Below are 72,089 nucleotides of genomic sequence, written 5' to 3'. Positions count from 1 at the left end.
TTCCGTAGCTAAGTCATCTATTTATATGAGATGGAAGTCCACCTATTGTCACAACATATTTAACTACATGACAAATCTAACTGACTACATACTATTCTTATGGTGACTTTGCAAACTCTGGAAACCACTGTATTTAACCCCTCCCTTCCAGTCCCCTTTTTCAGGTCCTGCCTCCCTCCCTCCACCCTCATTTCGCCCCTTATCCCCATATAATATTTGAAAAATTCTGTTTCTGTTCTTTCTTTTACTCCGACTCAGCACACAAATGTACTATACTGCTTTCATGAATATGTATACAGTGACCTGTACGTAGCTCGTACTGAGGCGCTCAGACTGTCTTTTTTCCCTCTCACGATCTGCGAGTGGAACACCAGGGGGGAAATATGACTTTGGCGCGAAAAGTGCCCTCCGCCACACACCGCTTGATGGCTAGTCGAGTATATATGTAGATGCAGATGTAGAACCCATTGAGATACGTCATATAGTGCATAGCTATTTAATGAGTTCATGATATAATGCATGGTGCATAGGTATTTACAACATTGCATGATGGCATCTACGATCAATGGTAGTTAATGGTGACTATTCGCAATAAGAGTGAACTGCATATTTTTTACACTAATGTCAACAGATTTGCCTTCACAATATGACAGTTTATCCACATAAATGTGAAAGATTTTGCAATTATGTCTATTGGTAAATGATTAATATAAGGTGATTTCACTCTTTTTATTACTATATAATTTTATGTATTTGCATCATGTTACATGCACTTATAAATAGTTTGGACCGAGGGATCAGTTATATACTGCGAATTTTCCATTTGATTTTTGTCTCAATGAACAATGTCATCTATTTTTATGGGATGGAAATCCACCTATGCTCACAATGCAATTAATTATATGACAAACGTAACTGATAAAACACTAGTCACATGGCTACTTCGTTATCTTTTGAAATGCCTTCCCAAATCCCCTCTCTTAGGCCTCCCCAACACTACGTATTACAGCAATTTGTTCTTATCTCCCATCCCTTCATTTCATGCAAATGAAAAATAGTATATACGAAAATGTACTCAGTGATTAATGCAGACTCAGTGCAATACATCCAACTTGTACTCTTAATTGATTAATGGTTTATATTTAAGATAGGTTCATAATGTTGTCCATGGCCAACTACATACAGCGGTAAACACTTAAAATGACGCTATGACCACATATATTTCACAAGTAAAGTCACCAAATATGTATCTGCACTACAATGTTACACAGATGTGATTCATATGAAGAACTGTGCTATTACATCTATCTGTTAAAGAACAATGTAAAGTAATTTACTCATTACATCACTGTATTTTTTATATTTACAGCATACCACATGCTTTTGTAAAAAAATTTAACTGAGAGTAGTATATACTATGCACATATATGCCGAATCATGTCACCAAAAGCAGTGGCATCCATCGGTTTACAATTTAACTCAACTTATTAATATTTTGTATAAGCAAAGCGCTCTGTCGGTTTGTGTTGTAACTACGCTTAATTCTTTTACAGTGCAATTATTTGCAAGTCAAATGTAATAGACAGTTTATTAGTCTCATGTTAACTTCACACTGTACACATGTCTGTAGATAATTGGCATACATTTCACTACACTAGCACCTTCTTAAGAACTGACTAGAATCAAGATCACATAGCACTATGATAATTTTGCACTTGGCTATGCTACACAGCAGACAATGAGGCACAATGTACCCATATGTCAGTGTTTTCAACATTATTTTGGCACAAAGATTTTTACATTTTTTAAAATTTGGTAACATATTTCCAAAATGTTTAGCAGACTCATTATAGCATTATCGTGACCACTACCTATTTATGATATGTTGCATATACTTCTTCGTAGTCTTCGAAAATGATGTGTAAGGCAGTTTTCATACAACAGAAAGTGTGGCTGGGACAAGTGAAGTTTCAAATGAGAGTAAATTTATATGAGTAAAAATCATTTTATTCCTTAAGAAGAGACTACCAAAGCTCATACCTCCTTGTAAATTTTATGGTTACATGTTTCCTTTTCTTATCTGTAATTTAATGAAACCTTCCTTTGATATCATTTTTCTTTCATAAACAAATTTAAAGTAACAAATCCTATACAATGGAAGAAAGAGGATACATTACACTGCCAACTGTTTAACATAACTGATTTTATAACAATTATGTGTCATTATATTATTACTTATTTGTACTCTATTTAGTGTACAGAATGGAAACAGTAAAATACTGATGAAAATGGACTCATGTCGAAGAAAAATATGCCTTTTTAATAGAAAATAACGTTAGGTAATAAATTTCACACAATTTAAGAATGAAAAATAAACAGGAATTGAGACAGATTTTTTGAAATTATTTATAATCTTTGCGACACAACATATGAGGTAAGGACAACATTACTTATTTCCCTTTCCTATGTTTCTCATATTTGTCGCAGGTCGAATTAATTGTTCATGGTCCATTTTATATTCAAAGTATGAATATTTTTATTTGTTGGCATTGAAATCTTCACGGAATTAAGCTGCAAAAGGTGGCTGGCTTTGTGATGCGAGTGTGCAGCTTCACATAATGTCATGACAGTATTTCAGCAGATTGATATCTACTCACTGAAAAGTCCACATTCTGAATTATTATTATCTGTGTGCTAAAATACGTAAATTATTCACATAATGTCAGCCATCTTCATGTTATGCTAAAGATAGGAAATTCTACAAAAATGGAATTTGAAGAACATAATGATGTGCAATCATATGCCAAAGCTACCAGATTCACTGACATGGCTATAGAAAATATTGACGCTCCACCACGTGAAACGGAGTTGCAGACTGAGTGTAAAGAAATCATCCCACAAACGAGTTCTACTTAAGATCCATTTACGGCTTAATGTCGAAGTTTAGAAGCAATGATGCAAGTGGATTTTGAACACTTAACGTCATTGGCTTCTAAACTGACTAAATCGTTAACAGAAATAGCAAACTTGTCATCGGAACAGGATTCCCTAACAACCAAAATTTCGGAGTTGAAAACCACATACCAAAGCATGCCTGAGGAAATATAAAAATTAACAGACAAACAAATTAATGTAGAAGAATCTGTTTGGAACCTATGTGAAGAAGTAAATAATTTTATTGCCAAACAAGAGGTCAAAGTAACAGTTGGACATGTAGAGGGAAAATTTTTCATCGGGTTCTTCAAAGTGAATTTCTGTTAAGGGAACGAAAAATTATATTCAGAATTAAAACTTGTTGAACAACAGTCTGTTACTAAAGCGTTATCTGAGAGAGGTACTACCCAGGTTAAATCAAATCAATACTACTATAAGTAAATACTACTTTAAGTAAAGATTTGCCTGAATGGGGTGACAGATGTCACTTTTCAGATTGGTAACATGCCACAGGATCTTTGTTGATCCATTACGGACTGTGGGACGGTCCACTGCCACAAAAATGGTACGAGGCATGTCGCCCTCCATTACTATGGCAAGTGGTGACCATAGTACGGCCGCACCAAGTGACAGAATCCGTACAGACGAAAAGGATCATGCTAGTCGGTCACCCAACTAGATGTTGTGTGGGATGGGGACAGCCTCTTCTTTATCAACTAATTTGCTAGAAGGACTTTTATTGAAATCTTTTAAGAGAGTATTACCTACATCTTGGTCAGAAAAATAGAAAATAAATTTCACAGCTGGGTTCCTCCAAGGGGCAGCCATGATTTGAACAAATGCAATGGTCCGAAGCTGACAAACATACGAGCAGTTTGATAAAGCTCTCTTGTCAAGAAATTGGTCAAATTACACCGGATAGAACTCTGCAAGGAAATATTTAACCTTGAACTACAAGGTTGCCTCTGTACATAAGAGAAAAGTTAGTCCACATTCCAGAGACAAACTCAGAACACTTCATGCACCTACTGGTTTCTCTTAATTTAATACGAGGGTAAGTCAATTATTATCAGCAAAGTAGTTATAAAATTTTATTGTAATCAAATAGGAAACTTACAAGAACATCATTTTTCGACATAGTCTCCTTGCGTTTCAACGCACTTTGTCCAGATTTGTACAAGCTTCCTGATGCCCTTATAAAAGAAGGTTCTCGGCTGAGCTGCGATCCAGGAATGCAACGCTTCTTTCACTGCTTCGTCCGAGGCAAATCGACGGCCCCTTAATGCCTGTTACGGAGGACCAAACAAGCGATAGAAGGGTCAAGATCGGGACTATACGGAGGTTGATCCAGTACTTCAAATTTGAGTTGCTGGAGCGTTTCAGCAGTGTGGGCAGCAGTATGCGGACGGGCATTGTCGTGCAACAACACAACACGTTTTGGTAGCAATCCTCAGCGTTTCCTTTGAATTGTAGGATTTAGCCTGGCAGTAAGCATCTCACTGCAACGTACACTGTTTATTGTTGTGCCCCTTTCCCCATAATGTTCCAGTACTGGATCTTATGAGTCCCAGAAAACCGTAAGCATCAGTTTTCCTGCGGACGGTTGGGTCTTGAACTTTTTCTTGCACGGCTAATTTGGATGTTTCCATTTCATACTCTGCCGTTTACTCTCCGGCTCGTAATGATGGATCCATGTTTCGTTACCAGTAATGCTCCTGTCTAAGAAGTTGTCCCCTTCGTTACCATAGTGATCCAAATGTTGTGGCAGAAGTCCAAGCGCTTTTGATTACGCAAATGTGCGAGTTGTTTTGAGACCAAAATGGCTCTGAGACTATGGAGGTCATCAGTCCCCTAGAACTTAAAACTACTTAAACCTTACTAACCTAAGGACATCACACACATCCATGCCCGAGGCAGGACTAGCACCTGCGACCGTAGCGGTCGCGCGGTTTCAGACTGAAGCGCCTAGAACCGCTCGGCCACAGCGGCCGGCGTTTTGGGACCTATCTTGCACAAACTTTATGAAACCTAGGTCTGTTGTGGATGATTTCGTAGGCAGAACCGTGACTAATTTGCAGACGATGTGCCACTTCGTCAATAGTTAATCGTCTGCCTAAGAGAATCGTTTCACGTGAACGCTCAATGGTTTCTTCATTTGTGGCGGTAAACGGTCGTCCGGCTCCTTCATCGTGAGTAACACTTGTGCGGCCATTTCGAAATTTGTCAAGCCATTTGTAGACACTCCGTTGCGGCAAAACACTGCTCCCGTACTATATCGAAGGTCTTCGATGAGTTTCGGCTTCTGATACGCCTTCCGATCACAAAAAACGGATCACTGAACGTTGCTCTTCTTTGGTGCAAATAGACAGCGGAGCAGCCTTGATTAACAGCACGGCAGCGATAACGAAACTAACCAAGCAGCTTGAAAATCGCAAAGGTATAATAACAAATAAACAAAGCATGCGTCATCAATGTAAAACCACGGTAATACCAAAATAAACAAAAATGTAACCAAATAGCAGGTAATAATTGACTTACCCTAATAAATGAGAATCTGAAGGTGAATAATGACAATGACGTTGGTGGCACAAGTGAGTCCTTTCTGCCACACACACATTTCTACAATCACGGCAGATTGAACTACTGTCACGTTAACTTTGTGATGCAGCAGGTGGCGTCTCAGGGCCTCTGCTGCATAAAACACGGCACGCTAACCAAGGTCCGCCAAATTCTAAAAAAAAGAAGAGCAAAAAATAGTTACCACCCCAGATACTATAGTAATGGAACAGATCAATGGAATCAAAACCAATAACCAGTCGGATTACAACACGGGAAAACTTAAGTAAATTTAAATGGTACTCACCAGAAAAGTGGTCCAGAACAAAATCGTGTTGTTGAGATGGGCTGGCGAGTGCAGAATCCAGCAGTCAAAGTTACTGAAGTGATGGAAGAGTCTTGTCTGACTAAGAATCTTTCAGCAAACCAGAACTGACTGCATTACACCCTCCAGTGATGGTCACAGTATGGATTGGGGGCGGAAACCACAATTCAGTGAAGCCGTTAAGATATAATGAAGACATAAACATTAGAGATGAGTTACATATTGACCAACATAAATGCCTTGATCAGTATAAAAATATAGTTCAGGCTACTGTTAACACTATTGTTGGAAAAAATCCCACTACAGTTATGCTGACATAGGATCTCCTGTAAATGTGGTGTCAGAGGGTCTGTTTAATACGATTAGTGAAGTTATGACGGTAACTACTTACCCAATACAAAACGGCAAAATTATTGGAGCATTCAGTACCAGATCGTGACATGTAAAGGTGGAGATGTAGTCTGAAGTAATTACTGGAAATGAAGCCATTGTTTGCCCATTCCTAGCTGCAAATGGATTAATGGTCGAATAAATCTTTTGCTTGGAATTTTTGAGAACAGGGAAGCAAAAATAGACTTTTTCTTGGGTAAGTGCTATCTGTGTACCGACGGTGAATGCACTGTAGATTTGATAAATGTCGAGTATGGTAAATGCTGCCAAGGAATAAGAGTCAAGTTTCCAAAGATGAAACTTCCACACATTAGCAGCCAACCCCCTCATTGTAGCACTGTGGAGAATTTCGAAAATCACATAAATGACAAAATGTGTTAACTCATAACAGCAGGTCAAACCGAAAGAATTGTTATTGAAGTACATAAACGTTTTATTAAGAACCAAAATATCATACATACTTATCAATATCGCGTGCAAGAAATTCCGCATGAAAATTACTACTCAACCTCCTACACCATCTCATGAACAAAGCGAGAGGTGGTTAGAAAGAGATATGGTAAATGTTGAAATGGAAACTTACAGTGTCACCTTATTGCATCCTTTTATTAATCGTGGATACGCCTGGTAGTATTTGCATTGCTTACTAGACTCATAGGCTATTAGTCACAGCATTGTTCCAGTTCATACTAAACTGGAAAATTTCAATGAACAACTACAAAAATTTCATAGTGTTGAGTTCCTTATAAGTACTGAACCGAGAACCTCATACTGATAGATGCTTCTCTCAGAAGAATATAGAAAATATATAGCATTTGAAACGTCCCCTTTGAACAATTATACAAGACTGTGCTTAAACTGACACACAATATTTTTAGTGCAACGCAATCTGACTTTCAAAAATCCCTACAAAAGAATGGCCCTGACTAACATTAACCTATACCTTTCACAAACCACTTACCTCACTAAAATCTTCGTTACTCAAGCTACAGCAATACAGCGAGCGCCACTACTGCCAGCTAAATAAAAGATTCAAACTACCGAAGGCACTAACCACTGATATGCATAGTTAGCAAATGAAAGATTTTGATAGAGAACAAACAATGTATTTACCTTACTAGTGTTCAAAAGTCATAATATATATAGCAGTTCATGACAAGCAGTCTTACAAATTTCAAAACTCCGCCATCTTTCTCCCCACATCCACCACTGCTGGCGGCTCACCTCCAACTGCACAGCGCTACGCGCTGTTAACATCCAACTGCCCAGCACTACAATGGCAGACAACAATGCAAACTGGCCACAGACTGCACACAGCACAGCCAGTGATTTTCATACAGAGCGCTACGTAACGTTGCCAATAAGAAAACATAAACAGCCTACTTACATAGCCCCCATGCTCCCCACAAAAAATTTTACATATTTTTTTGGGCACTGGCCAATACATATTTGTTAAAATTTTGTTCACAATTACAATTACAAAGAAATCAAATGCACACACGTATTGATACAATGTTGGTCAAAAGCTAAAATTTTCTCACAGTCCTGATCATTCATCACAGTATAATTGCAGTGTTTTTTTTCCTCAAAGTCTGAGCAGTAAAAGAAAAAGCACATGGAATTAGTGGATTTCCATGCAGTCTTGAAGAAGTAGTGTTGTCCTTCCAACGGAAAGACAGTGCTGACTCTCGACATGCAGACAAGTAAGACAAGTAATGGGTCACAACAGAGCAAACCCACAGCAGAGTCATTCGAAGTTTTGAAGAATATTGGTAGGCAGGTCATCACAGAGTAGACCCACTGTAGTCCTGGTAGAGATTACGGTATTGGTGGGCCACCAGAGGTGCAGACCCACTGCAGTCCTTGTAGAAATAATGGTATTGGTGGGTCATCAAAGATGCAGACCCACTGTAGTCCTTGTAGAGATGGCCAGCAGCCATCTGTTGTGACTGTGCAGGTGTACAATCACCATTGAAGAGTCTTGCGGATAATATAGCAAGTCCATGAACCACCACTTGTGCACTCACAAAATTTTTTTTTGGAATTGTCCTTAGAACCAGCAATGCTGTTATCCAGTCACTTGCTGAATTATTAACGCACGTGCAAACACTAATAGTCCCTTCTTCTCACATATTGTCCATATACTATGACCAACAGAAACGTGTGCAGTGAAATGTAACTTACAAGTTACTTAATTTGATGAACTGGTGTCAATTACAATTTTATAACATAAGAATACAATAACAAAGGTACAAAATACATCATTAAATAACATAATAGTACAGATAACATTTGTAGTAAAACAGGCTTTACAAAAGAATAGAAATAAACATGCACATCAGTGTTACAAGAATTATGACATAAGTACATACATAAAGATCAGAATAACTTTTGAAACATCAACTTCACATATGAGCAACAAAACAGAACAGATAAATAATGTCTAAACATCTTTACAAAGTAAATAACATAGTATTAGAAAAATTCTACAATGTAAATCATATCAGCTAAACACACAAAGACAGGAAAAACACAAATATACAAGAGTACACAAACACATTGCAGAATAACACAAGAGGAACGGGCAGGGTTTGTTTTCAGTGTAACATTTGGTATTGCAGTCCAACCCAAAACTTCATTCGATAGATCTTTCGTCTTATGTCAACATTTCTTTCCATCAAAAAAATCCTATCCAAGCATGCTTTCTGTATTTGTATGTTCACATCCTCTTTTAAAAATAGTTTTTCTCCACTGTACACTACTTTTTGGCCAAACCATTTTCTTATAGCTTCTCAATGCATTTCTTCCAATTCATCACAACTCATTCTCTTATATAGTCTACCCCCTCTTAAGCTAACTTAAATCTACTGAGCTCAGATGCTAAACTAAGGGACGAGGCAATGCAGCAGTGCAAAACAATTAACACAAACATCAATGACAAAAAATTCAAATTGGCCAAGCAATTGCAATATTACAACTAATATAAGGCACTGTGCAGCAAACAAGAAAAATAAATCCGTGGTAAAACTGGCTTAACAGCGTAATACAAAGTCAAATTCAGTAACATTATGCCTGGCAAACAGCAGCAGCAAATGCAATAACTTATATTTAAACATGACAAAGCTCAAGCAGAAAAAATATTACAGTAAAAATGGCCATGTTTAATACCTATGTCACATCTTAACACCAGGGTGATGCATCACCTTAACTTACACTACTAAATAAGTTACCCAGTCATTGACAAAAATTATGTATGCAATTCCTGTGAAGAGAAATGTCTTTTTGTGCTCCCTCGTTCTTTTGAAGTAGATTATAAAATGGTTATTTACTGGATCTGTAGGCATAAAATAACTATATTAGTACATATATCAAATTTTATTTTAACCAATGCTGCAGTGCAGCTAGAAACTAGATATTAAACAAAATGAGTAAATAAATACATAAAGCAAGCCATATGGCATTTCTCTCAACTAGCCAGACAATAGCCGTGAAATGTTTCTCATTGTTTCATTAGGCATTTTAGTAAATATCATAAATTAAGAGCTCCACAGTATAATCATACGTTTTCAAGTTTGAGCGTCTCGTATTTGCGATGCTTTCTACAAAGGAATGTCAATAGCAAGGATAATGGCCTCCTTTTTTTATTTTTTCACCTGTGCCTCTGAAAGGCACACACAAATGGCCTTTTTCCAGGCAATTGTCGCACAGCTGGGTGCCCACGACGCATTACGTGAAGGTGGCCAAGCAATTGCAATATTACAACTAATATAAGGCACTGTGCAGCAAACAAGAAAAATAAATCCGTGGTAAAACTGGCTTAACAGCGTAATACAAAGTCAAATTCAGTAACATTATGCCTGGCAAACAGCAGCAGCAAATGCAATAACTTATATTTAAACATGACAAAGCTCAAGCAGAAAAAATATTACAGTAAAAATGGCCATGTTTAATACCTATGTCACATCTTAACACCAGGGTGATGCATCACCTTAACTTACACTACTAAATAAGTTACCCAGTCATTGACAAAAATTATGTATGCAATTCCTGTGAAGAGAAATGTCTTTTTGTGCTCCCTCGTTTTTTTGAAGTAGATTATAAAATGGTTATTTACTGGATCTGTAGGCATAAAATAACTATATTAGTACATCTATCAAATTTTATTTTAACCAATGCTGCAGTGCAGCTAGAAACTAGATATTAAACAAAATGAGTAAATAAATACATAAAGCAAGCCATATGGCATTTCTCTCAACTAGCCAGACAATAGCCGTGAAATGTTTCTCATTGTTTCATTAGGCATTTTAGTAAATATCATAAATTAAGAGCTCCACAGTATAATCATACGTTTTCAAGTTTGAGCGTCTCGTATTTGCGATGCTTTCTACAAAGGAATGTCAATAGCAAGGATAATGGCCTCCTTTTTTTATTTTTTCACCTGTGCCTCTGAAAGGCACACACAAATGGCCTTTTTCCAGGCAATTGTCGCACAGCTGGGTGCCCACGACGCATTACGTGAAGGTGGTCACTTAACTTTCTTACCGAAATATTTACGACAGCAGTGACAGTCTCATATAAAAATTTCACAGGTCGAGAATTTGCATTGAACATCTGTAGAAACAAAATCCTGTAAATATAACAGTGTCCAAAAAATTTTCGCCAGCATAGTGATACATTCACGCATATACACACATTTCATAACTCTTAAAGAACGATTCTCGGTTTCCAACATCCTTTTTCACAAACCAGAGTCCCTAACCACTACTCATCATTTCTTGCTTTATTACACATATACATATTCGTCGACACTTCTTCAATATTTCATCATAATAAATACATAGCATAATCAAATTCCTCATATATTATCAGCTTATTGATCATAAACATACCTCAACAGCATAATGCACATCGTCATTGTAATAATAACATCATAACACCTCAGTCAAATCTCAAAAACGTCGTAGCTTTCTGCAATAATTTCAAAACCTAAAAAAAATTCTCTGTTCATTTAAATAGTGTCATCTACCTCAAATGTACTTCAAAAATCATGATCTCATCAAATACATCGTTCAAAGCCCTCATGGTATCACAATGGTTCTGAAAAAATGTGAAGAGTTCGCAAAGTACAGACAAAATACAGTTTCATAAGTGTGAAGTTATCCAACTGTGTAATTAGGTAAACATGTCACTGATGTAGTAATAAAAAAAGTTTGGTTTCTCTGTCAAATAATCAGGTAGCTGTGTATTTAGTGTTGGAGAAATATGGTACCGATGTGTAAAGTTGTATAAGCAAATACCATATTAGCTAGGGCTCCTTGTGCTTGCCAAACACATGGTACACAAAGTAAGCGTGTACGCCCCTGAGGATTAATGTATTATACCCTAAGGTGTTACAGATTACAGCAATGGATGAAATGTATCACGGAAAACTTTCTTTGTAATTCAAAAATCTTGAAAAATAAATGATTTAAGTACAAAATTAATCACTCAGATGCGTGTCCTATAGCGCTAAATGTGTGTCTTGCTGTAAGATAATTCTGTGGAAGTGTCGTAGTTATCGTCCTCTGGAAGCAAAGTTCCGCAAAAGTCAATGTACTTACATCATCATAAACGAAAGTGAAATTCTTTGCGTATAGATATCGTAGTTATTACGTACCTTACCATGATCAAGAAAGTACTATAATGTAACCTATTGTTGTGCTACGGAAAAGGCTGTCTCATTGTAGCTATACCACAAAATTTACTACTAAAACATGTTTTACTTTCCAGAATAATACAGAAAAACTGTGCAGAAATAAAACAGAAACACTGAAAAAGCAACATTGTAAATTGTCACTCATTATTAGCGTCGTGATAAAATCGTGTAGCTGTCACATAAACTAACCACAGTGTCATCTGGTATCTCACAGAAAGTACTTTAAATCCAGAATTTATTTTCAAGTAAACCAAAATGTTGCATGAAAATCTCATTAGCAGTGCCGGTATATGTTCTAAGTATGTGAGCCTTATAGTCGTTACGTGATTGTGCAACTAACAAGCAAGAATGTACAAATAACAAAACTGTGTCGTCTGTTCACTATAACAATGCATTCATAATTTCTGTTTAAATAAGTTCTCTTGGTTCTTGACTGGATATTTAACTTCAAACATTGTTGCATGTTAACAGATTCTAAGTCTGATAAAGCATACTGGTAATGTAAAGTGAAAAGTTATATGGCAAAGACAAAGTTAAAAAGCAGATTATCTTTCAATAAACGGTTTTACATGTGAAATGTGGTGCAATCCTTTACTCTTCCTAGTATGCAGAGTTTCAACTTCAATGCAATAATCATGCGGTATATGTCGGTAAAGAACACTGGAATTTTTCTCAATGTTAGCGTCTATGTTATTTTTCACCGAGCCAGCCGGCGCATGTGGCTACTTGCGGTGCGGGTCATTGTTTGTCTCTTTGTTGGCACGCATCGTTAGGATTAGGAGACCTAACTTCTACAAATTCACCTTGTCGAGAGTGCCCTGCTCTGTTTGAACCCCGCCAGTTCTGATGCAATTCATGTCTGTCGTTACGATTATATCGTCTGTCGGCATGTAGGTAGATTCCATAATTTCTTTCTTGTCGATCACGTGGTGGAGAATTTCTCCCTGAATCGTAACTGCGCGATGAACTGTTGCGTCTGAAGTTATTCTGTCTCCCTTGATAATAATTGTTTTGGTTCCCATATTGTCTGTTTCTATGTCTACCTCTGTAATATTCGTTACTACGGAAATGCGATCTTTCTCTGTAACTACTATTCTGCCAACGTTTGGCATACGGGTGGTGTCTGTTTTGGTCACGATTTACGTTGTAAGAATAGCCTTGTCGTGTCCAGTTACTATTTCTTGCATCGCGGAATTGTGACGGATGTGACCTGTAATTGTTGTGTTCGTGTTTTCGCGTTCCGCGATTGTCAGTGTCAATTTCTAGTTCTTGTAAAAGTCCCTGAAAAGCTTCAATGTCGTCTTTGCAACGTCCTGCCAAAATAATATGTCGTAAATGTTCAGGTAATTTGATTAAGCAAATGCGGATGAGTTCTGAGGGGCTGTATGGGTTTGACAGATACTGATTCTTGTGCAACATGTCTTCAAAATATTTCATAAGACTGGAAAATTCAGATTGTTGGAAATGTTTCATCATTATGATGCTATGTTTTACTCGGTCTTGTGTAGCTTGAGACCAATATGCTGAGAGGAAGGCATGGTAAAATTCCCCTTCACTGCGACAATCGTGAGTGACCGATCACATTCTTACAGCTGGTTCATTCTCTAAGTAGCCACACATAAATTCTAATCTGTGCTCTAATGACCAGCTGGGAGGAAAACAATGAGAGAATTGATGGAGCCATGCTTGTGGATGAATGTCGTTGCCAGAATTCTTAAATGTTTTGAATTTACGTGTAGTAATGAACAGCTTATAGTCAAAATCATCATGTCGGCGAGTCGCATGTCGATCATTGTTACGTAGTTTCGGCGTTTCCATCTCAAAATTCGGTGTACCTTGCCAATTTTTTACATAATTTCGAAGTGCCCTGAGTTATTATTTTGTGGCTGTTCCGTATTTCTAAGTTCCTCTTCCCTTGTTGGAGCGCGAGTGTCCTCTGAAATATGTAATTTTTGTATTACTTGTGTCAGCTGATCTTGTACTTCCCGGATTTCTCTTTGGTGCTGCGTATTAATTTGATTCTGATTTTGTTTGAATTTCCCAATTTGTTCGCACTCTTCCGTGTCATTAAAGACTACCGGTTTTGTGTCATTCAGATTATCATCTACCTTCGTAGATAAATTATTTAGCTGATCCGAAAGTTCAGCTACATTCTGTGATAATGAACTAATTTACTCCATGTGTCTTTCTACTGTGTCCTATAAGTTTTCCTGAGTTTTTGCAAGTTGCGTAACCGAATTTTATCTTGCAAGGTCTCATAATTTTCATGAACAATAATTTGCAGTTCTTTCATGGCTGCTTAGTGATTCTGTAATGCATTTTCATGCCGCAAAAAAATAGGTTGAAAATGCTCACAAATTTGTGTTTTTACGTCGTTACAGACTTTCTGACATTTCGCTTCGATTTTATGTAACTCAGTAGTTAAATCTTCACGTGTTTGTTCAAGCGTGGTGTGAAGATTTTGTTCCATTGCGTCTAACTGTTGCTGTGTTCGTCTCTGATTTTGTTCCGTTGTGTCTAACTTTTGAAGCTTTTGTCCCATTTGTTGCATTAATTGTAATAACAATGCACTGGTGTCTGAAACATGTTCCTCAGTGCTTTTCGGCAGTGAATTTGCACCGGCATCATTCACATTTTGACAAGCGGAAAATGTGTCTTGACTCACTTGAGAAAACGGTGAGAACCCAAAACCTGAGTCTACAGTATTTGCAATATTGTGTTCTACGCACAGTTACCAAATTACTACTTTGAATGTCTGTTAATTCATTACACAGCGGTTCTGGTAAGCTATGTTCGTCGTCACTATTATTTCTCTGTTTACTTTGGAGCCTAGTGTTACGTTTTTCACACGCCATTATTGTCACAATATTTCACACGATAACACAGAAAATAAGAGAACACATAAACATAATATCTAGTTAATTGCAAGCTGTGAAATACTTGATGCAAATTTACATGCGTGCCACACTTGTTTTACTGTACAACAATGATAGACTGCAACTACAAAGCAGATTCTCTCTACAATTATGTGCTAGCGATAAACAAAATCTACACTAATTACACAAACTACAAGAAAAAATCAGAAGATTCCAGTGAGGTATCCTGGCAGGGTCGCCATATGAAACGTCCCCTTTGAACAATTATACAAGACTGTGCTTTAACTGACACACAATATTTTTAGCGCAACGCAATCTGACTTTCAAAAATCCCTACAAAAGAATGGCCCTGACTAACATTAACCTATACCTTTCACAAATCACTTACCTCACAAAAATCTTCGTTACTCAAGCTACAGCAATACAGCGAGCGCCACTACTGCCAGCTAAATAAAAGATTCAAACTACCGAAGGCACTAACTACTGATATGCATAATTAGCAAATGAAAGATTTTGATAGAGAACAAACAATGTATTTACCCTACTAGTGTTCAAAAGTCATAATATATATAGCAGTTCATGACAAGCAGTCTTACAAATTTCAAAACTCCGCCATCTCTCTCCCCACATTCACCTCTGCTGGCGGCTCACCTCCAACTGCACAGTGCTACGCGCTGTTAACATCCAACTGCCCAACACTTCAATGGCAGACAACAATGCAAACTGGCCACAGACTGCACACAGCACAGCCAGTGATTTTCATACAGAGCGCTACATAATTTTGCCAATAAGAAAACATAAACAGCCTACTTACACATTCATATTTGTGGGGTAAAAGCTGTCAATTTTGTGTGGTATTGTTTGGATTAAATGCAAGTGAAGGCATTTTATTAATGCATTAAACACTTTTTTAGGGTCTGGCCTATTGGACAAATTAATCTTATGTGTAGATGACTAGTTAATAGTTACTCTTGATTGGAGGGTGCATATTGATTTACTACAGAGGACATTACAGAATTTTTCAAATGCGGGAGTCACTGAAAATCTCCGAAAATCAGAGTTTGGGATAGATAAAATTAAATTTCTGGTCCATGTGATTTGTGCTACAGGTATAACACCGGATCTGAATAAGATTATTGCAATAAAGACATTTTTGATTCTAAGAAATAGTAAAGAGCTTGAAGCATCTCTAGTATTTCGTTCACTTTCTGGATGTTTTGCGCCTGATTAACTTCGAAACACTAATCAGCATTAAGTTTATGAAAGAAAAATATATTATGGAGTTAGCCAAAGAACTGTCAGGAGAACGTTGATGCAGCCAAACATGCTCTAGTCATTTATGAAATTTCACATCACCCTCACACATGAAAAGATTCTGTATTGTCACTGATGCCTCTTTCTCATGATTGGAGTCATATCTCTTTCAGTTTCATGAGAAAAATGGTAAATGTGATGTCCACGTAATACATTTTTCTAGTTGTACACTTTGCGAATGTGAACACTCCTATTCTCCCACAGAACTGGAAGCCAGGATAGTATGAGAATTTAAAACAATTTAATTATTATATAGTAAACATATTAAAGTTCTCTGTGATTCCCAAACTCTAAGTCTTCTTACAATGTGTAATCTGCTTCATGCAAACCTGACATGTTAGTTCTTATTACTACAGGAATATGATTTTGTAATAGTACATGTTTGTGGAAAGGATAATGTAGTAGTAGATGCTTTGTCTTACCTCAATATTTGCTGGAATTTTCAGGACTTGTAGAACAAAGCTCAGATTACAGATTGTTATCGATAAAAGATCGCAATTACAGAAAATATTTCTTGTGCAAGTGTAAGAATATGGCAGCTTTATAGGATGCAAGCCATCGATGGAAGAAAGTTAAGTTACTTTTTTCACAAAATCCCACTGGAAAACTGACCTACAAACACAAAATTCACAAGAATGTATTGCTTTATAGGTGGAATGTGCAGTCCGAGACTTGGTGTGTATGTATTCCCACGTCACCCATGGCGACTTTACAGTGCGACAACATGTAAAGAGGATTATGCGCTGGTACTTCCACAATATGCGAAGGTGTGTGCAACAGTTATTAAAGAACTGCATGATAGGTCAGAAAACAAAGCCATCAAATAGATGTTTTACAAAACTGCACCCAGCACTACTAAGCGAAACATTGCTAATCGCATTCGTCAAGCTAGTCTGTCCACTGCTTTCAGCTATGGGTGGAGTCAAATATCTAGAACCACGGCATAACACGTTTTCCAAACTACGTCACATCGTATGCCACAAGATCTACCACCACAATTTCGATTATCGAAAGAACTTTAAGTGACTATACACCTACTGTTGGCAAAGCTGCTGCATTACTTTCTGACATTGCTTCAGACTGTACCAGGATAAAATGAAAGTAATTTTTCCACAAACACCAAACTAAGTGAACTTAAATATCGAAATTTCATCTGCAAAGTAACCCTTTAGAATTTTTTGTAAGTTTAACAGATTCATCCGAAATTATGCAGCTAACCAACAAACATGTCGAGTAGAATATCTTGGACTATAGCAAACAGTAAACAATCTGTCACTCTGTTCCACACAATATACACTGGCTGAACTTACACAACAAGAAAAAGAACACAACGAGTGGACAGATTCTGTTACATGACTTCCAAGAAAAGAATGCTCTTGGGAACAAACTTCATTAAGGAATAAATATACTAAGAAGCAGTGATTAGAATACAAAGTTCTTTGAACAGATTTCTACATGATGATCTTGAGTTTACACCACAAATGATTTTTATCACACGCTTTTTCACCCTAAAAACTTTTGCTCGGTTTCATGAGTTGCCCCAGAATACGATCCCATATGGCATAATGGAATGAAAGTAAGCAAAGTAAGCAAGTTTTTTTAATATTTATATCTCCTCTATCTGACGTCATTCTCACTGCAGATACAGACTTGTTTAGGCGCTTAAGTAATTTTGTGTTATGCCCTTCCCAACTGAATTTATTATCAAGTTGTAATCCCAGAAATTTAACACTGTCAACCTCTTCTATCTGCATGTCTACATATGTTATACACATGCTGGAAGGAAATCTCATATAAGTTCTGAACTGCATATAGTGTGTCTTCTCAAAGTTTAATGACAGTGAATTAGCTTTAAACCACTTATTAATGTCAGTGAAAATTTGATTAGCAGTTATTTCTATATCTGAACTTGACTTGCTACCTATTGCAATGTTTTTATCATCTGCAAACAAAACAACCTTAGCATCTGGCAATGTAACAGATGAGAGGTCATTAATGTGTACAAGAAAAAGCAATGAACCCATGATCGAACGTTGAGGAACACCACATGTAATTAATTGGCATACAGATGAAGACCGACTGGTTACTGCACAGGTATTTCCTGTTAGATAGATAAGACTCAAACAATTTCATAGCATTGCCGCTGACACTATGATATTCTAATTTACTTAAGAGAATGCTGTGGTTCACACAATCACAGTCTTTTGACAGATCACAGAAAATGCCGGTAGCCTCTAATTTACTATCTAATGAGTTAAGTACATTCTCATTGTAAGTGTAAATAGCTTTCTCTACATCAGAACCCTTAAGAAATCCAGTCAGGTGCTTAAGGAGACGCTTGAACACAACCTTTTCAAATATTTTTGAGAAAGTCGCAAAAGTGAAGTTGGTCGATAGTTTGATGGTATCTCTTTATCCACTCTTCTTGTAAAGAGGCTTAACTTCAGCATATTTTAGCCAGTCTGGAAATGTTCCACTGATAAGAGATAGATTACACAAATAACTCAAGATGGAACTCGCATGAGCACTCTTTGATGCGGAAACGGAGCGATTTATCTGAAGTCCGAAAGAGCGTTGGCTTTCGGGCCAAAGGTGGAAGCAAATTCGAAACGATTAAGTTTTGTAAACTGTTCGCGTACCGCCGTGGTTAAAATATACTGTGCACAGCACAACAGCGCTAGTCAAAAACGACGGCTTAGGGAGGTGTGAACGACGGCTGTGAAGATGTTTATGGCCGAGGAGACCAGCAGCCGTTGAGCAACTGACCACCCAGATTAACTAAGAGCAACCAACAGTGTTTTTTCAACGACCGTTCAGCGAACGTTGCTTTGTATGAACCTCCACATGGCTCCTGATTAATGTACCTATTCTAACTGCTATTCGTCGGCGAGGAAAGCTACGAATTGTATAACAGTACACTAACTGGAAGTCCACAGAATGGTGATAGGTGGCTACTCATCGGACAGATGGCTTTTGCCGTGTATGACTTGAAACGCCTGAAAGCAAATACCGTGCATCAGTTGTCGGAAGTATCCAGGCCGAAGGAGAGAGCGTTATACCTGGGAAATGTTTTCGTGGGATCTCCTGGGTGTTTTCATCATTCTGGAAGGTACAGTGGATCAACAAAAGTATGTATCTATCCTTGGGGACCATGTCCATCCCTATATAGAATCTATTTTTACTCGGCACGATGGCATCTGCCAAAAGCACAGTGCAACGTTTCACTGCACGTGCGTGGTTTGAAGAGCACCAGGGTAAGTTTACCGGGCACCCCTGTCCATCAAACTTCCCGGATTAAAACCCAGTCGAGAATCTGTGCGACCACCTCGATCGCGTTCTTCGCGTCATGGATACTCAACTGAGAGACCCAGCGCATCTGGCCGCGGCACTGCAGTCGGCATGGCTCCACATGCCTGTCGGTACCTCCCAGAAGCTCATTTCTTGCACCTCCCTTCATGCAGATCTCACTGCCTTCCGCGTTACTAAATGTGGTTATTTAGGATTTTGGAGAGTGGTCACATTAATGTGACAGTGACGCGATGACAGCACGCCGTAAGCGAGCTGTCATTTTCCCATTTGACCGTTTGTTATTCAAACCTGCAGCCTATGTTATAAACGAAGTACGATTATTATTATTATGCAAAACTAACTATTTGCAACAACGCTTAACGATAACACTGTTTCTCGTCACCAAACTGGCTACTTTCCAAATAAAACTTCTTGGTCTGAAGCTAATTCTTGTATGAGAGTGAAAGTTCATACGAGTAAAAATCATTGTATGCCGTAAGAAAAGACTAACAAAGCTAATACCTTCTTTTGAATTTTATGATAACATGTTTTATTTTCTTATCTTCAATGTAATGAACCACCCTTCCTTCGATAGTATTTCACTTTCATAAACAAATTTAAAATAATAAATCCCATACAGAGGAAGAAATATGGTACATTCCATAACCAATGCATGAACTAGAACAGAGCGATATCGAAATTGTCTGAAAAATATTCAGTGAGATGGAACTATTAGTGTAATCATCGCATGGAAAAGAAATCAGTAGGACTTCACAGTGACTTTATACGACCAATTGATGCAGGTTTATACTTAAGACAGGTAAGGCAACAACTGGATGGACAAAAATAAAAGATATAATAAAAAAAGCAAAAGCCTAAATTTGGCTTGGTATGCTTTTTGGTAAACTTAATAGGGTTTTCATGGCTGGACTTCCGATGCATCTGGTTCCTTCAGTATTAAGTATTCCCAGCGTATAAAAGCTCGGAGCCGAAAAAGGTGTATATTTTCCTCTTTAAATGACTGTGACGGAAAAATGGAAAACAAGCTGCCACAGTCCTCATTCCCCCTTCATTACCAAAAATGCATACACATCAACATTCTCTGAACACTACACATTCCAAATCCTATTACTGAGTTTCACTTTATACACACATCAAAAAAAGTTTTCCATCACCCATCACCCCGGTTCCCAGAACACCTGAAGATAGACGTTGACTGTGGATATTGTATCACAGACACAGTCACTTTGACTCTTCTGGGATGTCACTAAACCCGCCCAAAGATGTAAACAACTACTCATGAGCAGCGCCTATTAGACGGAGGGGCTCCGACAGCCATCAGTTCCAGTCATTCCACCAGGAAGGAGGTACACGGCTCGTGTTGTCTGTAGTTAAACCACTCCTAGACGGTCAAAACCGCGGTTCGATCGCGTCCGCATTGTTACTTCGTGCCAGGAAGGGCTCTCAACAAGGAATGTGTCAAGGCGTCTAGGGGTGAACCAAAGCGATGTTGTTCCGGCATGGAGGAGATACACAGAGAGACAGGAACTGTCGATGACATGCCTCGCTCAGGCCACCCAGGGGCTACTACTGCAGTGGATGACCGATACCATGTTGAATAATACTTTTCGTACAGCCAATGACGAATACAAGCATGCATCAATGGAAGAAGATGTGCTACTGGGTATCAGAGGTACCGGTGTGTACAGCAATCTGGACCACCAGCTCCGAAGTTCTCGCTGTATGGTGGTACAACATGCAATGTGTGGTTGTCATGAGCAACAAAAAGTGCGGAAATGATGTTTATGTTGAGCTCTATTCCAATTTTCTGTACAGGTTCTGGAACTCTCGGAACCGAGGTGATGCAAAACTATTTTTAATGTGTCTAGTAAAACCCTCATACTCAGCATCTTCCTCTCGCTGTCACTGTCTATATATGTCTTTCTCCTATTACATCTTTTTCTCTCATTGATTTGCAGTGTATCCCACTGACCCCGTCTCCTCTGTCACTGATATTATCTCCTGTCTTCGTGTTCCACAGCCATTGTCTTCATCGCACCGGGGAAGCTCAAAAATTCGGGGTGGCGGCACAATTACTTTTTTCCCGAAGGCCACGCGTTTAAAATTTCGATAAAAAATACGCCCTGCCCTGCAACTAACGGTTAAAGTCCACCGGTTGAAAGGATTTAGACCCCCCTAAAACTATCTCGCTTCTCATCCCCCCCCCCCCCCCCCGTATCACCTCTCTGTTTTGCTCCCACTGCTTCGATCTCCGTCCATTTCTCTTTCTCTTTTACTGTTGCTGTCTCTTACTGACCATCAGTATCACCTCTGTCTTTGGCTTCCACTGCTATTTTCTTTATCCATCTCTCTTTTCACAACCATTTTGTCTCTTCCATCATTTTTTTCTGTATACTTTGCTCATGGATTGCAGTTCATGAAAAACGCCCGGCTTATAATTTGTATTTTAAAAGAGTAAAATTATCAGAAATAGTTTACTGAATTTGCAATATTTCCATTAGTACACCGTTTCTAGCAATCAGTTTAAGTTTCTTTCAGATTTGTTAAGATCCGTACAACCCATTTTTTTGTCACTGCTGAACTACTTGGGGCATGTTTGTATAAGCGTGAAGTGTCCATTATACACGGGCAGCGCGTCATAAAGTTTGTTAGTGAAAAATGCTGACTAAAAACATACTTTAGCCACAGAATGCTTGTTGTGTGTTTACTAAATGAATTAAAACGTCACTGATGCCTCAGATTGGATATTAAGTGCATATTTTACGTGCGTAACTACTCTAATTGTGAACCCCTGGATCTGGGTAACAGATAATGATATCGAAAAAATTTTTAAGACTCCCCGAAATTATCATCACAATAAAATATGGTAAAGATTTCAACTATCTCCCACGAATAGAAATTTTTACAATTGGTACTTTTCGTACCCAAAGATGACGGTCTCCCGCGAACAAACCGTGCTTTTATAAACCGCCTAAGGTCCACCACAGACCACACCTAATGAGAAACAACAAACCAATTTTCTCAGTTTACGTGGGGTTGAGGAAGTGTGTAATGCTTAAATATTGACCCTGTACTGTAGAATAGCTACAGTATGTCCGTCCATTCGATAGATATAAAAATAATCGCTAGACCAAGGGCTATCCAAAACACTTAACCCATTATCCCGTTATCTCTGCGATCTATTGATCACGAGACATGACCTGAAAAGTTTTGGAACATATAGGTACCGTGCACTTACGTGTAGGGTCCGATATTTCTGTAGTCGTATCTTACGGAACTTACGTCAGAGTATATTTGTGTGTTAGATATCCCAGGGAAGATGACACTGTGACACGGCGTTCTTGGAAGAAAATTGCTGCAATTTCCGCCTGTGCCGCAGCTGCGTTTAGCGTGTGATCATAGCTCTTAGCCGTGACACCCTTGATTTTCTGACACCGGATAAAAGGACGTGGCGTTTCTAAATTACAGGCAGTCCTATTCTGGTGGATCACGGACAAGTTACGCTTTGACAACATCGGGAATTCTCCTCACATGTTTGTCACAGGTTCTGAGAACTATTTTTTCGTTATCGTTGGAATGAATTCCGACATAACGTCTTGTTCCCAGGTTCTTCAACGAAGGAAATACAATATTTCACGCACAGAATTGTGTTCTAGGGATGTATTCGTTAATTTAAGCTGATTCAACAACCCATGGGCTTACAGTGTTATTTTATTTATTTTTGGGTTTACTCCATCTCGTTGTGTAACATATTCTCCTTGGTCACCTATTTCATAAAATTAACTAATAATCGGGCAAGCTAGTAAAATTATGGATAACAGTGCTTCGACTCTTGCTAGAGGATTTCTTGTCCTTGCAGTGTTTTTACTGTAGGAGCCTGTAAGAAAGCTGTAACCCTCCACTGTACATATTGACCGACACTGCTTCTTCTTTCAAAACCAATCTAGTCAACTCCGCGCCGGCCGGAGTGGCCGTGCGGTTCTGGGCGCTACAGTCTCGAACCGAGCGACCGCTACGGTCGCAGGTTCGAATCCTGCCTCGGGCATGGGTGTGTGTGTGTGTGATGTCCTTAGGTTAGTTAGGTTTAATTAGTTATAAGTTCTAGGCGACTGATGACCTCAGAAGTTAAGCTTCATAGTGCTCAAAGCCATTTGAACCATTTAACTCCGCGGTGCAGTTGCCCACTGTAGTGGACAACTGTAAATGTTCCTTATTTGGCGTTTTTAACCAGCCCTGAGGCTGCAAATGAATGCAGGGCACAGCATCAGTTAGGAGCATCCATCGCAGTGGACTATGCGCATTCTCAGGACTGATTAAAAACGCAAAATAGTAACATAAACAGCCGTCCGCCGCAGTGGTCAATAGCATCACAGGGTTAAGCTTCTACATACGTTGGGATAATTACCGTGGGATGTATGTATTACAATCGTAACACAAATGTGTGGATAGAAATACAGTGTACAACGAGAACACATTTTGACAAACAAAAAGCCTAAGAACGTAACAGAATGACAGTTTTAAAACTTCTTTTGTTTTTGCTTCAACGACGCATCTGTTGTTATAGTGAGCGCCGTTCCTCTATGGGTTCAACGCACCTACAAGCCGAGACGTCTAAGAATAAGCTGCCGACAGCGTGTGGACACGATAATCACGTTGCCTCGTCTTGCAGATATGCTGCACCTGTGTACCTTGCATTAAATACACAGAATAGTAATCCGTTTCTCCGACAATATGGTGTCCGATACTGAACTACTAATGATAGTGCTCATTCAATGTCACGATCATCTTTCATCGTTTATGAGGTACGAAAGTGCAGCCCATCATTTCCCCTAAAATTATGTCACACCTAGGGCTGGAAAAACCGACCGGTTAAAATCGACAGCGGTATTTTAGTTCCGAAAAACCCGTATTTTTCGGTGTTTGTTTGGTCTCGGTTGTAACAGATATTTTTTACTTTTCACTAATAACGCGATAAACGATGATAATGGAATGTAGTCGAATTAAATCGGCGATGCTCAGGGAATTAGAATAGGAAATGGGACGCTTAAAATAGTAAATGAGTTTTGCTATTTGGGGAGCAAAATAACTGATGATGGTCGGAGGATATAAAATGTAGACTGGCAATGGCAAGGAAAGCGTTTCTGAAAAAGAGAAATTTGTTAACATCGAGTATAGATTTAAGTGTCTGGAAGTCTTTAATGAAAGTATTAGTATGGAGTGTAGCCATATATGGAAGTGAAACGTGGACGATAAATAGTTTAGTCAAGAAGAGAATAGGAGCTTTCGACTTGTGGTGCTACAGAAGAATGCTGAAGATTAGATGGGTATATCACGTAATGAGGAGGTATTGAATAGAATTCGGGAGAAGAGAAATTTGTGGCACAACTTGACTAGAAGAAGGGATAGTTTGGTAGGACATATTCTGAGGCATCAAGGGATCACCAATTTAGTACTGGAGGGCAGTGTGGAGGGTAAAAATCGTAGAGGGAGACCAAGAATAAATACACTAAACAGATTCAGAAGGATGTAGGTTGCAGTAGGTACTGGGAGATGAAGAAGCTTGCACAGGATAGTATAGCATGGGGAGATGCATCAAACCAGTCTCTGGACTGAAGACCACAACAACAACAACAACAACAACAACAACTAATAATCCAGTAAGAAACCGAATTATCAATTTGCCAGAGCAGCAGTGCTAAAATTTTTCGTTTTTAAATAAACTTGTTTTAAAAAAGGAGTGATTTTTATTCATAAAACTTGCATTAGTTTGGAATATTGCGTTATTATAGGAAACTGAAAAAGTTATGAGCGCCGTTCTAGTAATAATGCCGACAGAAACTGGATAACAAACTCACAGCTTAAGAATTGGTGCACTATTGCTGTGGCTTAAGGTACTCGTGTACGTTCGGTGTCCAAGACTTGCTTTGACTTGGTCTGTACGGTAGCTTCTCGCTGTGCTCACCGGGCATCAGTTGTATTGCAGAATGGCACCAACCGTATTCTGGAAATACTTTTACAAAGTGGCGTAGCAGTGAAGTATAATGCTTCATTTATTTTAATAGATTAAAGGTTTGTCTGCCACTTCTATAAAACAATAGAAGAGGAAGGATGTTATCGGAACAGTAACATATTAAAAAATTTAACTGTTCATTAGCAGTACATCGTCAAAATAGAAAGCAGCTTATCTGCTGCCTGTGTCTGCACAATATACCTTTATCTGCTTGTAGCGCTTGAAAACGGACATATTAACATGAAAAATAAAGTTCTTCAACCTCAGTTTTCACACTTTAGCACTGACTTTTCGTAATTCCGAAATAGTGGCACGGTTCCCAATTACAGCATGATTTTTGAGCAGAGTTTACAAAAATTAGAAAAATTGGAGAATAATGATAATTTTTTTGTAGTATTCAACGACTTTCACTTTTCGAGAAAAGCAGCGAATGGTGGACGGACTAAGTTTTCTTTTATTTACTTATTTACTTTAATATTTTGATTCTATGTGTCTTGAAACTGGGTGAGTTAAGACTTTACGGTCTTTGTTCCTTTCATGCATTTAGTACAGGAAATAATAGGAACAGAAAACCAAAAAACGGTTATTTCAGAAACGGGTTATTTTGAGCGGTTTTGCCGGCCGCTGTGGCCGATCGGTTGTAGGCGCTTCAGTCCGGAACCACGCTGCTGCTATGGTCGCAGGTTTGAATCCTACCTCGGGAATGGATGTGTGTGATGTCCTTAGGTTAGTTAGGTTTAAGTAGTTCTGAGTCTAGGGGACTGATGACCTCAGATGTTAAAGTCCCATACTACTTAGAGCCATTTCAACCATTTGAGCGGTTTTAACAGTCAGGTTAAGCTGGCGTTCCCCTTTCGTCCAGGAGCTTTAGACTAGTACCTTATGCGGTATGGCTTCCACGGATGAGTCAGATACAGTTTTAGCGGTATGGCAGGAAGAAGTATGGAAAGATCTCTGCTGCTTCCGCTGCTATTATTTTGCAGCCATTCCCCGTTTCACGTCCTCTCGGTACCACTGATGTAAGCTATAGGAAACTTCTTTGTTACGACTGTGACTTCAACCTCCTAGCTTCAGCTCTGTGGCACAGTCGTTCCTAGAAATGCTAAAATGTTCCTACACAGAACAAAAGTCCGATACGGAGGGAAACGGTGATACTACACCAACTGAAGTAACACAGTTTTGATAATATTGACTCTGTTCTAGAAACTTCCAAAGCCAAACCATACACGTCTGTCGTTCACTTTCTCGTGAGCATTATCAAGATCTTCCCATTGCGATAAACATGTTTGCAAATATCACAATGATACGTTCACTATCAGCGTATAGTGTATAGTGAGGTACTTTTACAGTAAAATCTTATGATACAGATCACTATTAACACATGCCTCAGTCAGCACGGCAAATTTGAAGGGTATTAATATATGCCATAAAACGTGTGAATTGTCTTAGACTGTTCTTTAAAATGTATTTTTTCCCCTATTACGTGTGACATAAGTATGCGCACCACCAATTAATTGGCTTCTTACAGATTACATAAACCTTCTCTGTATTCCCATGTTAGGATATCCCGGCACTTTGCATCTGCACGAAAACCACACAGATCGCGCGCCAAAGAAACAAACACGAAGCTAACTGCGAACTAAAGACAGCCTTAGCAGAGATATGCAGTTTCAATAGGTACTGGATAAATGAATTCCCAGCTCTGGACATGAGGCACATATGAATGACTCAACTGGATTATCTTTACTCTTCGGTCCATTACGCAAAGCACAGTTTTAAACTTCCAGTAAGTAGAGATGAGCGGGAAGTTTCTTGTAGAAATTTTGACTTGTTTTTTATGATTTCGTAATTAGGTGGTTCGTGTGAAAGTTCCCTAATATGTATGTTTGGTTTTAATGGTTGTTGTCAATTATAGCACAGAGAATCCTAGTTTCGGTGACTAAAACTTTTCGAGGTGCGTGCGTCAATGACTGTGTGTGTGTGTGTGTGTGTGTGTGTGTGTGTGTGTGTGTGTGTGTGTGAGTGTGCGCCCTCATGGACCACATTTCAGATCTATCCAAAGCTCTCCACTGATGAAGCGGGCCAATGAGAGCAGTTCATTGACCTTGCATTTGTGACACACCTTGCGGGCTAGTGGTGTCGATTGTATGTTGCACATTACTCTGCCAAGTTCGTAATCAGCCTCTGCGGGAGGGACGAGCCAATGTGTTTGTTTATTTTACGAATATGTACATCCTTTCCAATACCCATGTACTCCATAAAAGATCATTAACGAATAACTGTGTGTGTGCAAATGGTTTTCGTATATTTTTTGAGAATGATTGGAATCAGCAGACGTTGCCTGGAGACCTTGCCAACTTAATCTTGAAAGGCGGTACAGCATAAAACGAAAAGCAGTGGGCATGCTACGAGAGAAATCCTAGTTCCGGACGTTGTTAAGGTGTGGTTGATCAGACAAAGTAAGATGTCTCCCCTCTACCTGTTTGAAAAAGAGTAACCGTTTCGGCGAAGCACCGCGTTTCATTACTGTTGCCTCGGACTGTAAAATGAATAGGTATGCTCTCTTGAGCTTCTTGTTCAGTTGTGGGTCTAGGTATCTGAATGTGATAACGTACCTTGGTGAAGTTTTTAATGCATTCTGATTTGGGTTCGTTATTTTAGGATTAAGTTTCTTGATTCCTTTTGCGTTTTTGTTATTCAATTTCGTTAGTTCAGTGTTCTTTGTTGGGCCACGCTTTGTTCAATTCTGAGTTATCATCATGTGTGTCCCGAATCTAACGCGTTACGTATGATGAGCTTTCTCCCTTCGTTAAATTGATTACTTACTAACCGATATACCATTTGAAGACTACTCTGTTAAATTCAATTGCATTTTAATTGGTGATCCTTTGTGACTGACACCACATCTCTAATCTGTTAGACCTCCACATGTATAGGAGTCCATAGTTTTCAGTTAACGTGGTCAAGCCTGTTGTAGGAAGTTAAATTATATTCCTGATGAATAGCTACATGAGCAGAGATTGATTATCCAATGTTTTTATTATTTTTATGAAGACATTTGCGACTTCTCATCGTTGGCACGATACCCCTCGCTGCCCTCTCTGCTCAGTATCTGCTTTATCAGTGGGGGTAGATCGTAGTCTCACCTGCTCTCTCACAGTACGAATGCATGCGAATTTAAACGATTCTCATCCTAAGGTCTGGAACTTTGATGTCTCGTCCACGAAGCCAAGTTCTCTCACAAGGATCAATGTAATCTCATCGTTATACCTTGCTATATAGTATACGCTAAGGAATCCCATTATAATAAGGAATTACAAATCGAAGTAATAACCTGAATTTTATCCTATGTCTGCACCTCAAAAATCTTCTTTGGTAAATTTGATTTCAGGTTTTGTCGGTGGTAACAGGATGTTTTGGATTGAATAAACTGTGATCATTCATAATAAAACAATATACCGTAGCTGTAACAGTTTTTGCTTCTAACCTACCATTTCACACCTACTCCTGTACACCTACACCGGGAAGGCCAGCGTATTTGTAGTATTAGTGTTGTAGCGTGACTGGTACAGACCACTTCACAACTCTGTACCAGTTCAGTTACATTTATTTCATAAATAAAGTGGACAGTACATATGGTTGGGTGGTGGGTGAAAGGATCACAAGCAAATTACTGTATTCCGGGACATCCCGTGTTTACTGTTCCAGTTATTCCAGAAAGCTTTACGGGGCAGAAAAGCTATACTCTGGTGTTGGGTTACAATATGACGAGGTTTCCCGGCGCCCGCTCGTCGTACTCTGAAGAAGTGGTTTTCGGGCATTAAATCCATTATGCATAGTCATGAGGGCGCCTTAGCCACCAAGTTCCCACTCGAGATGTGCCAAGTATTTACACAACATCGGAGTCAACAATGGTTCTGAAATGTGAGAAATTTCGCACCATTTCAACAGCATTTCTGTCCGTGCAATTCTGTATATTGTCCCCCTCCCCTCCTGGCCCCCGCCCGCAACCCTATTACACATTACGTCCTCCAATGGAAAATGAGCGTTCAGACCACTAGGTAGAAACGCGAGAAATTGTTTATTCAAATATTTATGCCAGATCAGATAAGCTTTTGTAACATTCCCCTCTATTGCAACTTCCGAGGAACTTTCACGCGTGGCACACTGGCGACAAGCATACTGTCGCTCTTCCAGCAAAGTTTGAGCTAAGAACAGAGACCTTTAGTATTCTCATCATTCACTTTCTGGCTTTCATCCCACGATGACTGTGCAGTATGAAGATGTTAGTGTCGCTTTTTGCTAATAGCGTGAGGTTTTAGTTTCATTTGTCTGTGTGTGTACTCTGAGCAGTTCGCATTTAACTTGTTCTTTGCGCTTGCTTGATTTAGAGTTCACAGATTTTTTTTTTTTTTTTTTTTTTTTTTTTTTTTTTTTTTTTACGTCAAATGTGACCTGGGAAGATGAGGAAATCTGATTTTGTACTTCTTTCAGTCTTCCTAAGGATGCCGAACGAAGTCGTACTAATTAACTTTAGTTTATAAATGTTAGATGTCTGCGTTATTGTCTCTCAAGAGTATCTTTGCAGTAAGATTCTTTGTTCGTTTTTAAATTACATCAAAGTTTGGTAATTGTAAGATCGACTTCCTGCGATTAGGAGACTCTTAACTTATAATCAGGAAGAGAAGACTAAGTAGTTGTTTCAGTGTGATGGGGTTTCCGTCGTGAACAGTGGCCAAATTATGACTGGAGTGCTGTGTAATATGCGAAGTTGTTAACTGAGGCGATGAGTGGGTATTTCTCGCAGGTTTTTATTTCGGAGCTCAAATCGTTACTAATGCAGATTACTTTCAGGACCACCCTTTGTCTACGGGCTCTTCTCTGGTTTCTGCTTTGTCCTGTAGCCAGAACGTCACATTCACGCATATCTTAAGGTACACAAGTCGTAGCTACCAGTTCTTTTTCTTTTATTTTTCTTCTGCATTTGCCACGGATGCAGCACAGTCACTCCAGACTTGTATTTATTGCACTTTATTTCACTTGTTTGACTTTCAGTACTAGTGTATTTTGAAGGAATAATTAGTTAATTTTGTGATGCAAATGGCTCTGAGCACTATGCGACTTAACTTCTGAGGTCATCAGTCGCCTAGAACTTAGAACTAATTAAACCTAACTAACCTAAGGACATCACACACATCCATGCCCGAGGCAGGATTCGAACCGGCGACCGGAGCGGTCGCTCGGCTCCAGACTGTAGCACCTAGAACCGCTTTGTGATGCATGTGAAATTTTGCGTGTGAAGATTTTTTTACTGGGTGTTTGGGTTTTATATGTCTTGTGAAAAGTGTTTACTGTAGTGATATTTCGCAACATGTGTAATCGTGTTTTTCTATTTGTGTGATGGATAGGGCTAGTAAGGCTTGTTCAAGGGAAGCAAACAAAAATAAACAGGAAGATTTTATAGAGTCATGGAAGATTGTGTTAGACTTACCTAAGAAGAAAAGTCGGTGTCTGTTAAATCTCCAGACAGTCAGGAAACTGCTGCAATTTCACAGGAAAGTGAGGTTAGTTCAGCTAGCGAGACTGAATGGACCGGGACGTAGAACAACGCAAACTCTGGAACCATGGGCGACATCCCATTTTGGATGCTGCAAGAAGCAAAAGGAAACAAACAAAAAGAAGAGGCTGACAGAAGGGAGGAGATGTAGGCAAGCGACTGCAGATACAAAGAAAATAGAGGAAAGAGACAAACAAGCAGAATAGAGAGGCAGAAAAGCGGAGGCTGGTAGAAAACAATTCAGGTTATATATGGAAACATTGTACAAAAGTTTTGATTCCAAGTTAACTTCAATTAATAGAAAAGTGAGTAGTATGAGGAAGCCGGCCGAGAGCAGTGTGCCTAAGCTCAAATACACGGAATGTAGTTTAGACACACCAGGAAAATAGGTAAAGGAAGTATAAACATCCCTTTCACAGGAGGTTCGGGCATTGGCGAAGCAGACTGTGTCAGACGTATCTGAGTTCACTTCTCCAAATCTGAGGAGACTGTCATGCTTACACGAGACATTGAACCAAAACAGCGCAACAAGATACCTCAAATCATGGCGCCGATAGTTTCAGACACAGACCTTGGGCGTGCACTGTCCGATCAGGGGTACGGTTTTGCCAGTACGAGAAACTTCTATTGTGAGAGAGTTGTCTGTTGCGCTGGAGTCTACATCAATCCCCGAACAAGATTTCGATGACAAGTGCTTGTATGCACAAAGTAATACAAAAGTAACTTCACAGATTTCGTGGGTGTAATGTATCCATCAAAATGAAAAAGTTTTGTGTGAAATTGCTTTATTTCAGAGTTACGCAGTAAAGTAGACATCACAAGTGCAGAACGAGCAAAACAGAGGTAATCCCTCACGGGATGAAACGACACGAACGAACCCGACATTCAGCTGAACTATGTACTGTATGTTTACCTAAGTAAATGTTTTAAATTATATCCATATAGACGAAGACAGTGATGTGCTCGACTTCTTACTGATCTCGGAATGCTTTAGTCTCTCTTTTTCTCATTCTGCACATTTGCACAGCTGTTTTCAATTTGCTGCTGTAGTTGCGCTGCATTTTCAATTGCGACACCATACATGAGTTCCTTGTAATGGACCGAAAGGTAGAACTCCACGGATTAAGATCCGGAGGTCTGGCGTGCCAAGCAACTGGTGCTGCACGAGCAGCCCACTTATCGGGCTAAGCAACACTAAGATACTCTCCTGTCTTCCGACTGAAATGTGGTTGGGCACCATCAACAGAGCAACGTCAGTCGATATGCAAGCGATCGCGATACGCCAGTAGCCTGTTCTGGACCATGAGGTAAAGGCTACCACAAATGACATTGTGCACCGTAACGCGGAAATAAAGCAGTTTTAGACAAAAGTTCATTTAACATTTTACTCTTATATACATTACACCCACAAAATGTGTATGATTACTTTTGATTAGGTCTATATACAGAGTGTCCCAAAAAAACACAGCAAACTTTAGGGACATCGGCTCTAAAATGCATTCCTTAAGAGTTATGAGCACTTGCTCATCTTCGATACTGTGAAATACATCTCTTCTAATGGACAAGTGCTCATAACTCTTAACGTATGTTCAAAATTGTTCAAATGTGTGTGAAATCTTATGGGACTTAACTGCTAAGGTCATCAGTCCCTAAGCTTACACACTACTTAACCTAAATTACAAGCATAAACACACACACCCATGCCCGATGGAGGACTCGAACCTCCGCCGTTAACGTATATATTTTAGAGATCATGTTTACCAGATATTTTTTCTACATTCGGTTCATACTGACTCCTCCCAAAATATGACAAGCAAAGAGCTTGTAGTAGAAGAGAGGCGTTCCACGGTATCGAAGCTGAAAAAGTTCTCGTATCTCTGAATGGGTGCGCTTTAGAGCCCTCGTTTGCTAGAAATCTCGTTCATCATTTGGTATAAGCGACCTATTCCTAACGTTTGTCGGTGTTTTTTGCGACACCACACATATGCATATAATGATATGGGAAATGTACACAGCACATATATCTTCCCGCGAGGCCGCTACGGTCGCAGGTGCGAATCCTGCCTCGGGCATGGATGTGTGTGATTCCTTAGGTTAGGTAGGTTTAAGTAGTTCTAAGTTCTAGGGGACTGATGACCACAGATGTTAAGTCCCATAGTGCTCAGAGCCATTTGAACCATTTGAGGCAATTTTCGCTTTTTTTTGCACATGCTAAAACTTAACTGTGCAAACTTTTTGATATCATTTGGCAATTTCCACTAAATACGTTAACTGTGTGGTTAAGTATTACAAGCATCCTTTCAAATTTGTTGGTTACACACGCTTGCATTTTTGTTTAGAGTGAACTATAATTCAGGCCTGTGATACGATTACGAAATATTTAAATAAAACTACATTTAAGAATAAAATATGCTTATGAGAGTCTGTCAATATTCTTCAGTAAAAGCGAGATGCAATGTGTCCGACAGAACGTGTACGGGAAACAGACAATTGTCAAATCACACAAAAGTTATTACTGGACTGGCCAGCCAGGGAAAATCCTTATCGCCGTGTCGGCTGTGTGGTTAACACGACTGCTGACAAAAGATGCAGTGCCCTGTCTGACATAAGCCACCAAAAATTAAGTACACTATCTCAAGAAGCCGCGCATCACATAATATCCAAATCTGTCGTACCAAAATTGTTTTCAACAGTTTGACGAGAAGGAATGAGTTTAAAGTAATTTTTTTGTCTTTTTACTTTTTTGACAAAAAGAACACGTTGTATACTAACTATTATTAGAAGTTAGTAGTTTTCATGTCTCTGTTGTAGCGGGTCTCCGTCTACGGAAACACCCCATATAGAGGGTGATGTTTCCATCGTGTGCAAATTCTAGGGACTGATCGATCAGATGATACGGAACAAAAAAATTCTAATGAATTTGTGTCCAGAAATGCATGGTTTCCGTGCTAGAGACCATTTATTCTATCATACACTGTTACAGAGCTCTGAACCATGCGGCCACAGTTATAGTATGTGTTGAAAACGGTTTCCACGTGCCTCAAATCGCGCGTGTAGGAGCCGTAACATATGCTGTCTCGCACGTTCACATCGGCCAGGTTGCATCGGAACAGCGTCGAAGGCAGCTTGAGTACGCTGCTCCAGTGTCTCCACATTTGGAATGGGCTCTTCATACACGATACTTTTGAGATGGTCCGTTACCAAAAATCGCACGGGTTAAGATCCGGTGAACGAGCCGGTCATACAGCTGGACCCCGTCGTCCAATCCATCAACCTGGAAAGACACGACTGAGATGCGTCCGGACGTTAACGGCGAAGAGGGCTGGAGCACCGTCATGTAGCAACCACACAACCCTTCGAATGATCAATAGAAATTCTTCCAGCAGGGGAGGCAAAGTCACCCGCAGGAAACGCCGATAGTTTCGGCCTGTTAGGCGACGTGGAAGGAAGACTGGCACCAAAATAGGGTCGCCAATTACCCCGGCCACACATTCCGACTGCACCGTTGCTGATGATTCGCTGTCGCGGTGCCATGGGGGTTCTGCATACCATGCCACAGATGACTATTATGAAAGTTAAACATACCACTCCGCGTGAAGGTGCCGTCATCTGAAAATAGGAAGGATGACAGATCCCGGAATAGTTGTTGCCTTGTGAACAAACCAGTGACAAAACCGCTGTAAGTGATAAGGGTAGTAACAATTGTTATGGAGAATGTTCCACACAGTCGTCTGGTTTTCTCTGTACAGGCGGGACAACTATCTGGTACTGACAAGGCAATCGCCTTCCACAGTGTTAAGCACATTTTCCTCCAAGTCTGGTATCCAAAAATATCTGGTACATATTTCATGATTTCCGCTTCCTGAAACGACCCTGTTTCAGACAAAAGGCGAAACACTGTTGCAAACATAGAAATTCTGCGGTTGTTGCGGCGGAAATAGATCCCCTGATGCAACCTTTCTGCCCGCCGCCCGTTGCCATTCGCCTTTCCGTAAGTAAACACCATGTCGATAAGTTTCCGATTCGAATAAGGAACCATTGTATACAACGCTGCATCACGTTCACTACAAGGCGTGAACCTGACACTACATTAAGAATTACTATGGCAAGAGAGGGTGCTAGGGCATGACGTATGAGAAACAGTGCCACCCTCTAGGAGGAAACTATGCATTCTGTAACTGTGGCTGCATGGTACAGCGCCTATTAGACCGCAGTCTCTGTAACAAAGTTTGATTGAATAAATGGTCTATAGCCTGGAAATCATGCATTTCCGGATATAAGTTCGTTGTACCTTTTTTGTTCCGTATCCTCTCATCGATCAATCCCTAGAGTTTGTACAAGGTGGAAAAAATCACCCTGTATTTATTATGAGATTTGTGTTTTGCCAAGGCCTGTGAAGTGTTTTATATTATACACAGTGTTACGTAATAGTGAAAAATTTGCAGTCTTAGGTGTAAGTTCTTTTATGCAGACAATTTTGTTGTCACAGAATGAAAAATAGACACAGGAGAATAGGATATTGTTTGGACAGGCTCAAAGCTAAATTTTAGCAATTAAATTATTTAATTTCCCATTATGATGGCGTGTTATTTCCGCCATATATTTAATTTTGTACTAATTCGTATACTTGTAAGTTTTTTCTTGTACAAACACTTTTATCATTCCTCACAAAGTTAAAACTTTAAATGTAAACTTTCTTATTTGGAATTACCGGTTGCTGACATATCACTTTCTTAAAGTAATTTTCAGCAAAGTTGCACACTTAGTTACAAACTGTTTTTGGTGCAAACATTTTTATTCCTTATTCTCACGAACTAGGTACGAAAAGATTTTTATAATTTTGTATACTCACAAATGTGAGCAGTTTTAGAGTAAACTATTTGCTCATATTCTTTTCTTGTTATGTAGATGCCGCGCGGGGTAGCCGATCGGTCTCAGGCGTCTTGTCACGGTCCGCGCGGCTGCCCCCGTCGGAGGTTCGAGTCCTCCCTCGGGCATGGGTGTGTGTGTTGTCCTTGGCGTAAGCTGGTTTAACTTAGATTACGTAGTGCGTAAGCTTAAGAACCGATGACCTTAGCAGTTTGGTCCCATAAGACCTTACGACAAATTTCCAAACAAATGATGTAGCTGTTTTGTCCTCGGGATAATCATATTACCACACACGTCATAGGAAATATTTTTCAACAATGGTTTGTACAATTAGGCGGAGGGTACACCCACGTTTTTTTTATTTTTTTATTTTTTATTTCAGAGACCAAACTAGTTACTAATGCAAAATATTTCAGAGTCTTTTTAGAGGAAACTGATAAGCGCAATAAGAGATGTACGATAAGATAAAGCCTGGTTTCGACTTACGTTAACTCTCGTGCAAAATCATTAATTGTCTTGTTTGTTTGCTACGCGGTGAATGTGACGTAAATGGAAGTGCCTGTCATTCGTCTACGTATGCACGTAAATCAACCCGCTTTATTTAGCGTCCTTGGTCAGGAACCTTTACTATCATACACCCTGCAACCCCTCCCCCACCCCCTTTTCACTATGACACCTCTTCTTCATGGTCTGACTCGCAGAATGCAGGGTTATGCACTGCGGCTTCTTGACTGAGCTTCACGAAGTTATGTTCTACACTGGCTTGCATCTTTTACATTCCACTGGCTGTATGCTTCGAATAGCTGTAGATTCTATGCATTCCAGTAAATAACACAGCTGAGAAATTACACGACTTTTACTTCTATCAATGGGAACATTTACACCGAACACCGACGCTTCTGAAACTCCAATACATTACAGTCCAGCATTTATCAGTTACGCGCGTGGTTGATATGAGAGGAACGGTTTCACCTCTAGCTCTAATAGTAATCAGTGATCATGTTCAAGAGTGGTCCAGAAATAATATTTTAACTAGCATATCTTAGGATACAACGACTCTGTCCTTTATTGGTTCAAAATGGTTCAAATGGCTCTGAGCACTATGGGACTTAACATCTGTGGTCATCAGTCCCCTAGAACTTAAGAACTACTTAAACCTAACTAACCTAAGGACATCACACACATCCATGCCCGAGGCAGGATTCGAACCTGCGACCGTAGCGGTCACGCGGTTCCAGACTGAAGCGCCTTAGAACCGCACGGCCACACCGGCCGGCTGTGTCCTTTATTGGTTTCATCATTTATGTAAATAGTGAAACTGATAACGGATATGACGTGTTATAGTTGAGAAATGAAGGTAACACCTATTTTTGGACTATAGAATCAGTAAACCAAGAAGGGATCTGCCTCAAAGTAACTGGAGGAAGAGGACGGATTTAGCAAAACGAGCTTCTGTACGCTTTCAATGTGTGCTCAGTCAGAAAAATGAGATGGGAAATGCTAGGAATAAGAAGGAAGGAAGGTTTTACAAATAGGTGACAGGAGCCTCAGAGTTGCTTAATCCACCAAGAAGTATCCTGGAGAAAAGAATGAGGCGATACCTTGTTGAGAGGCACTTTCATGTGGCTTCTCGACTGATCAAACTGGGTATGTGGGTATTACCGTAGCTATCCTCTCACGACTTAACAGTAAGTCTGATTTGTTGCCCACTGTTAATAGCACATCTGAGCCAGCACAGGATGTCTCGCCTTTTGGGGTTATCATTGATCTCCAGCGGTGCTCCAACAAGTACCTTTTGATCTCCAGCGGAGACTCACCAAGCACCAAGGTTGAGTATGATGATCATTAGGAGATCCAACGGTAGGCGACTAAAGGAGAGCCATAGAGGGAATAGTAGCATTTGAACATACGGTTCTGTTTGTCGGAAGTTCTTATCAGGAATGTGGAATTTTCAGCCAAAACTTGAAAGTCAGACGTATATTTCGTAATACTACTACTATTGTAGTATGAGGTGGAGACTCCAACTTGTGAGCTTAGATTAGGAGACGCAAGTGATTCATTTGGGTGGACGAGTCAGGAATTGTGTAAAGCACCTCACAGGAAAATTGCGTTCAGCAATTAATCTGTAATAGCACTACCCATTGTTTTGCGTAAAAGTATTAAACCTTTAGTGTGAGTGAATGTGGCATGGAGCCCGCCGTAGAGTACTGTGGTAACAGCGCCGGTTCTAACATTCTGCGTGGTGTCTGTTTGTTCTATATCGTGTCTCCCTACTACTTTCGCGCAACGACGCTCTGAGCGTGTTTTTTAGGGAATTGACTAGTTTGAACGTGGGACCTGTCGCTGGTAAGGAGACGCCAGACCACACATGACATGTAGAATTCAGAAGAGTTCAGTGAGACTAGCGATGATATAACCAAATACTTAATGATTTCAGCGTCAGCTCCACTACACTCCCTGTAAAAGAATCTTAATACTAACTAAATTTAGTGGAAGGGGTTCAAGGCTTTCCTATTTTTAGTTAGCTGGTAAAAAAGCGTCGAAAAAGCAGTTAAGTTTACTATTGGAAATTTTATTCTACTCACAAAACATTGTTTATAAATTGCACTATTGATAAAAGGAAATGTTTTAATACAGGATGGTAAAAACCAACTGCGTTCAACAAAAATGTGAACGAATATTCCCTGAGTGGGTTTCCAAGTTCTACAATGGATCGAAGGATGACCTATGCCATATCACATCTATAATCTAGGTTTAAATAAGTTTCACAAGAGAGAAAACTATCAAAATGGTCTACAGTGACCCTCAATTATCTTTAGTTACTTATCTAACTTGTCGTAAATTACAGTGGCTGATGTGGCTTCTCAATATCTATATAACAGAAAAATCATCGCATTCCAGATTTTTACTTTAAGTGGCAAATGTGAACACCATGAGCCTCAATTGACGATCGACACTAGTATTACGCAAAAAGGGGGTGTAACAGATGAGACTTCTGCAGTTCTGAGTGAAGCTTTATGCGCTGTTATGCGGCATCGTGTGCGTTCATTACCTTGTCGGTGTTCGTCAGGGGGCGGCGGACAGCACAGCTCCGCTCACCTCGCCGTCTCGAAAGCAACTCCTTCTTAACTTCTCCTTACTACAATTTACCGAAGTTGATTTAAAAAAATTATCTGGCTGTGTTTTCATCTGACCAATCAGGGTCTCAATTTTAACCTTAAGCTCCGCCTACAAAAATTCTGTCTATCCAATGAGAAACGTTATATTTTTCGTGGTGGGGCAATATTTTTAAAGTTTGCAACGTAACAGAGATGCGAAAAAGTCTCACGCTAAAACTTGCGACTGGGGTGGCCCTTTTAGCGTTATCGTAAGATCTATACTGTTCTTCTGGACGGCTCTATCTTTTAACATGGGCTGGGGGGTGGTCCTGACGTAACAGAGACGCGAAAAAGTCTCACGCTAAAACTTGCGGGTAGTGTGGTCCTAGCGGTTAGCTGGCAACGTGGGTGTCCGTCCGTCCCTTATCGTAGGGCCTTCCAGCTTTACACGGTTCTGCTCTCGGCTTCTGTTCTCGTTTCTCCCCTCGGAACTGCGTCTGTCTCACGGTGGGAAGGTATGACATGCATTTAGGCATTCTTGTGTTAGTCTGTGGTATTCCATTTGCTCACTCGTTACTCGTATTACTTTGGTTAATTTAATGTCACGATTTATTCGGAGCTATGTGACATACTACTGGATTTGCTTATCATGTCAGGGTTTTCATGGGAGGTGTTGGATTTGCCTGACACCTTACACAGTCACCATCCACACTATGTCGACATTTAGGGCCCTTTTAGCGTTATCGTAAGATCTATACTGTTCTTCTGGACGGCTCTATCTTTTAACATGGGCTGGGGGGTGGTCCTGACGTAACAGAGACGCGAAAAAGTCTCACGCTAAAACTTGCGGGTGGTGTGGTCCTAGCGGTTAGCTGGCAACGTGGGTGTCCGTCCGTCCCTTATCGTAGGGCCTTCCAGCTTAACACGGTTCTGCTCTCGGCTTCTGTTCTCGTTTCTCCCCTCGGAACTGCGTCTGTCTCACGGTGGGAAGGTATGACATGCATTTAGGCATTCTTGTGTTAGTCTGTGGTATTCCATTTGCTCACTCGTTACTCGTATTACTTTGGTTAATTTAATGTCACGATTTATTCGGAGCTATGTGACATACTACTGGATTTGCTTATCATGTCAGGGTTTTCATGGAAGGTGTTGGATTTGCCTGACACCTTACACGGTCACCATCCACACTATGTCGACATTTAGGGCCCTTTTAGCGTTATCGTAAGATCTATACTGTTCTTCTGGACGGCTCTATCTTTTAACATGGGCTGGGGGGTAGTCCTGACGTAACAGAGACGCGAAAAAGTCTCACGCTAAAACTTGCGGGTGGTGTGGTCCTAGCGGTTAGCTGGCGACGTGGGTGTCCGTCCGTCCCTTATCGTAGGGCCTTCCAGCTTTACACGGTTCTGCTCTCGGCTTCTGTTCTCGTTTCTCCCCTCGGAACTGCGTCTGTCTCACGGCGGGAAGGTATGACATGCATTTAGGCATTCTTGTGTTAGTCTGTGGTATTCCATTTGCTCACTCGTTACTCGTATTACTTTGGTTAATTTAATGTCACGATTTATTCGGAGCTATGTGACATACTACTGGATTTGCTTATCATGTCAGGGTTTTCATGGAAGGTGTTGGATTTGCCTGACACCTTACACGGTCACCATCCACACTATGTCGACATTTAGGGCACAGTACCAGATGTCCAAGTGAGTTGCGAAGCGAGGATAGCTGATCGAACGATAATTACCTACGAAGAAAAGAACAACGTAGTAACAACGTTGCCACGACACTTCAGCAAATCTCTTTGTTACGGGTGACGTGCCTAGACACCAGTGCTGCATTTGAGGACAGGAAGTCATACGATTCTGGGACTTCGTCATCGCCGAGTAGCCACACCACGACGCAGGACCACCGCCGGACCGCGAGACTAATGCACAGCGCTGACAGGAGCCTCGGGTTCGAGACCAGGCTGCATATGTCGCCGCACTGGGTGCTTCACGGGACTTGGTGGCACAGCCCAACCGGGCTGCCGTCCGTGCCTGCTGCTGCTGAGACCAGGGAGGGACTCTGCGTCACAACAGCAGCCGCTGTCCGCTGTCTGCCTGAGGGCACGGATCGAGACCCGCACACAGCCGCTTCTGCCACCACAGAAGAAAGAGCAGCGGGGCCGCCACCTGGCGTGTCGCTCCGCTGGGAAACGCCACTATCTCAACTGCCTTTACCGCTGACAGGAGTGCTGAACGCAGCCGACGCCAACTGCACTGTCCAGAGTTCAAGGGGAGAGGTCCGTCTGCCTCATGTAGAATTGAAGATACAATAAAGTTATGTTTTTAAATTGTCCACGGGGTTTTCACTTGTTCTCCACCTCCTACTGCGTCGCCGCACACTTACCACACCCTGCCGAGGTGACACTACGGGGTGGTCTACACAAATCAGAGACGTGAAGTACGAGAGTGACGTATTACATTTTATCTCAGATCTCATTAGTACGAACACGCCCTCGTTTTTCGACTGTCAACGTAGACCAACGAATCAAAGATCGTAAGGCTGTTATACACTGAAGGGACAAGGAAACTCTTACACCTGCCCAGTGTCCGAATCCGAGTTTTGTCAGGACTGGCTCTCTCAAAGCCGTCAGTAGTTGTAATGGAATGTTGTCTACTCCCGGGGCCTTGTTTCGACTCAGGTCTTTCAGTACTCTGTCAAACTTTTCACGTAGTATCATATCTCCCATTTCACCTTCATCTGCATCCTCTTCCATTTCCATAATATTATCCTCAAGTTCATCGCTCTTGTATAGATCCTCTATACACTCCTTCCACCTTTCTGCTTTCCCTTCTTTGCGTAGAACTGGGTTTCCATCTGAGCTCTTGATATTCATACAAGTGGTTCTCTTTTCTGCAAAGGTTTCTTTCATTTTCCTTTGGCTGCATCTTACCCCAAGTTAGATAAGCCTCTACATCCTTACATTTTAGCCATCCCTGCTTAGCAATTTTGCACTTCCTGTCGATATCATTTTTGAGACGTTTGTATTCCTTTGTGCCTGCTTCATTTACTACATTTTTATATTTTCTCCTTTCATCAATTAAATTCAATATTTCTTCTGTTACCCAAGGTTTTCTACTAGCCCTCGTCTTTTTACCTACTTGATCCTCTGCCCCTTCACTATTACATCCCTCAAAGATACCCATACTTCTTCTACTGTATTTCTTTCCCCCATTCCTGTCAATTGTTCCCTTTTGCTATCCCTGAAACTCTATGCAACCTCTGGTTTAGTCATATTATCCAGGTCCCATATCCTTAAATTTCCACCTTTTTGCAGTTTTTTCAGTTTTAATCTACAGTTCATAACCAATAGATCGTGGTCAGAGTCCACATCTGCACCAGGAAATGTCTTACAATTTAAAACCTGGTTCCTAAATCTCTGTCTTACCATTATATAATCTATCTGATACCTTCTAGGATCTCCACGCATCTTCCATGAGTACAGCCTTCTTTCATGATCCTTGAACCGTGTGTTAGCTATGATAAAGTTATGCTCTGTGCCAGTTTCTCGCAGGCGGCTTCCTCTTTCATTTCTTACTCCCAATCCATATTCACGTACTATGTTTCTGTCTCTCACTTTTCCTACTATCGAATTCCAGTCACCCATGACTATTAAATTTTTGTCTCCCTTCACTACCAGATTAATTTCTTTTCTCACATCATACATTTCATCAATTTCTTCGTCATCTGCAGAGCTAGTTGGCATATAAACTTGTACTACTGTAGTAGGTGTGGGCTTTGTGTCTATCTTGGCCACAATAATGCATTCACTAAGCTGTTTGTAGTAGCTTGCCCGCACTCCTATTTTTGTATTCATTATTAAACCTACTCCTGCATTACCCCTATTTGATTTTGTATTTACAACCCTGTATTCACCTGACCAAAAGTCTTGTTCCTCCTGTCACCGAACTTCACTAATTCCCACTATATCTAACTTTAACCTATCCGTTTCCCTTTCTAATTTTCTAACCTACCTGTCCGATTAAGGGATCTGACATTCCACGCTCCGGTCCGTAGAACGCCAGTGATCTTTCTCCTGTTAACGACGTCCTCTTGAGTAGTCCCCGCCCGGAGATCCGAATGGGGGACTATTTTACCTCCGGAATATTTTACCCAAGTGGACGCCATCATCGTTTAATCATACAGTAAAGCTGCATGCCCTCGGGAAAAATTACGGCTGTAGTTTCCCCTTGCTTTCAGCCGTTCGCAGTACCAGCACAGCAAGGCCGTTTTGGTTAGTGTTACAAGGCCACATCAGTGAATCATCCAGACTGTTGACCCTACAACTACTGAAAAGGCTGCTGTCCCTCTTGAGGAACCACACGTTTGTCTGGCCTCTCAACAGATACCCCACCGTTGTGGTTGCACCTACGGTACGGCTATCTGTATCGCTGAGGCACGCAAGCCTCCCCACCAACGGCAAGGTCCATGGTTCATGCGGGGCAAGGGGGGGGGGGGTGGAATTGTGAAGTATAGGTTTGAAATTTGGCTCACGGCTGCCTACAGCTGTCCTCTGTAATGGCACAAAAGCGAGGCACCTTGCGATGTCGCCCTTGGGCTCGGTGACGCCTCAAACAGCATAGTGTTGACACATGCGCGAAAAAGGCCAGAGCTCAGAAATTAATGTGGGGTATAAGGTGGGTTAATTATGTCACATTGGCACCGTATTTCACCAGAATTCTGCCCAGCGCCATCGTTGACGTGTCACACAACGGGAAGGTCGTCTCACCCCCTCTTACCCATATCTGACCCATTCTTTTGACGTTTTTGGGATGGTGGCCCAGAGTTGAAATCACGCGGTTTTTTATGAGTGGCTGAGGAAAACATTTCAAACCACACCGCCGCACAGAATCGAAACGACAAGGTCCGGCGGGGTTGGTATAAAGGGCATCAAAGAAATCGCCCCTTCCCTTGGGGATTCCTGCACGTAGCGGGCTTGAAAACACATCGAAAGAAATCTGACCCGTTTGGAGCGTAGTGCGATTGCAATTTTCGCTCTTATATACAGGGCGGAATCACTTGGAATTGTTCAAAAGCATTCAATGAAATTCGAATGTTGTCCTAAACAGCAAAGGGTGTTTATGCTATTCAGCACTCCTGTTTTCCGCCATTCTGTGGCGTGATCACAGGAGGATACAACGTTGACAATTGCGTCAATAAAGTGCAAAGGGCAGCTCTAAGATCTCCAGTTCAAAAACAAATTAGCTTAACCCCCACACCTTGGTTGAACACATTAAAAATGTGCCTGTACAGAGACTTCGACACCCATTCAGCTAACAAGGAACCCCTCGAATGCGAGGTCGAGAGTTCAATTTTTAGCAAAGCTCATTTGAAAGTGTTGTGTAAACGATTATGTCAGGAAAAATATTATGTGCTAATGACATACCTTGTGCATCAGGAAGGCGACGGGAGTGAGCGTCCAGGGGCTGCAGAGACCAACCTCGTATGGGATGTATGTGTTAAACTTCACAAAATGGACGTCATCGACATTCAAGAAATGTTCAAAACGAACTATTAACTTGCGCCATGAACTCCGAATAAAAAATGGCGCACTACGATGATCACAAAGGTTCGCGCCAACGAGATCGAAGGTGAAATGCTTGGGAGTTACAAACCGTGCAGGATATTCAGCTAGGTAGCTTCTCTTAAGAAATGCATATAGAATCATATTGGCGTAACGGGGTGATGAGTAAATGGTGGAATTTGATGTCAAACAAACGAATGGCGAACTGGGTGTCGTGGGGCTTATCGTGCAACTGCCTATCTTTTAACGCGTAGCTCTAGTTAGTGTGATTATATGTTATTTAGACTCGGGGGAAAAAAAAAGATCCAGAGGATGAATTTGTCCAGTGGTTCCAGGTGGTAGGAATTGCAATAGCATACGCTTTTCAGGAAAGATAGTTTGCTCTAAAGTAGTATGATTTTCATATGAAAACCAGGAATCAAGCAAACAAGTTATTTTGACCAGTTATTGGCCAAAAGCAATGCTCACACCATAGCTGTAGTTCTCTTACGTCCATTTTCCCACTGTTACTTTCTGTGACGTAAAAAATCCCTACGGCCTTTGCAACATCATACTCACGACAAAGAATCGTAGGGGGCGGAGCGCTTCAGACTTCTCGCAGCAGAAAAATAACTTTATAGCTAATTTATCATCCAGATTAATAATTGTCGTAGTTGTATACGAATGCGTTATGGTACTAATGTTAGCTGATATTAATGCAACTCCTTAGTACCTCTAATTTCCAGGTTTCCTTTCATAAGCGTTTCCTCCCCAAATTCCGGCTGCGCGGAGATGACTTCAGATTCGGTACTGAACGATGGGAAAGGTTGTTTACCTCACCAAAAAATTTTCGGGCCGATTCCGCAGTTTACTGTGGATCGCGGGGTTGACGCTTTGTTTTAAATTGCCATGTGTTACGTCTTCGAATTCTGGAGCACTGTCTGAAGTTACGCAACCATCCACAATTTCCCTTAAGATCACTGTAATCTATCATGCGTGCATTTCGATACGCATAACATAGTACGTCACTATCATGCACATCCCGTAAATTGTATCGAGCGTTCTTGAAACCAGCAAACACCAGTTTCTGTAACAAGTATGTCTTTTCCTCCCTTGAATATCCATAGTTTTTCCTACGCACTACACGGTCACATTTCTGCGGACTCAACAAAATCTGTTTATAACTGTTTTTCTACTACACTGCGGGTGACCCTTCATGTGCATAATTACATTTAGTACCCGCTACATCTACATGTATACTCCGGAAGCCACCCAGCGGTGTATGGCGGAGGGCACTTTACGTACCACTGTCATTACCTCCCTTTCCTGTTCCAGTCGCGTATGGTCCACGGGAAGAACGACTGCCGGAAAGCCTCCGTGCGCGCTCGAATATCTCTAATTTTACATTCGTGATGTCCTCGGGAGGTATAAGTAGGGTGAATCAATGTATTCGATACCTCGTCCAGGAACACACCCTCTCGAAACCTGGACAGCAAGCTACACCGCGATGCAGAGCGCCTCTCTTGCAGAGTCTGCCACTTGAGTTTGCTAAACATCTCCGTAACGCTATTATGCTTACCAAATAACCCTGTGACGAAACGCGCCGCTCTCCTTTGGATCTTCTCTATCTCCTCTGTCAACCCGACCTGGTACGGATCCCACACTCAGGTACTGCTCCTTGGACAACGACTGTCCTTCAGTAGGTTTCACTGGATACGGGATTTGTGGTTCCCTGTACGATAAGGACGATGAACCCATGGCTCGAGACCTCTTTCAATATCACTCCTCACGTACAACTGTCGACAAATCCGAGCGTTTACGACATCATAAATTCCACTGACTCATCTTTCGGAAACGCTAATATTTCATCTGCCACTTCTTTCCCTCTCTCTGCGAAATTCCATGGATTCCCTTATTACGAAACTTCAGCTTTGGCTACTGTTGTTGTAGATATAATTCAATGTTTGCTTTGCCTATCTTCGTCATTGCTCTCCTTTGTACTAACACCATTGGCACTGTAAAACTGTTGTGGGTTAGTCGTCACTAAGCAGTTCAACTACTCTCCGTAACCTCATGCTGTGCTCACCATAGGATATCTCCAGAATCGCTCCCTGCTGCCGTTAGCAGCCAATATTGTAGTTTCGTGGTAGAAAACACATAAGGCGTCGAGTGCCGAAAATATGATTGGCTTTTTGCGATCTTGCACCCAAGGGGTTCCTTGTAAGTGGCGTTCCGCTGATGCGCTAGAGGCTGATTGCAGGCAACCTCTTCGACACCCCTTATATTCCGCTTGCCTAGCAAGCAGGCGCTAGAGCAGCAGTGGAGTGCCTTTTAACTGGATAGGTGTGGAAGTCTCTGCGCAGGTACATCTGTAATGTGATCAACTAAGGTGCGCCGGTGACACCGAGTGGGTTTCCGAACTGGGAGCTTGCAGAGGGACCCTTTGCCGTTTTATTGACGCATGTGTCAATCTCGCAACCACAAGTGATCACGCCACAGGGAGACTGAAACAAGAGAACTGAAAAAGCATAACAACCCTTTGCTGCTTCACATCACTTTCAATTTCGTCGAATGGTTTTAAATAATTTCTAGTCGTCCCAACTGCACACCACGGCGAAAACTGTGTTCTTGCTGCACCCCATAGAGGTGCGATCCCATTCAATGAGGTTGCAGGTTCACGAAACCTTAGAGAGGGGTTGAATCGTTCTGGGGAATGTCAGCAGCGTCAAGATTGTCAAGAAATTCGTCCTGTTACTCATCACTCCGAGCAGTCGTTTTCATCTGGGAAATGTGTGGGAATTTACGACCCAAGAGAAGGGATGGTTTCATTGACGTGCCTCACACTACCTGCTGATGCCTTTTTGTGCCGATGCTGAGCGGCGGAGTGTCTGAAATGCTTCCTCGGCCACCCATAAGAAAACCGCGTGACTTCAAAGATGGGACTCGCTGTTCTGACCTCCATCGCAGAGGCGTCAAAAGCAGGGATCAAATGTGGGTAAGCCCTGAGCTTTTGAGCTCTGGTATTTTTTTCGCATGTGTGGACACATTTCTGTTTGAGGCGTCGCCGAGAAGAAGAGTAATGTCTCAGGGTGCCATGCTTTTGCATCGTTAGAGAGGAGGCTTGTAGCCACCTTTAAGCCAAATTTCAAACTTACGCTCAGCAACAGGAGACAATTACGGGGCTTCAAAGAAGTTGTCCTTTAATTTTGTTGCGCAGTGTATAGTAAAAGCCTCTCAGTTATATGCCCCCTTCCTTCCCTCCTTAATTTTTATGTATCTACTCGAAACTGGTTTACATTTATGTCGTGAGTTGAGTAACTTTTTTTAAAATAAATGTGAAACTCTCTTTCTCAATATTCATTTTATTTTAGGACATCAGTATATACAGTCATCTGTGTAACAGAGGCAAAAGTAAAGCTGCATTTTCAGCGCAGCTCAGTTGACCGTGCTGTGTTTCCACTCGTGACCGGGATAATGACACTTGGGTATCGTATTCAGCTTCTCGACAAGCCTTCAATAATTATCTCAGGCTTAGAACGTGCGTGCACTGCCACGTTATGGCAAGATGGGGTGTCAGCAATGCAAAATTGACCAACAAATTGGCGTACGCCAGGGCGACATCATTTGAACATTCGAAGGCTATCATGATATAAAACTTTGAAGAGTTGTCCTGTGATAGTCGCCCGCAGCCGAATACCTGCTCACCACCACTACCTCGAAATTATGAATCGTAGGTACCAGAAGACGAAACTGCGCGCTCCCATTTCCAAGCAGCTGATACGATAGTGTTGACTCATATAGAAAGCAATCGTCTCCACATGATTAATTTGGCCTAAAAGCGTCCATTATGAACAGTTGCAAACACTCCTCCCCAACGCTCCCACCCGTCTCACTCTCCCTCCTCCCCCCAAATAAAATCATTGTCGTGTGTCAAGGAGGTGGGCAACGGAACACCTGGAACGCAATATGACGGCTTATTATCATTTTAGGGCAATGTGGAGGCGGCAAGGTCATTAGGGCCATGTCTCAGTCATCCAATCTCAGGGGTTCAGAGCAGGGAGGTCTGCCAGTCATGTTGTGGTCTCGTGCACGTGTGAATGTTAGGCACCTGTCATTGCCATCAAGGTTAATTTTAAGGGTATTTAGTATCGGGACAGAATCTTCCAGCATACTGTGCATCACTACAGTAAAACATTTCGGCTATTTCCCTGAAGATGATAATGCACGAGCAAACCGTGCCTACTGCTTGGCACCAACAGAGTGGGACACCAGTGGTTTCTGCGCACATGAGTCGTACTAATGATGTTTAGAAGCAGTTGAAACATGTAATTCGTCTATGTATAAACTCCCATCACACACTGGACGACGTCAGGAGAGCCGTTGTCGATGATTGGGACAGGTCACAGCCGCAACAGCAGATTGGGAGATTGCAGATAACAGTCATAAGAGGATCCAAGTACGTTACACTGCACGTGGTGGAGCAAAGCAGTACCAAATGTTACCCAGCAGCAGAGATTGATTTCACAGACGTTCACAGTTCTGCCCTTCCAGACAGTCCTTGAAACTTCACGGAGCACTGAAACCGCAGGCCGAACGGGGACTCGATCTTGGGACCTTTGCGTTTCACAGACAAGTGCTCTGACGATTCACCTATCCAAGCACGACTCATAATCCTCCCTCAGATGTTTTTCATTCCTGCGAGACCTCTCCACGAAATTTTAGTCAGTAACTGTCTCTTGCGAATAAAGACATTTCGTGGACTCTCATCTAACCAGAAAAAATAACCACGGAAATATTTAGGTGTGAATTTTACCCACTTTGTATTCCAGAGTGTAAGGTGTAACGGTTCACAGTCCAACCCCCCTGAATTTCTTGAGTGAAGTCATTTTCCTGCGTGCGCTGTTTTATTCAGAAATAATTAGTTTCCATCATGATTTACCTATTGGCTTGAAAATGCCCAAAGGAACTAATAACTATATCACGAAGTAAAGTTATTATTTCAAAATAAAACAGCCTACGGAGTGAAATGACATTCCTCATGTAACTGGTTTATTAGGCCAGCTGATTAATGAAATACACGACGCCAAATACTTATAGGAGTATTCAGAACATGGTTCGAGTGAAGTACACATTACATTGTAATTCTATACGCTGCTGTGTATTTAGGATCATGTTTCTTTCTGTCACACATATTTATCATTATTTAACATCATTTGAAGTAATGTAATACAAAGTTCATCATTTTATACCTTATGAAAAGTTACCGTTCCGTACAAAATAAAATTTCCCGTATACATCTTTGTCTTCAGACACTTCAATAATTTTAAATTCTGGAAGACATTCATCTAATGCTGTTTTCGTGTAAACTACGTAGAATGTTCAGGTGGAATTTTCCAGAAAACATTATAAAATTGCGTATTCAAATTTTCAAAACATTAACATTTGGCATATTCACAACCTTCAATTCGATTATAAAGCCATTTCTTTGAATTCATGAATCAAACTTTAGGAATCAAATATTGTAAGCGCTTGCATAAAGGCCAGATTTGGAGCAACGTGTTATTGACTTGCTCTGTTTCTGAAAGTCCTTCCTCTTGAATAAATAATCCAATTTTTCTGACATTGTAATAATTTGTTTGTGTGTACACGTACATCACATTTACCGATCTCTGTACCGTTCGGTTAATTTCTTCGTGATCCGTCGTTCTTTTATAGTGTATATACTAAACTCCGTCCAAACAGGCCTCGGAAGGCCAAATCGTACCGACAGACCGCCGTGTCATCCTCAGACCACGGGCGTCACTGGATGCGGATATGGAGGGGCACGTGGTCAGTACACTTCTCTCCCGGCCGAATGTCAGTTTACAAGACCGGAGCCGCTACTTTTCAGTCAGGTAGCTCCTCAGTTTGCCTCACAAGGGCTGAGTGAAACCCGTTTGCCAACAGTGCTCGGCAGACCGGGTGCTTAGAGTGTATATACTCGTACGTTTACAAAAAGTATATTAGAAATGATACGGTACAGAAAAAGTCTCTGTAAGTCCATCTTTATACAGATGGTTGCGGAACATCGGCTGTTCAGCATAAAGTGCCGTATGAAATCATCTTCAGCCGTCAAAATTTCCAGTTGTTATTTTATTTGAGTAACCAGTTTCAGCGCCACTTTACGCCATCTTCAGGCCCCCTGACCGACGTGTAGGAAGAATCTCACCTCTGGTCCATTCAAAATGGAGTCCAGCATTCACTGACTGGTATCCCTATATTTTTAACACAGTTATCCTTCCGATCATCTCTTGCTGACAATTCGGTAGAGAAACAGTTCACCGTCTGCCAAGAAGTCAAAACTGCAGAGCAATCATGCACCTACATCTACATCTACATTTATACTCCGCAAGCCACCCAACGATGTGTGGCGGAGGGCACTTTATGTGCCATTGTCATTACCTCCCTCTCCTCCTCCAGTCGCGCATGGTTCGCGGAAGAACGATTGCCGGAAAGCCTCCGTGCGCCCTCGAATCTCTCTAATTTTACATTCGTGATCTCCTCGGGAGGTATAAGTAGGGGGAAGCAATATATTCGATACCTCATCCAGAAACACACCCTCTCGAATACTGGACTGCAAGCTACACCGCGATCCAGAGCGCCTCTCTTGCAGAGTCTGCCACTTGAGTTTGCTAAATATCTCCGTAACGCTATCACGCTTACCAAATATTCCTGGACGAAACGCGCCGCTCTTCTTTGGATCTTCTCTAACTCCTCTGTCAACCCGACCTGGTACGGAGGCCACAATGATGAACAATACTCAAGTATAGGACGAACGAGTGTTTTGTAAGCCACCTCCTTTGTTGATGGCCTCCTTTGTTGATGGACTACATTTTCTAAGGACTCTCCAATTAATCTCAACCTGGCACCCGCCTTACCAACAATTAATTTTATACGATCATTCCACTTCAAATCGTTCCGTACGCATACTCCCAGATATTTTACAGAAGTAACTGCTACCAGTGTTTCTTCCGCTATCATATAATCATACAATAAAGGATCCTTCTTTCTATGTATTCTCAATACATTACATTTGTCTATGTTAAGGGTAGGCTGTCACTGCCTGCACCAAGTGCCTATCCGCTGCAGATCTTCCTGCATTTCGCTGCAATTTTCTAATGCTGCAACTTCTCTGCATATTACAGCATCATCCGCGAAAAGCCACAGATGTAGATGACGAACGAAGCGAAGTGGTGGCGTGGTTGCCGCATTAATCTCACATTCAGCAGCACAAATTCCCATCTGGCCATCCAGATGTAAGTTATCCATAGCTTCCCCAAACTGATTACGGCGACTGTCGGGAGGTTTCACTGAACAAGGAAGCAGTGAACTGCCTTCTTCAAGCTGATCCTGCCGTAGCTTGTGAGTAACGCCAATGACTTCCAACCCTCCTTCCTTTTTGGAAAACGACTAGCAGGCACTCAGTGCGCGCCGGCCGCTGTAACCGAGGGGTTCTAGGCGCTTCAGTCCGGAACCGCGCTGCTGATACTGTCGCAGGTTCGAATCCTGCCTCGAGCAATGATGTGTGTGTGATGTCCTTAGGTTCGTTAGGTTGAAGTAGTTGTAAATCTAGGGGACTGATGACCTCAGCTGTTAAGTCCCATAGTGCTTAGAGCCATTTGAAGCACTCAGTGTGCATGCTGCGAAGTTTGATGATACTAGGCGATGCATTATGCTGGGACTTCTGGAGCATTTACCACACCAGAAGGACAGCCAATGGTAGTCTCATCCTGTGTAACTCCTACGGTTCGTCAGTGAGTACGGGTCTTTCCTTTTGCAACTTTTTTTTTTTGAAGATCTTTATTCAATCCAATAGTACATCATAACCCACCACCTTACACATTAGTGGGTCTTAATATCTACAATACAATTCAATGATATTAGCAGCATTTTTTCTAGTTCTAGTTTTAGTCTTCTTACGTGCTACAGGAAATGATGAGTTAGTTACTTAATGGGTAAAATCTAGTCTCTACTCTAATCTAACTATTCTAAAAGCTACTTCCTGCAGCGTTACAGGAGTGACAATTGTTGTAAAAAACTACTATGTGGCCGTGCCCACCGAGCTAATCCCAGTGGGCCGCTGGCACCGGGCTGGCCTTTAGGAAATCGCTGCAGGTTCTATTTGATGTCCTTTCTACTTCCTACTGAGAATTATCTATCTACTAGGTCGCTATCGGTGTGCAGTTGTCAAATTCGGGTGTTAGCGCACCTTCCCCCTGTTCCAGAACGTGGCGGATTCCTACGGTCACGGCGATTGGCCAGTCGACGCCTAGGCGGAATGGGATAGGTCGCATTGAGTCATGTCGTGATCAGTGGTTAATGTGTTCTCCCTACGATATTCTCGCAGGACCTTTGCTGATGCAAGGCGGTTTATTATGTCGAATGTGGTCGGGTTTCTGATTAAGTGATAGGTGTCATTGTTTCGTAGCTGGTTTCTTAGGTCGCTGGCTACGTCATCGAAGATTGGGCACTCGTAGATCACGTGATCCGGAGTGCCCAGTTCGGCTCCGCAGTCACACGAGGGGGTAGCCCTTTTCCCGAACCGGCAAAGATATGCCGGGTACGGTCCATGGCCTGTGAGGAAGTGCAGCAGTCCCTTACTTGGTTGGAAATGCGAGGGTTGGAGATGTTCTTTGATGTTTGGGAGCAGTTGGTAAGTCCTTCTGCCTGTGTCCTCTCTGTCCCAGAGCTATTGCCATAGCTCTTTTCCTCTTCTTTTAATTGAAAACTTATCCCCCACCCGCACCCCCAAAATGCTCTCAGTTTTTTCTATATCTCTCCTTTTTACCCAATACCAGGCCACCTGTCCCGGAATTTTGATGTCCAGGGGACACACCCCCATGAGTATTAGTAGTGACCCTCCCGGAGATGTTCTGTATGCTCCGATAGAACGTAGAAGCATGTTGCTCTGCACCCTCCTCAGGCCCATAGCTGGCACGACCCTCGTGAGTCTGTGTGCCCAGACTCCGGATCCGTAACCCACGATGTAAGCAAGAATGGTGTTATGGTATAGCTTTATGAGTTCTGGTGGAAGATGATATCTCCTGTGTCGTATCATGATGAGGCTGTTCAGAGCTTCTAATGATCTTTGGGTTGCAGTTTCAATGTGCTTGGCAAAACTCCATCTTTCATCAATTATTACTCCCAGATACCGGGCCTCGCGACGGCGAATTACTGGTGAGCCCTCAATCCTCACTGTTGGATTTCTGGCCAATTGGCCATTCAGTAGTAGGTATGTCGACTTGTTAGGCGCAATGGTCATTTTCGTGTTATGGCACCATTGTGTGAGAATTGTTAATGCCCTGATAATCTTGGATTCGAGATCTTCGCGACTCCGGCCGCGAGTAGGTCGTCCACGTAGGCTATCGCCTCTATCACATCCGCACTGTTCTCCATGCTCTCCAGGAGAGGCTCCATGTTTATATCCCAGAAGAGCGGTCCCAGAACAGAGCCCTGCGGACACCCCTTCGTAATTTTCTTCCCAATTCGCCCTCTAGGGGACGATAGCCAGACCTCTCTTTCCATACAATAGCTCCTAAGACAGCCGTATAGCGGCCTTGGACATTCATTCTCCCGCAAGCAGGAGAAGAGCGAAGGCCACCACAGGTTGTCGAAGGCGCCACTGATATCTACATCTACATCAACATCCATACTCCGCAAGCCATCTGACGGTGTGAGTCGGAGGGTACCTTGAGTACCTCTATCGGTTCTCCCTTCTATTCCAGTCTCATATTGTTCGTGGAAAGAAGGATTGTCGGTATGCCTCTGTTTGGGCTCTAGTCTCTCTGATTTTATCGTCATGGTCTCTTCGAGAGATATACGTAGGAGGGAACAATATACTGCTTGACTCTTCGGTGAAGGTATGTTCTCGAAACTTCAACAAAAGCCTGTACCGAGCTACTGAGCGTCTCTCCTGCAGAGTCTTCCACTGGAGTTTATCTATCATCTCCTTAAGGCTTTCGCGATTACTAAATGATCCTGTAACGAAGCGCGCTGCTCTCCGTTGGATCTTCTCTGTCTCTTCTATCAACCCTATCTGATACGGATCCCACACTGCTGAGCAGTGTTCAAGCAGTGGGCGAACAAACGTACTGTAACCTACTTCCTTTGTTTTAGGATTGCATTTCCTTAGGATTCTTCCAATGAATCTCAGTCTGGCATCTGCTTTACCGACGATCAACTTTATATGATCATTCCATTTTAAATCACTCCTAATGCGTACTCCCAGATAATTTATGGCATTAACTGCTTCCAGTTGCTGACCTGCTTTATTGTAGCTAAATGATAAGGGATCTTTCTTTCTATGTATTCGCAGCACATTACACTTGTCTACATTGAGATTCAATTGCCATTCCCTGCACCATGTGTCAATTCGTTGCAGATCCTCCTGCATTTCAGTACAATTTTCCATTGTTACAACCTCTCGATATACCACAGCATCATCCGCAAAAAGCCTCAGTGAACTTCCGATGTCGTCGACAAGGTCATTTATGTATATTGTGAATAGCAACGGTCCTACGACACTCCTCTGCGGCAGACCTGAAATCACTCTTACTTCGGAAGACTTCTCTCCATTGAGAATGACACGCTGCGTTCTGTTATCTAGGAACTCTTATCCACCATGATGCCAACTATGTACCTGTGCGGAGACGACCCACAGACCTCGGCCTTACAGCGGTCTTCGTGACTTACCGTACGCTTCTGCTAGCAGCGCTCGCGCGTCTCTGGGAAACGGGCAGCGGACAAGAGCGGCCTCGCGGCCTACGCAGGTGCCGTAAATAGCGACGGGCTGGCGACAGCCGTAGCCAGTGGTCGGGGCGCCCACACACAAAGGCCAGAGACGGCGGCGGCGGCGCGGCCACCGGCAGCGGCCAGCGGCCAGCGGCCAGCGGCGCTACATATTTATGAACTGCTCCTCAGCTCTCCGCAGAGGTCCCCGGGCCGGGGGTGTTTACTGCCGACACCTGCAGCTGCGGGAGCAGACCGCCCGCCAGCGTCGCGGCTTTAAGCTGCCCACTGGTCCCTGCGTCGCCCTTGTCGCAGCTTGCAGAATACCGGCGGCGTGTTTATGGACATAGAGACGGAAGGTGTCGGCTGAGCTCGTGTGTTAGGAGTTGTTGGCGCATGACGAGGAAGAATAAAGTTATGATCTTACTCCTCGTATCCAAACTGTTATTGTTGGGTTATTATAGATAACTGAACTGATTTTACAGATTTCCTGCTGCTATATAATTTGACATTCTGTCACAAGGCTTTACACACAAATACAAAAACTCAAAAAGTTCTTTATTTTTGCACATATGTGTCCCCTTACTGAGTCTGCAGATACGAGGCGTGTTGTTCAAGTAAGTGCTGTTTTGAAATTGAAAAAAGACGTTCCTAAGATATCTCAATAATTTTATTTTTACGAGAAAGCCTGTACCTTAATCTACAGGGTGATCAAAAAGTCAGTAGAAATTTGAAAACTGTATAAATCACGGAATAATGTAGATAGAGAGGTACAAATTGACACACATGCTTGGAATGAAATGGGGTTTTATTAGAACCAAAAAAATACAAAAGTTCAGAAAATGTCCGACAGATGGCGCTTCATCTGATAAGACTAACAATAATTAGCATTACAAAGTAAGACAAAGCAAAGATGATGTTCTTTACAGGAAATGCTCAATATGTCCACCATCATTCCTCAACAATATCTGTAGTCGAGGAATAATGTTGTGAACAGCACTGTAAAGGATGTCCGGAGTTATGGTGAGGCATTGCTGTCGGATGTTGTCTTTCAGCATCCCTAGAGGCGTCGGTCGATCACGATACTCTTGCGACTTCAGGTTACCCCTGTTGTGCACATAGTTCTGCATAGTCACTGCGTACACAACTTTCCCACTAGAGCGCGCCCCGCTAAGCACAACAGCGCAGGCGCAGCGCTCGTCCGTCTCCGCACTACGAGATGGCGCTGTCTTAGAGACGGACCAAATTCTGCTTCCGCCGATCCGCGTATTAATATGTAACGCAGCCAATGAGATTGCTGCTAACGTAGAACCTTTCCTCCTCGCGGATCACACTCGCGCAGTGATACCTGAATGCCCGAGGTATTATAAATCAGGCACTTCATTTATATTTAATATATAAATTAAAATTTTTTTTTAAAATTTGTTTATGTATTATTTTGGTTATTTCTAATTAATTTATCTCGGTTAGGATAATCTGAATATATATTATATATAATAAATAATTTATATTAATATATTACATTTAATTAAATTTAAATACCGCCAAATTCTTTGGGTTTAAAGACCTTAACTAATAGTACCCTGGTAAATATAATTAACATTTAAAATAATAGACGTGTGTACAGACCTCTGATTAGTAAGTCTGCATTAGTCTGCATTAGTCCGCATTTGTCTGTACCAGTCTACAGTCAAGTTTCAGTCTGCGCCTAATAAGATTATCATATTCCTGTCCATGGCAATGAAGAGAAATGTATAGACACTTTGTCAATTATCAGAGATATGTGAGAATAAGATTAACGTACCAAGACCAAAGGAACTTCAGATTGTCAATTTAAACAGCATCCACAATCAAGTTACGTGATGTCTGTGCTTTTTATTATTTTAATAAATGTGTATGAAAAGTAATCAAGTTCTGTTTAAAGTTGGTCACCGTCAATCTCCTACTCTAAGCGTGCAAGTGGTATTTCTATCGTCTGACCTAACGGCAGAAGATAAACACGCCACGATAAGACCACGAGACATATTGCTGACACTCGCCTACTTCGTTAGAGCGACAAGTCAAATAATCTGATGGTGTGTGTACCGAAGGTCTTACAGTACGCACACCACAACCCCAAAGCCAATAATCGCACGGACTGAGGTCTGGGGACCTGGGAGACCAAGCATGACAAAAGTGGCGGCTGAGCACACGATCATCACGAAACGACGCGCGCAAGAGATCTTCCACGCGTCTAGCAATATTGGGTGGAGCGAAATCCTGCATAAACATCGTACGTTCCAGCAGGTGTTTATCAGCCAGGCTGGGGATGATGCGATTCTGTAACATATCTGCGTACCTCTCACCCGTCACGGTAACAGTTTCCCTGTCCAGCGCGATCTGTCGAACATTTTGTGAACTTTTTTTTTTTCTTCTAGTAAAATCCCATGTCATTCCAAGTATGTGCGTCAATTTTTACCTCTCTATCTACATCATTTCATAGTTTTTTAAGTTTTCAAATTTTTACTGACTTTTTGATCACCCTGTACTTTTCTACATAATTTCCGCCAATATTGAGGCACTTGTCATAACGTTGTACCAGTTTTTGAATACCCTCCTCATAGAAGTCTGCCGCCTGACTCGTTAACCACGGCATCACCACTGTTTTGACTTCGTCATCGTCTTGAAGACGCTGACCACCCAGGTGTTTCTTCAAGTGCAGGAACAGATGGTAGTCACTGGGCGCAAGATCGGGGCTGTACGGAGGATGATCTGGAGTTTCCCATCGAAAATATGCTATGAGATCTTTGGTCTGATTCGCCACATGCGGACGGGCATTGTCTTGCAGCAAAACGATGCCCTTGCTCAACTTCCAGGGACTGTTGCTTTGATTCTGGTGTGACGTAGGCCACCCATGCTTCATCGCCCGTAACAATTTGGCTTAAGAAATCATCACCGTCGTTGTGGTACCGCTCAAGGAAAGTCAATGCACTGTCTAAACGTTTGGTTTTGTGCACATTCGTCGACATTTTCGGTACCCAACGTGCGCACAATTTTCGGTAATTCAAGTGCTCGGTTACAATACCATACAAAACACTACGAGAAACATTAGGAAAGTTATCCCGTAAGGAGGAAGTCGTAAAGCGTCTGTTTTCTCTCACCTTATTGTCCACTTCCTGTACCAAACTTTCATTAACGACCGAAGGACGTCCATTCCGTTGTTCATCATGCACATTTGTGCGGCCATCTTTAAATGCTCTCACCCACTTTCTTACCATTCCATCACTCATAATCGTTTCTCCGTAAACTGCACCGATCTCACGATGAATATCGATCGCTTTTAGGCCTTTAGCGCCAAGAAATCTTATAACAGCCCGTACTTCACAGTCGGCGGGACTCACGATTATCGGAGACATCTTAAACACTCAGTACACAACGCAAACAAGGAAGAACCAGATTGTGATGGCGTCAGTGCGTAGATTAAGGTACAGGCTTTCATGTAAAAATAAAATTATTGAGATATCTTAGCACGTCTTTTTTTAAATTTCAAAACGGCAGTTACTTAAAAAAACACGCCTCGTATAAGTCAAGAAGTCGATAATCATGTTCTTTTCACATTCGGCGCAACATGTCCATATCAATCTGTTCAAAAGCACTATTGATGCGAGCTTGCAGTTCAGGTACGTTTTATTAGTAGAGGAGGAGTAAATACTCAATCTTTCATACAGCCCTGCACTAAATAATGGGATAGGGTTAAGTCGGCAGACCGTCGAAGTCATGACATGACTTGCTGCTCATCAGCTCCATCACGAACGATCCAACGGTTTGTCAATTTCCTGTTTAAGATTCACGAACATCATGACACAAATGTGGTAGAGCACTATCCTGTTGGTACATGAAATCCAGACTGTCGGTCTCCACCTGTGGCATGAGCTAGCTTTCCAGTATGTCCTGTAACGGTTTCTTCGAAGAAGAAAAAGAGACCTTAAACGTTAAACTGTGAGACTGGGCAGAACACTTCAACTTTCGGTGCATCTCGAATGTGTTGCACGACAGCGTCCTCCAGATTCGCATACTGAGCCTGTCCACTGGGCCATTAACAAAAAATATTGCGCTGTCAGCTGAGAAGCAGTGACAACAGAATGGACAATGAAGCTCAGTACCTTCGAACGTGCACTAATCACAGAATGTGTAAGGTCCCATTAGAAAAATTATGAATGACTGTACTGGTAAACTTCGACGTTATTTGATTTTCAAATAGCTGAGCAAAACTGAACGTACTCAAACAATTTTCTCTTTACTTATGCTGATCATCACTAAACTGACACACAATATTTTTAGCGCAACGCAATCTGACTTTCAATAATCCCTACAAAAGAATGGCCCGGACTAACTATAACCTATATCTTTCATGAATCACTTACCTCACAAAAATCTTCGTTACTCGAACTACTGCAATACAGCGAGCGCCAATACTGCCAGCTAAATAAAAGACTCTAACTACTGATGGCACTAACTACTGACAGGCATATAGTTAGCAAATGAAAGATTTTGATAGAGAACAAACAATGTATTTACATTAATAATGTTCAAAAGCCATCATATATATCTATCAATTCATGACATCCACCTGTTCACATCCAACGGCCCAACACTACACAAGCGAATATTCCAGCAATGAGTCGAACCAGCCACACACAGCACAGTCAGTGATTTTCATACAGAGCGCTACGTGGCGTTACCAACATAAAAATCTAAACAGCCTACTTACAAATGTCACCTGAATGAGAAATCCAGGAGGGACGTTTCAACCCTTCCAAAGGCTGCCAGTAGCAACTGGTGCTGATGCGATTTTGAAGTGGAAATGCAAAGGAACAACTTCAGCTAAACCAAGACCAGACACACCTCATGTACCGACACACAGTGGTAGTCGATAATTGCGGAAGGAGACTGTAGGTAACTGCATCACATCAACGGAAGGAATTACCCGTGAGTTTCAAAAGTCATACCAGCACTGCAGCTGGCACGATGCCCGTGCGTAGGGGTTACAAAATTAAGTACAATGGGCGAACAGCTCCTCATAAGCCAGATATTTCCGTAATCAGTGGTAAGCTTCGCTTGAGGTGGTGTGGAGTGCGTCATAACTGGACAGTGGTTTACTGGTGACGAGTGGCTTGGAATGAGGATTCGCCCTACACCCTGTGGCGAACCTAGGGAAGCGTTTGGTATAAACGAATGCCTGGAGAACCTTACCCTGTCAGTATGTGTAGTGCCAACAGTGAAGTACGGACGAGGCGGTGTTATGGAATGGGGGTGTTTTTCGTCGTTAGGCTGTGTTCCCTTTATCACGATTAAGGAAACGCTAAATCTGAAAGGATGTGAATATATTTTACAGAATTGTGTACCGTGCACAATAGAGGAACGTCTCGTGGAGTAAGTCAGCAACAGCCGGCCGACACAGAAGCAGCCACAGGCAAGTAAGCGATTTCATGATTTTTTACGACTTCCTAACCAGGAGCGAATTGTATAGTTTCATCTGTGTGTTATGGTAGTTCAGTTTCTTGAGTTTCTGCGTGTTTATTTAATATTTAATAATACACAGTCCTCACGTTTTCGTCTGCGTCGGAAAGTAAACCATCGGGACCATCCGACCGCAGTGCCATCTTCAGCTGAGGATGCGGATAGGAGGGGCGTCTGGTCAGCACACCGCTCTCCTGGTCGTTATGATGGTTTTCTTTGACCGGAGCCGCTACTCTTCGGTCGAGTAGCTCCTCAATTGGCGTCACGAGGCTGAGTGCAATCCGAAAAATGGCAACAGCACAAGTCGGTCCGGACGGTCACCCATCAAAGTGCCAGCCACGCCCGACAGCGCTTAACTTCGGTGAACTGACGGGAACTGTATATCCACTGCGGCAACGCCGTTACCTTGTGATATACTAAAAGTTCCTAACTAGCAACGAATTATATAGTCTCACCTTTGTGCTTTGGTAGTTCAGTTTTTGGATCTCTGCGTGTTAATCTAATTTATTAGACACAGTTCTTGCGTTTTCCTTTTTGTCTACAATAGAGTTGCGTAGCGCGTGTCGATAGTATTTTTGTTTGTCTGTGTAGTGTAGTTTGCCACGGTCTGACTGTGATGGCTGTGTGCAGATGCGAGCCGAGTTGGTGACACTCCGCTCTCAGTTTCAGGTTGTGATGCCTTCTGTTGCACAGCTTGAGGCTGCAGTGGTTGGGCATCTTTGTTGTGGGCCGGCCACGGAGATACAAGGGACGGCCAGCACTTTGAGTCCGCCCATCGGATCGCACCTGTGACCAGCCCAGTTACTGCTCGCAGTAACCTGTGATCGAGTGAGAGGTCGCCTCAGGGTGTGGCAGGCAGCGAAGGATTTCCCATGGGGCCACATTTAAGGCCTCCCCGGTTATTCTGACAAACAGGTTTCAGGTGCTGCCTGTGGCAGTCGCTTGTCCTGATTCAGAGGGAACCTCTCAGCCTGCAAGATCCGGGCAATCATGGAGGGTGGGATTATTGTTAGTTGGAAGCATGGCTGACCCGGTATGCACTCCTTGTGCATACCGGGTGGAGTCATTCAAGATGTGGAAAGGGTCCTTCTGGATGGCATGCACAGGGTGCAGCCAATAGCAGGTGGTGGCTCACGTCGGTACTAATGATATGCGTCGCTTTGGATCGGAAGAGATTCTCTCAGGTTTCAAGGGGCTAACAGATGTGGTTCATGGTGTGGGTTCCTGTTGTCATGTCCTAGTTCACGAACTACCGACAACGTTTGAGTGGCCAAGTAAGTGGTCCTGACAGTCGGGATACCAGTTACTTTGGAATACGGCTGGGCATCTCAGACATATTCTGCATCGTGGTCACCTTTGTGTTCAGACGGAAAAGACTACCAAATCCACCGGTTACTCCCTCAACCGTTAGGGGTAAAACTCAATGGGATCAGGGGCAAGTAAGGATGGCAACCTGCTTCCCTGGTACTTTAAATACGATGTTGGCAACAATCAGAGCAAAATACCTCGAACATTTGGAGGTGACGGAGTCCCACCCCTAATTGACAAACCGGGGACGCACAAGATACGACTCGGCAAACGAAAGGTAACGAGGTGGGGAGCTATTAATATAAATGGGGGCTACTCTGGGAAGAAGGCAGAGCTGGAAGAGGCTGCAAGTAAGATGGGGTTGGACGTTTTAGCTGTTAGTGACATTCGGGTAAGGGGTGAGAAAGAAGAGGAAGTGGGAGAATACAAGGTCTACCCGTCAGGAGTCAAAGCATGAATAGCACAATCGGGTGTAGGGCTTTACATCAGGAAAGAAATGGAACCCAGCGTAGTTGCAATAAGATATGTAAGCAAACGACTGATGTGGATAGATCTGACAGTGTCTAGCAAAAAAATTAGGATTGTGTCAGTACGTTCGCATTGTGAAGGGACAGATCAGGATAAGATGGATAGTTTTTATGATGCACTCAGTGATGTAGTTGTTAAAGGACAAGGACAGTGTTCTGCTCATGGGTGATTTTAATGCCAGGATTGGAAATGGAACAGAAGGGTATGAAAAGGTTATGGGTAAATTTGGAGAGAATACGGAGGCCAACAGGAACGGGAAACAACTCTTGGATTTCTGTGCCTGTATGGTCTTAGTAATCACAAACCCCTTTTTTAAACATAAGAACATTCACCGGTATACCTGGGAAGGCAGGGGAACCAGTGAAAGGTCTCTGTTGGATTGATTTCATATTAATTTCTTAAATCTGTTGTCATTTACGGCGCCGGCCGGTGTGGCCGTGCGGTTAAAGGCGCTTCAGTCTGGAACCGCGTGGCCGCTACGGTCGCAGGTTCGAATCCTGCCTCGGGCATGGATGTGTGTGATGTCCTTAGGTTAGTTAGGTTTAATTAGTTCTAAGTTCTAGGCGACTAATGACCTCAGAAGTTAAGTCGCATTGTGCTCAGAGCCATTTGAACCATTCATTTACGGCATAAATTCCTCTTCTAAATTTACTGTGGTGTTTCTATCTGGGAGGAGACTGAGCAGTGAAACGTGTTACTTTTACACACAAACAAGAACGATCTGTCACACTACTACACTTTAAAACACAGTTTATATGTAATTCATGTCACACAGTCTCATACGGAACCTACATCCAATTTCTTTTATATACTGTATATGATAAGATACTGTCATCCCCCTTCCCTTCTGTGTGAGAGGATGAATGAGCAAATGTATTTCTAGTTGCATGCTTGATGGTAGCAGACAAGCCTGTCTGCTAGGGAACAGTAGGACCAACGTCGGAACAGGTAGCTAGGCTTTCTAAAAGCAGAGAGGTTTCCATTCTTAGTATGGTCCTGACCGACCCTTGTCATGTTGGTATAGGAAGCTGCCTCTTTGGTCACTTCCGTTTGTATCTGTTAAGCACCCTCGGTCCCAGGTCAGTCTGTCCGCGGCGAGCGTCTGAAGTGGTAAGATCTCCAGCTAAGCGCGTGTCTGCTAAATCCGTAGGAGAATGGATTTCTTAAGTTCAGCCTAACTGAAAATTTAATCACCTTTATTTCAGGTTTAGCTCTAAAATATCTAATGTTATCTTAAATTGCAACGCAGTGTAATTCGAGTGTGAAGTTCAGAATATCTCCCGGTAGTTGCTTTGTCACTACTTTGTGAGTAAAGTGGAACCACGTGTTGATCAGTAACTCTAACTGAGATCATCAATCTTAAATGCGAATGTGCGTGAGATTATAACGTCTCGTCTTGACAATATTTTTCAATATAGCAACTTTTCTTTGTGTTCAACCCACGTGGGGTGTACTTTGTGAGACCAGTACCACGTGGTTATACAATTGTTTGACCCATCAGGTTAATAATAAGACGACAGTAACCAATTCGAGGTTTTTCTTTTGTAAATTGCTTTTCGATCTAATTTATTTTAATTATCAAAATTATTGTGGAGTTACACTCTTTGTATAAACCAAGTTGACCACGTGAAGCATGTGGTGTAAGCATCAAAGTAGCCCTCAGCTGTTCTTTTCGGGAAGATTTCACAGAGAGTTAGTATGAATTTAGTATACTAGTGTGTGGTAATTTCATGACGGACAGGATTGCGATACGAACGTAACTTCTTTGGGTAAAAATTGAATCGGTTGGTTGTGGTTAATTTCCTCTTGAATATGTTTCAACGTTCTTCGTGTGTTATTTTATGAATGCAGTGTTGTATGTAGTCTCCCAATCTTGGCTCCCTATTTGATGTGTTCCGTAAGATTACAAACTCACATTTACACAATCCTAAATAAGGCACCAGTTTAGTTATGAATCAAGTTTGATATGCTGAAATTTTCACGGAACAATGATCAATGTTAAAATAAATGCCCAAATATAAACCGATTTATTTCTTCTTATTTAAATTGTCTTTATATATATATATATATATATATATATATATATATATACATATATATATATATATATATCACTGGTTATCGTAAGATGAGTACTAAAAGATTATAATTAATGTTAGTCTGGTTGGGAATTTGGTAAGCTAGACTGGATACCTGGTGAAACAGTTGCTCAGTAATGCAAGATTAACTTCCTCAGATAACTCACAGCTTCTAACCCACTTTTATGGTCTTGAATATCAGCACCGCAATCAGAACAAATTAATGCAACAACATTCACCAGATCTGTTATTGACTATATAATAACAGATCAGGAATTCAGGAAGGCTGTGAGGGACACACGTGTATTCAGGGGATTCTTTGATGACACTGATCACTATTTAATCTGCAGTGAAATTGGTATTGTAAGGCCGAAAGTGCAGGAGGTCAGGTCCATATGTAGGAGGATAAGAGTGGAGAAATTTCAGGATAAGGAAATCAGGCACAAGTACATAACAGTGATCTCAGAAAGGTACCAGTTAGTTGAATGTAGTCAATTACAGTTATTAGAAACGGAATGGACACGGTACAGGGACACAGTACTAGAAGTGGCTAAAGAATGTCTTGGAACAGTAGTGTGTAAAGGTAGGATGAAGCAAACAGCTTGGTGGAATGACACAGTCAAGGCAGCCTGTAAAAGGAAAAAGAAGGCGTATCAAAAATGGCTACATACTAGAACTCAGGTAGACAGAGAAAGATATGTTGAAGAAAGAAACAAAGCCAAACAGATAATTGCAGCACCCAAGAAGAAATCTTGGGAAGACCTTGAAAACAGGTTGGAGACTATGGGTCAAGCTGCTGGAAAACCATTCTGGAGTGTAATTAGCAGTCTTCGAAAAGGAGGTAAGAAGGAAATGACAAGTATTTTGGACAGGTCAGGAAAACTGCTGGTGAATCCTGTGGATGCCTTGGGCAGATGGAGGGAATATTTAGAAGAGTTGCTCAATGTAGGTGAAAATACGATCAGCAATGTTTCAGAGTTCGAGGTGGAATGGGATAGGAATGATGATGGAAATAGGATCACATTTGAGAAAGTGGAGAAAATAGTCAATAGATTGCAGTGCAATAAAGCGGCTGGGGTGGATGAAATTAAGTCGGAACTCATCAAATACAGTGGAATGTCAGGTCTTAAATGGCTACACAGGATAATTGAAATGGCCTGGGAGTCGGGACAGGTTCCATCAGATTGGACAAAAGCAGTAATCACACCAATCTTTAAACATGGAAACAGAAAAGATTGTAACAACTACAGAGGTATCTCTTTAATCAGCGTTGTGGGTAAAATCTTCTCAGGTATTGTTGAAAGGAAAGTGCGAGTATTAGTTGAGGACAAATTGGATGAAAATCAGTGCTGGTTTAGGCCTCTTGGAGGTTCTCAGGACCAGATCTTTAGCTTACGGAAAATAATGGAGAAGTGTTACGAGTGGAACAGGGAATTGTATCTACGCTTTATAGATCTAGAAAAGGCATATGACCGGGTTGCTAGGAGGAAGTTATTGTCTGTTCTACAAGATTATGGAATATGAGGCAAAATTTTGCAAGCAATTAAAGCTCTTTACATGGATAGACAGGCAGGAGTTAGAGTTGACAGTAAATTGAGTTCATGGTTCAGAGTAGTTTCAGGGGTAAGACAAGGCTGCAACTTGTCTCCACTGTTGTTCATATTATTTATGGATCATATGTTGAAAACAATAAACTGGTTGGGTGAGATTAAGATATGTGAACACAAAATAAGCAGTCTCGCATATGCGGATGACTTTAGTTGTGATGGCAGATTCGATTGAACGTTTGCAAAGTGATATTTCAGAGCTACATCAGGAATGTAAGGACTATAGTATGAAGATTAGTATCTCCAAAACGAAAGTAATGTCAGTGGGAAAGAGATATAAACGGATTGAGTGCCAAATAGAAGGAACAAAGTTAGAACAGGTGGACTGTTTCAAGTACTTAGAGTGCATATTCTCACAGGATGGCAACGTAGTGATAGAACTGGAAGCGAGGTTTAGCAAAGCTAATGCAGTGAGCGCTCACCTACGATCTACTCTCTTCTGCAAGAAGGAAGTCAGTAACAAGACTAAGTTCTCTGTGCACCGTTCAATCTTTCGGTCAACTTTGTTGCATGGGAGCGAAAGCTGGGTGGATTCAGGTTGAGGTTACGGATATGAAAGTAGCTAGGATGATTGCAGGTACTAGTAGATGGGAACCATGGCAGTAGGGTGTCCACAATGAGGAAATCAAAGAAAAACTGGGTATGAACTCTATAGATGTAGCAGTCAGGGCGAACAGGCTTACATGGTGGGGTCATGTTGCGCGCATGGCAGAACAAGGTTAGCCAAGAGACTCATGGGTTCAGCAATATAGGGTAGGAGGAGTACGGTTGACCAAGGAGAAGGTACCTGGATACGGTTAAGAATGATTTTGAAGTAATAGGCTTAACATGAGAAGAGGCACCAATGTTAGCACTGAATAGGGGATCATGCAGGAATTTTATAAGGGGGACTATGCTCCAAACAGAACGCTGAAAGGCTTAATCAGTCTTAAATGTTGATGATGATGATGATGATGAACAGATGTGGTAAAGACTGCCAGTCTCGCTTGCGAGATGAAAGCAAAGCTCACCATTTGGAGTGTAGTCGACAGGACCGATTGCGTATCCTTGGTACAGAGACGAGTGGAGGCTCTGGATCAGGCTACAAATTCGCCGACTTCCGCTGCTCAGGAGTCCACTAAATGCAGGAGGCGGCTAAACCGGTGGCAGGGGCTATGTGGCGTGGACTGGGCGGATTTTTAGGTTAGAGGGTCTCGGGGAGATTCAGAAAGGACATCACTCTCAGAGAGTGCAGGTCGAACATAGGAAGAATTTAGATACAGCAATCACTGGTATAACATTTGTAAATTGATGTAGCTGTGTTGGGGAAGTACCAGAACTCCAAGCGCTAATAGAAAGCACTGATTCTCAAATTGCTATAGGGACTGAAAGTCGGCTACAGCTGGAGATAAGTTCAGCTGAAGTTTTTGCGAAGAACTTTAATAGTGTTCCGAAAGGATAGGCTAAACACAATTGGCGGTTGACTGTTTATTACTGTTAGTAGTTTATCTTGTAGCGAAATTGAAGCAGATAGTTCCTTTAAGTTTGTATGAGCCGAGGTTATTCTAGGCAACCGGAATAAAATAACAACTGGATTTTTTTACCGAACGCCCAACTCAGATTATACAACTGCTGAAAGGTTCAAAGTAAACTTGAATTTAATTGCAAATACGTACCTGACTTATAGAGCTATAAATGGTGGTGGCTTTAATTTACCTTCGATATGTTGGCGAAAATACATGTTTAAATCCGGAGGAACGCATAAAATATCATCCGAAATTGTGCTAAACGCATTACCTGAAAATTATTTCAAGCATTTGGTTCATGAGCCCACGTGAATAGCAAACGGTTGTGAAAAGACACTTTACTTCTTAGCAACAAATACTCTTGAGTTAATAACGGGCATCAAAATCGATTCAGGGATTAGTAAACACAGGGTTGTCATAGCGAGACTAAATATCGTGACCTCCAAATCCTCCAATACTAAACGAAAAATATACCTGTTCAAAAAGCAAATACAAATTCACTTGACACCTTCCTAAGAGAAATCTCCACTCTTTCCAAATTAACAATGTAAGTGTAGATCACATGTGGCTTGGTTTCAAAGAGATAGTATCTACAAGAATTGAGAGATTTATAAAAAATAAATTAGCAGACGACAGAGCTGATCCCTGTTGGTACACAAAATGGTTCAGGACACTGTTGCAGAAACAACGAAAAAAGCGCACCAAATTTAAACGAACGAAAAACCCCCAAGACTGGCGATCTTTCTCGTAACCTCGAAGTTTAGCGTATTCTCGTATTCAGGTAAAAATTTATAACGTTCACAGTCATTGAGTGTATATACGATTATTCGTTGAAGCTTCAAAAGAGGAGCAACTGCAAGAGGCAATGGATCTATATGACTTATTCATCAGTCATATAAGAAAGTTATCGTTTGTGGTACTTACGTTGTTGAGAAAGCGTTTAATTGTATTGTCAGAGTACACAGAGTAAGGTTCACTATAGGTTGCTGCTATTGGTAAAGTAAGCAAATCGTTCCTACTCCCCGTAGACTTTCGCATCTAGTATTTTTCTGGTGCTAGCTAGCTTTGGTGGTAGTTTATCTTTCGCACCTAATGATCCCTGATAGATGCGTTGTTGTAATTAATATCGGCTGACCCCGTTATACGATGTAAACTGTTGTTGCGTCCATGCTTTTGTAAATAATGATGTCGTAGCGAGCTGTAATGTGACTTATAGTGTGAGAAGCTGAATATCAAATATTACGTGTCGTCGTTATTTTAGTCATCATCATCATCATCATCAGCCAATGAATCATTAAATGATGTGGCCTCTTCGAGTCGTGGATTCTGGTAGGCTTTCAGCAGTCCTCTCCAAGTGGAATGGTGTTGGGCAGGTCTCTGCCAGGTGCTACCAGCGATCTTCTTGATATCTTTGTCCCATATGTCCGGTGGTCCTCCTCTAGGCTTCCGATGCTTTCTCGGACTCCACTCCAATACTAACTTTGTCCATCTGATGTCTTTTCTTCTCGCGCCGTGGCCAGCCCACTGCCATTTCGAGGAGACTGCTGTCCCTAAGATGTCCTTAAATTTCGTCACAGACCGAATGTCATCTGCTGTTTCCCTATCCTTTCTTGTATACCCTAACATTGATCTTTCCATGACCCCCTGTGCTGTCCTAAGTTTCCCTTTCGTAAATGACTTCACTGTCCATGTCTCGCAACCATACGTCAGTACAGGAAGAATTCATCCATCAAATACTATTTTATTCAGATATACTGGCATTTTTGATCTGAATACTGTTGAATTCCTCCCAAATGCTTGCCAACCAAGCTTGATGCGTCGATAGATTTCTGGCCTTATATTTCCCTTCATATTTATAATCCGGCCGAGGTAGGTATATTCAGTGACCTCTTCTAAAGGACCGTCCTTGGGTTTCACATCTCCAGCTGGGACCCATTTGTTGGACATTACTTTTGTTTGGAAAGGTTCATGTTCAAGCCGACCAACTGACCTTCCGATGCAAGATCTGTAACTAAGTTTTGGAGCTCTGCGAAGTCGTTGGCCAGTAAGGCAACATCATCAGCAAATCTCAAGTTGGTAAACCTTCTTCCATTAGTCCTAATTCCCTTACACTCCCAGCTCAGCTTTGACATAGCCATTTCCAGTACAGCCGAGAACAGTTTTGGGGATATGGGGTCGCCTTGCTTGACACCTCTCGTGATGCGGAATTCTTGAGTTGATTCGCCGATATGAACATAGGCTGAAGAAGTTTCATAGATATTGCTGAGCACTTCAGTGTACGCTGCTCCCACTCCTTGTTCACTCAAAGCTTGGAGGGCAGCTATATGGCTAACTGAGTCAAACACCTTTTCAAAGTCAACAAAGGCAATGCAGAGAGGCAGTTGGTATTCATTTGCTCTGCTTATCGTTGTATTAGTACAGACGATTATCTCAAGTCACATAGATTAAGCCGTTGAATGTAGGCAAGGTCTTGTCAGGTCAACTTACTGTGGTATTACGAGAGTGAGTCACATTGTCCAATGTTGCTTTTCACCTACGTGCTGCACTGCTGTTAGAGCCTGTTCATTCAGTATATCTCCTACGAGTTAGTGGTATCTAAAGGGTGGCGCAGTACACCCATATCTGGATGACCGGATGGGGATTTGAACCTTCATTCTCCCGAATGCGAGCCCAGTGTGCTAGCCACTGCGCCACTTTGTCCATTAAAATATTTTGTGTTAAACATAACTTACAATTTCCTTGAATTGTTTACTATCCTAAGTTTCTGTGCTGCTTAATTCTCCGAAAAATGTCTGAGAAATTCGTAAATTTATATATGCACTTTCATACTAATCGCACTTCCTCAAGATACGGCCAAGACTCCTATACTGCTTTCAGATGGGCCTCCAGAACTTGCCAACGGAAGATCAAGCCCTGCAGCCTTCTTCACTGAGTTTGAAATTAGGTGGCAGCTCTGGAATGGATGTTGATTCCAGTCTAGTGGGTACACTGCATACTTCTTCCGTACTAGCATTAATTTTTTTGTAAGGGTATTTCAGGTAAGTTGACGCTGACACAGATCTCTGAGATACAATGTGGCAGATCACCGCATTCATCACAAAACTCATTGTTTTCAGGTTATAAGGCAATGTAGGTAGCACACAAATAAACGTTTGTCTGGAAAAATTGGACCGATAAGGTGTGATTAATTATACTTCAGAGCCGTGTAGTATATGGTTAGGAATCCATACACATTAGGCTGTGTTACTTGCTTGCGAGAAACTTCCCGCCTTTCCGTTGTCCCTACGTAATCTTTGCCACCTCCTGTTTCTATTAAAACGTCAGACGGAATTATCAATGGGTGACATTCGCTGCCTGAAGCTGTATTTCACGGAATAAACTGTGTTCATAATCTTATATGAACACTCATCTCTAATTCCTGAACGTACCGGGTGATCAAAAAGTCAGTATAAAATGAAAACTTAATAAACCACGGGATAATGTAGATAGAGAGATAAAAATTGACACACATGCTTGGAATGACATGGAGTTTTATTAGAACCAAAAAAATCACCCATATTGCTAGACACGTGAAAGACCTCTTGCACGCGTCGTTTTGTGATGATCGTGTGCTCAGCCGCCAGTTTCGTCATGCTTGGCCTCCCAGGACCCCAGACCTCAGTCCGTGCGATTATTGGCTTTGGGGTTACCTGAAGTCGCAAGCGTATCGTGATCGACCGACATCTCTAGGGATGCTGAAAGACAACATCCGACGCCAATGCCACACCATAACTCCGGACATGTTTTACAGTGCTGTTCACAACATTATTCCTCGACTACAGCTATTGTTGTGGAATGATGGTGGACATATGGAGCATTTGTCTTACTTTGTTATGCTAATAATTGCTATTCTGATCTGATGAAGCGCCATCTGTCGGACATTTTTTGAACTTTTGTATTTTTTTTTGTTCTAATAAAACCCCATGCCATTCCAAGCATGTGTGTCAATTTGGACCTCTCTGTCTACATTATTCCGTGATTTATTCAGTTTTCAAATTTATACAGACTTTTTGATCACCCGGTGTTTTCGTTTCGTCCTTACAAGAAAATGCGTTTTTCTCACCACACGCGTTTCGCTTTATTGATGTAGAGCTTCACCAGTGGTTTGTAATTAAAGATGTTTACAATTTGAGTTAAGACTGAAAAACAATTCGTTAACGATTTGTTTTTACTTACGGTGATTTCTGCCTGGTTTCTCGCCTACAACACGAAATGCCGTCTGCTAGCCCTTCTTTGGTATCTTTCTTCATTAAACACTGATACTTGTACCCTCATTTTTCTCT

The sequence above is a fragment of the Schistocerca americana genome, chromosome 2 (genome assembly GCF_021461395.2).
Source record: "Schistocerca americana isolate TAMUIC-IGC-003095 chromosome 2, iqSchAmer2.1, whole genome shotgun sequence".
In the NCBI taxonomy this organism is placed as follows: domain Eukaryota; kingdom Metazoa; phylum Arthropoda; class Insecta; order Orthoptera; family Acrididae; genus Schistocerca; species Schistocerca americana.
The sequence above is the reverse complement of the archived record's forward strand: the minus strand, read 5'-3'. Positions refer to the sequence as shown.